The sequence below is a fragment of the Bombina bombina genome, chromosome 3, assembly GCF_027579735.1.
Source record: "Bombina bombina isolate aBomBom1 chromosome 3, aBomBom1.pri, whole genome shotgun sequence".
Classification (NCBI taxonomy): Eukaryota; Metazoa; Chordata; class Amphibia; order Anura; family Bombinatoridae; genus Bombina; species Bombina bombina.
Genome location: NC_069501.1, coordinates 775,472,434 through 775,544,522, shown reverse-complemented (window position 1 = coordinate 775,544,522; position 72,089 = coordinate 775,472,434). Strand labels below are relative to the sequence as shown.

Here is a 72,089-nt window from a genome sequence, read left to right as displayed (position 1 = left end):
GGATAGACCCGGTGTGCCGTTCTCACCCCCTCCAATATTTAGAAAGATGTTTCCAATAGACGCCACCACACGGGACTTATGGCAAACGGTCCCTAAGGTGGAGGGAGCAGTTTCTACTTTAGCTAAGCGTACCACTATCCCGGTGGAGGATAGCTGTGCTTTTTCAGATCCAATGGATAAAAAATTAGAGGGTTACCTTAAGAAAATGTTTGTTCAACAAGGTTTTATATTGCAACCCCTTGCATGCATCGCGCCGATTACGGCTGCGGCAGCATTTTGGATGGAGTCTCTAGAAGAGAACCTTAGTTCAGCTACGCTGGACGACATTACGGACAGGCTTAGAGTCCTTAAACTAGCTAATTCATTCATTTCGGAGGCCGTAGTACATTTAACCAAACTTACGGCTAAGAACTCAGGATTCGCCATTCAGGCACGTAGGGCGCTGTGGCTAAAATCCTGGTCAGCTGATGTAACTTCTAAGTCCAAATTACTTAATATACCTTTCAAAGGGCAAACTTTATTTGGGCCCGGTTTGAAAGAAATTATCGCTGACATTACAGGAGGTAAGGGCCACGCCCTGCCTCAAGACAAAGCCAAAGCTAAGGCTAGACAGTCTAATTTTCGTCCCTTTCGGAATTTCAAAGCAGGAGCAGCACCAACTTCCACTGCACCAAAACAGGAAGGAGCCGTTGCTCGTTACAGACAAGGCTGGAAACCTAACCAGTCCTGGAACAAGGGCAAGCAGACCAGGAAACCTGCTGCTGCCCCTAAGACAGCATGAATCGAGGGCCCCCGATCCGGGACCGGATCTAGTGGGGGGCAGACTCTCTCTCTTCGCCCAGGCTTGGGCAAGAGATGTTCAGGATCCCTGGGCGCTAGAGATCATATCTCAGGGATACCTTCTAGACTTCAAATTCTCTCCCCCAAGAGGGAGATTTCATCTGTCAAGGTTGTCAACAAACCAGATAAAGAAAGAAGCGTTTCTACGCTGTGTACAAGATCTGTTATTAATGGGAGTGATCCATCCGGTTCCGCGGTCGGAACAAGGACAAGGGTTTTACTCAAACCTGTTTGTGGTTCCCAAAAAAGAGGGAACTTTCAGGCCAATCTTGGATTTAAAGATCCTAAACAAATTCCTAAGAGTTCCATCGTTCAAAATGGAAACTATTCGGACAATCTTACCCATGATCCAAAAGGGTCAGTACATGACCACAGTGGATTTAAAGGATGCTTACCTTCACATACCGATTCACAAAGATCATTACCGGTATCTAAGGTTTGCCTTCTTAGACAGGCATTACCAGTTTGTAGCTCTTCCATTCGGATTGGCTACGGCTCCAAGAATCTTCACAAAGGTTCTGGGTGCCCTTCTGGCGGTACTAAGACCGCGAGGAATTTCGGTAGCTCCGTACCTAGACGACATTCTGATACAAGCTTCAAGCTTTCAAACTGCCAAGTCTCATACAGAGTTAGTTCTGGCATTTCTAAGGTCGCATGGATGGAAAGTGAACGAAAAGAAGAGTTCTCTCTTTCCTCTCACAAGAGTTCCATTCTTGGGGACTCTTATAGATTCTGTAGAAATGAAGATTTATCTGACAGAAGACAGATTGACAAAGCTTCTAAATGCATGCCGTGTCCTTCATTCCATTCAACTCCCGTCAGTAGCTCAATGCATGGAGGTGATCGGCTTAATGGTAGCAGCAATGGACATAGTACCCTTTGCACGTCTACATCTCAGACCGCTGCAATTGTGCATGCTGAGTCAGTGGAATGGGGATTACTCAGACTTGTCCCCTACTCTGAATCTGGATCAAGAGACCAGAAACTCTCTTCTATGGTGGCTTTCTCGGCCACATCTGTCCAGGGGGATGCCATTCAGCAGGCCGGACTGGACAATTGTAACAACAGACGCCAGCCTTCTAGGTTGGGGCGCTGTCTGGAATTCTCTGAAGGCTCAGGGACAATGGAATCAGGAGGAAAGTCTCCTACCAATAAACATTCTGGAATTGAGAGCAGTTCTCAATGCCCTTCTGGCTTGGCCCCAGTTAAAAACTCGGGGGTTCATCAGGTTTCAGTCGGACAACATCACGACTGTAGCTTACATCAACCATCAAGGAGGGACAAGAAGCTCCCTAGCAATGATGGAAGTATCAAGGATAATTCGCTGGGCAGAGTCTCACTCTTGCCACCTGTCAGCAATCCACATCCCGGGAGTGGAGAACTGGGAGGCGGATTTCTTGAGTCGCCAGACTTTTCATCCGGGGGAGTGGGAACTTCATCCGGAGGTCTTTGCCCAAATACTTCGACGTTGGGGCAAACCAGAGATAGATCTCATGGCGTCTCGCCAGAACGCCAAACTTCCTCGCTACGGGTCCAGATCCAGGGATCCGGGAGCGGTTCTGATAGATGCTTTGACAGCACCTTGGGACTTCGGGATGGCTTATGTGTTTCCACCCTTCCCGCTGCTTCCTCGATTGATTGCCAAAATCAAACAGGAGAGAGCATCAGTGATTCTAATAGCGCCTGCATGGCCACGCAGGACTTGGTATGCAGATCTAGTGGACATGTCATCCTGTCCACCTTGGTCTCTACCTCTAAGACAGGACCTTCTGATACAGGGTCCATTCAAACATCAAAATCTAACTTCTCTGAAGCTGACTGCTTGGAAATTGAACGCTTGATTTTATCAAAACGTGGTTTTTCTGAGTCGGTTATTGATACCCTGATACAGGCTAGGAAGCCTGTTACCAGAAGGATTTACCATAAGATATGGCGTAAATACCTATACTGGTGCGAATCCAAAGGTTACTCCTGGAGTAAGGTTAGGATTCCTAGGATATTGTCTTTTCTACAAGAAGGTTTAGAAAAGGGTTTATCGGCTAGTTCATTAAAGGGACAGATCTCAGCTCTGTCCATCTTGTTGCACAGGCGTCTGTCAGAAAATCCAGACGTCCAGGCCTTTTGTCAGGCTTTAGCTAGAATCAAGCCTGTGTTTAAAACTGTTGCTCCGCCATGGAGTTTAAACCTTGTTCTTAACGTTCTACAAGGAGTTCCGTTTGAACCCCTTCATTCCATTGATATAAAGTTGTTATCTTGGAAAGTGTTATTTTTAATGGCTATTTCTTCGGCTCGGAGAGTCTCTGAGTTATCAGCTTTACATTGTGATTCTCCTTATTTGATTTTTCATTCAGATAAGGTAGTTCTGCGTACTAAACCTGGGTTCTTACCTAAGGTAGTCACTAACAGGAACATCAATCAAGAGATCGTGGTTCCTTCCCTGTGCCCGAATCCTTCTTCAAAGAAGGAACGTCTTCTACACAATCTGGATGTAGTTCGTGCCCTCAAGTTCTACTTGCAGGCAACTAAGGATTTTCGAAAAACGTCTTCCCTGTTTGTCGTGTACTCTGGTCAGAGGAGAGGTCATAAGGCTTCGGCTACCTCTCTCTCCTTCTGGCTTCGTAGCATAATTCGTTTAGCCTATGAGACTGCTGGACAGCAGCCTCCTGAAAGAATTACAGCTCATTCTACTAGAGCTGTGGCTTCCACTTGGGCCTTTAAGAATAAGGCCTCTGTTGAACAGATTTGCAAGGCTGCAACTTGGTCTTCGCTTCATACTTTTTCCAAATTTTACAAATTTGACACTTTTGCTTCTTCGGAGGCTATTTTTGGGAGAAAGGTTCTTCAGGCAGTGGTTCCTTCTGTATAATGAGCCTGCCTATCCCTCCCGTCATCCGTGTACTTTTGCTTTGGTATTGGTATCCCAGAAGTAATGATGACCCGTGGACTGATCACACATAACAGAAGAAAACATAATTTATGCTTACCTGATAAATTCCTTTCTTCTGTTGTGTGATCAGTCCACGGCCCGCCCTGTTTTTTAAGGCAGGTAGATATTTTTTAAATTATACTCCAGTCACCACTTCACCCTTGGTTTCTCCTTTCTCGTTGATTCTTGGTCGAATGACTGGGAGTGACGTAGAGGGGAGGAGCTATATGCAGCTCTGCTGGGTGAATCCTCTTGCATTTCCTGTTGGGGAGGAGTTATATCCCAGAAGTAATGATGACCCGTGGACTGATCACACAACAGAAGAAAGGAATTTATCAGGTAAGCATAAATTATGTTATTTAGATGTATATCCAGCGAGAAAACAAAAACAGATCTTGTGAATGATCTGATACAAATGAGTCAATTGAATCACACAGAGGTTGTAAATAATTTAATGCAATAAATAAACCTAGCAACTGTGAAAAAGTTGAATAAAGAAAATACTCAATTTTCATCAATATAACTAATAACACAAGATCATAAACTGTCACGTGAGACCTGATTATTCTGAATATCTTAACTCTCTATACTTTAATAAAAGAAGAAACAGGAATAACAGACAGTAATAAAGTGAAAATTTTCACATTACTCCTGATATACACTGTGGAGTTCATTGAACATTACTAGCAGTGAATTCAATTCCAATACCCAGCACAATCTAATAATATTTCAAGATACTCAGATATAAGTGTATTTGACACATAAATATAAAGACGGAGTATTTAAATTATTATTGCACAAGTGGTCACATTTTATAACTCCCTGCCTAAGCAATTTCCTTCTAAGTACCTACAACATATCAAAGGCTGATAGTAGATCAAGGAATAGGCCTTCTACTTACAGGGTGTTTTTAATTGAGTGTTTTGTTTTATTTTAATATATCCAATAAAAGTTATATTTTAAAATTCCCAATTTCTCCATCACTAGTCCAGGCAAAGAGTGCTATAAGTGCAGTCTTGCAGAGAGGTCTTTCCCTCTCTTTTGGTATAATATAAGGCCTTCTGTAAATGTTGGGAGGATTCATTAGACCTTATCTTTTCCAATACTTACAATACACCACAAAATATTACAATAGTAATACACCACAAAATATTTTTGAGTTTTTGTACAACATTTTTAGAAAAATGCATCAAGAGCTTACCTATAATTTAACACATGCTCAGTTTACATTTTAACAAACACAATTATTTCCATGTCTAATTAAAATGTTGGAATAGTGAACAAAACTACACTAAAAACTTATAAAGCCTTTTCAACTATTGTGTATCAATACAATTACGTTAGGCCATGACTGTAGAAAATTGGATGATATGAGAATAAATTTTAAACATATACAAAAGCAGTGGCGGCTAGTGGGTTATTCAAGTGGGGGTTCACAATACATAAATTGTGAAAATTAAATTTACATTTACAATTACCACGAAAGTGAACCAGTCAGAACTGTGTAAGTTTAATTTCTCCTGCAGATTTATAAGGCAGGATAAGGTCTGGGAACACAGATTCAGGCTCAATTAGAACCTTGTCTAACCATAAAGTCAGCTGCTCTGCTTCGGTGAGGGGCAAGGTTCTGCAGGAGAAGGCACATTGCTTCCCTGTGCGTCCCTAACCTGCTCCACCTGGTTAGTTAGGATCCTCATCTTTGTCTGCAATCCCAAACAGAAGGATTTAGCAGTCAGGGGCCACCACAGTAGTTTATATATCTCATATATATATATATATATATATATATATATATATATATATATATATATATATATATATATATATATATATATATATATATATATATATATATATAATTTCCAGGCTAATTTTGCACTCCCAGTATTCAACTCAATTATGATTCAGCCAGGGTGCAAAGTCAAACATAATGCAGTTTTCCAGGAAGAGACTGCACTCACTGGGCTTGTATAAAAAGTAACTTACTTGCCAAAAGCTTAAAGTAGGGAATAGAGCATGCTCTATTCCCTAATTTAAGCTTTTATCAAATAAAAATTATTTATATTTTATATATATATATATATACACACACACACACATATATACATATATATATATATATATATATATATATATATATATATATATATATATATATATATATATATATATATATATATATATATACATACACACATATATTGTGTTGTTAGTGAATGTCTTGTTATTACTGGTGGGATAATGAGATGGTTTCCCTGAGGAGTCCAGTTGCTTGAATTTGATACTGTTTTCATGGGTGTATTGCTTAAGCATTAGTGTAGTTTGTACTATTTAATTAGATTGTTGTTAGTAGTATTTGGTGCATGTCCAGAGACTTTATTGATTTGTCATTTATGGCTGTATAGATTGAATTAATGGCATGAATTTGATGATTTATTGGATACATTGATTGGTAAGATATTGTGATATTGCTCTGCCATTGATCTTACTCTGCTTTATGCTGGTAGTTTGCTTTCTCTCAGTAGGGTTGTGAATTGAAATTATTTTTCTTTTCATAATACAGTAAGAGGACTGTTCTATTTCTTATAGTGTACTACTATACTTTCTTATATGCAGTTGCCGACATAAATTCTGCTTATCAACATGACAAGCATTGTTTAGCATTCAGCTTACTCACAGCAAGCACCGTTGCGTCTCTTCTCCTTTACTGCATTCCAAGAATACCGTTCAGTAGTGTAATAGCTCCCCTAAGTTGCCTCTACAGGCGGTAACCACTGAACGGTTTTCCTGAAATGCAGTAAAGGAGAAGAGAAGCTCCGGTGCTTGCTGTGATTTGGTTACTGTCTAAATGCTGAATAATACTTGTCATGTTGATAAGCAGAATTCAAAACATGGGAAAACAACAAAAGCACAGCGGCTACAAAAACCAGGCTAAATACAAAGCAATAAAGACAACAGTGCAGTACAATATTAGTCACTTACCCTGGGCATTCTGATCAGGGCACTTGTAGCCCCCTCTCCCACTTCCCCAGAGGCACAATTTAAAAAGTGCACAACTTTTCCCTCACACTTTCATCATGTACGTGTGTGTGGTAGGAGGAGCCTTGTCGACTCTACAGTGATGGCTGACTTTCACTTGCACAACAAAATCTGTGCGATTAAGAAGGTATAGGGCTGGGTTGGGTGTGATGCGATAGATAGAAGTGAAAACAGCAATTTTTTGTTTTATTTTTTTTTACAAAACTTGACTGGAACCTTTTTGGCTCAATAAATATAATTTTTCCAATAGGGGGCTATTGGAAAAATTCTATTTATTCAGCCAAACATTTTTTTGTTTTGTTTTCTCTCAAGGGGTTCTCTTATGGGGGTTCACGTGTGCCTGTGCTCATATAGAGGATCCTCCACTGTACAAAAGAGACAGACATGACAACAAATTTTAATTGCATACATATCACCAACTAAGGCAACATTAAGATTGCTGGTGCAAAAACTTATCCGCAATGTGTTGCCATTTTTTCTAGTGTAATGTATTTTTGGCTTACATTTTTACCAGGCTTACATACTTCCTCTGTTTCACAAGTGCACTGAAAATTGTGAGCTGTTAAATGGTTATTCCAGTCAAAAGTGAAATGAACATAGATGAATTACATATATGAATACACACATATTTGCAATATACAAGTATTGACAAAAATGCTTCTAGTACAATGTATCACTGTTTTAGTATTAACAATTTTCTCTTCAAGTACATGTGAAGCATAGTTAGATTTTCTCAGTGCACCAGCATTTAAATACTGCAGCTGTTCGGAGCACTAGTGGGGCTGTCAGAAATTAACAATTTGAGTCATTACCAGATGGTAAAAACACCTTAGGCTCTCTGAGCAACTGCTGTGTTTAAAATTATGGTGCAAGGTGAATACTTAAATACACTTTGAAACAGCTATAACTTTTATTAGAAGCATTTTGCTAATACATGTATATTACAAAAATGATTATATTCAAAACTGAAATGTTTTCATGTGAATTCAAGTTTTAGCTGGAATGTCCCTTTAAACTTAACCTAACCCAGTCTTCCATTTCAAAATTTGGTGTTTTGTGTGTGGGGGGGGATTAGCTTCTGACTATGCTGTTTAGTAGCTCTAACAACATGGTCTAAAATGTGGTAGGATTAGGGTGTTCTCTCAAAGACCAACTTGATTAAAGGCTACTGTATCAACAAATGCTAGGCTATGAGGGGTTAGTGTAGCAATAAAATCTAGGCAAATTTTGACCCAGGGTCTCAAAATCAGGGACAGATAAAGATAATAACACAGAACAACTGCAGGTCCAAATTGAGAATTCTAGTATATAAAACAAAAGGTATCTTATGACCCTTAATTGACCTATGTTTGCACACACACTGACCTTTCTATTTTTTTGTATATTCTTAATGTATTAAAAAAAAAAAGCCAGGGTTAATGCCCCATGACACATTAAAAAAAAGAAATTTGCGGCTAGTGTTTGTTGTCAGGAGAGTCCTTTTATTATAGCAAATACACAATTGCTTTAATGACATGGCATTTTTTTGGACACTGGAGCCCTCCCTCTTTCAAATGAGGGGTTTTATGAATCACTTTAATTGTTATGGGGAGCTTTTTTATGACACTTCAAAATAAAACAAATGTTGTAATGTGTAGGTTTCTACAACAATCACTAAGTAGCTAGAAAAGCAATAAACGCTTGTTTGAAAATCCTCTTTTAAATGAAGGATCTTATTTCTCTCTGGGTATTCTTGTTGGTGAGATAGGGATTACCCCATCCCCCTTTGTTATATTACATATGGTGATATATGTGCTATCTGGATGTTTGAATTAATTTGAAATAAATTTAATCAATTTTAAAAGGATTGTCCAAAAAAAAAGTTATCTGTCTTATGTGCAAGCAATGATGAATGTGCAAGGCTATATTTGAGAAATATGCCGTTAGCGCTCAAATGCGAAAAAAATAGCATGCTACAAAATTAGTAACTGAATTCTCATCCCCTTTCCAGATAATTATATTCTGTATATATCTAAAATATTTGATCAAGTTCACTGCAAGAGTTGTTAGTCCATATCTTATCATCCTTAGATTGGGTCATAAAGATATTGGCATATGATGGGGTCATTATAGCATCCATGGCCATCTTTTGAATTTGCTCAAAAAATTGACCTGCAAAAGAAAAATGTTTGTGCTCCAAAATATATCTAATACCCTCCAGTCAAAATGTTGACGTACATTAGGTGTATCCCACCCGTTGTTTATTTTATGGAAGGTTAAAATACTGGCCTCATGCAGGATATTGATATACACCAATGCTACATCACGGATCATCGACTGGTGTCTATTCCTGATATGATGGGTCTTCCTGGGGGATTAATGGGATTTCTGTGGATTTTTGTAATATGACAGAATACTGGAATTTTACAGTTTACTCAATCAATGTAATTATATTTGTCATTACTTAAAATATATCACTCCATTGATTTCAGGAGAAATACTAACTTGTTGGACCTCTCTCCAGTTTGACATATGTATCAGGTGCCCCAAAAAGATTAAATGCCTCCTTAAGGTAGTCATCCCTATGCTGTATTACATCAAACCCCTACACTATAAGATGGCATTAGTTTATAAAATGGGTTATTATGTACCTTTTTGTGCAATAGCTCTCAACCCTTTCCATAAAAAGTCATTGGTGTCAAGTAATGCAGGTGATCACCAGTTCCAATGGTATCACCTGCATTCTGCAAGGGCAAGGGAAACTTTTTTTAAACTTCTTCAAAATAACATCACTTGTCCCTCTAGTAAAGGGTCCTTTAAACTGTTTCCCCAAGACCCAGTGAAATGATACCTAATACTATCGTGATCCTATTTTTATGCATGGTCTGAAAATATCTGAAGTAATATGCAAGATAACTGCAATTTTTGACAAAGTGAATAAAATGTGTGCGTCCTATATTGCTGATTGTATTCAAACTTGAATGTGTTGTAAAAGGTAATAACACACACACCACACTCTCATACAACACACACCACACACTGTCAAACACACACGCACACACACCACACTTATACAACACACACCACACACTGTCAAACACACATGCACACACACCACACTTATACAACACACACCACACACTGTCAAACACACACGCACACACACACCACACACTCTCAAACACACATGCACACATACACCACACTCTCATACAACACACACCACACACTGTCAAACACACACGCACACACACACCACACACTCTCAAACACACATGCACACATACACCACACTCTCATACAACACACACCACACACTGTCAAACACACACGCACACACACCACACTCTCATACAACACACACCACACACTCTCAAACACACACGCACACACCACACTCTCATACAACACACACCACACACTGTCAAACACACATGCACACACACCACACTCATACAACACACACCACACTCATACAACACACACCACACACTGTCAAACACATACGCACACACACACCACACACTCTCAAACACACACGCACACACACCACACTCTCATACAACACACACCACACACTCTCAAACACACACGCACACACACCACACTCTCATACAACACACACCACACACTCTCAAACACACACGCACACACCACACTCTCATACAACACACACCACACACTCTCAAACACACACGCACACACACCACACTCTCATACAACACACACCACACACTCTACTCTCAACACACACACCACACTCAACACACCACACACTCTCAAACACACACGCACACACACACCACACACTCTCAAACACACACGCACACACACCACACTCTCATACAACACACACCACACACTCTCAAACACACACGCACACACCACACTCTCATACAACACACACCACACACTCTCAAACACACACGCACACACACCACACTCTCATACAACACACACCACACACTCTCAAACACACACGCACACACCACACTCTCATACAACACACACCACACACTGTCAAACACACATGCACACACACACCACACACTCTCATACAACACACACCACACACTCTCAAACACACACGCACACACCACACTCTCATACAACACACACCACACACTCTCAAACACACACGCACACACCACACTCTCATACAACACACACCACACACTCTCAAACACACACGCACACACCACACTCTCATACAACACACACCACACACTGTCAAACACACATGCACACACACACCACACACTCTCATACAACTGCGACCCAGTAAACATGATGTCGCAACTCAGTAATTGGTTGCGACCCATGGTTTGAAGAACCCTGCTCAAGTTGATGCAGGCCGGTAGACAAAGAGATCTATAACAAACAGCAATCCACTTTATTGGCTCTTGTCATTGGCTCACCAGATGTGTTCAGCTAGCTCCCAATAGTACATTGTTGCTCCTTCAACAAAGGATACCAAAAAAATTAAATAAGCTCAATAATAAAAGTAAAACTTAGTTGCATGCTCTCTCTGAATTATGAATGAAAATATTGGGGTTCATGTCACTTTAATATCTCTTTAAAGGTTTTTCTTTTCAGCAACCACTGCTTGTTTTATCCCCGCAGTTAAAGTATATTGTAATCTAGATGTTAAAAATCTCTCTTCATAGATTAACCAAATTGTTTCCTCTCAATTTTGTATTTAAATAAGTAAACTAATTGTGTATTATTTAAATGAACATGTTCACATTTGTAATCTGTAATCTGAATGAACTATTTAGTAATGAGCAGTAAAACACTTTTTCAATATGCAATATACATTCATTGTTTTTCTCCCCTTTTTTGTAATTTACATCAGAAAATGGTGGATTTTCTAAATATCACAACCTCTTTTGGAGCTTGGAAAATAGACACTCACATGCACACACATACAGTTACCCAAAATCATAGAAAAATTGACTCCTAAAGACACCAACATGCACACACATACACACAACAAGGGATTTACCTATTATGTACCCCTTCTGCAAAGATCTCAGGTAACCTTGATGTAGTTTCCAGAAGACAAGCTAAAATACATTATACTTTTTGTGTAACATATGAAGTAAATGTATTGAAAACCACAGGCTCAGATTTATTAAAGATCATTAAATCTAAAAAGTGAAAACTACTGTTGGTCTGTCGATCACTAGTTCAAGGGGAATTAAACACTTTGAGATGGTAATATAAAATGATAAATCATATATAAATAAAAGTCTGCAATATACTTTCATTATTTATTTTGTCCCCTTTTCCTGTAATTCCATTCTGAAATTCTGAGCTTTTCAGTTCCTGTTAGAACTGAAAATGCAGGACATTGCTATGTTCCACATAGTCATTGGCTGCACACTCTAGTTACTTATTTATAACTGTCCATAATTGACCACATCAGAGAAGGTAACCTAAGTTACAACATAGCAGCTCCCATTGTTTTATATACACTAAGGGACCGATTTATCATTGTGCAGTTGGACATGATCCACTGTAGCATACGCTGTCGGCATTTATTATTGCACAAGCATTTTTCGTGAAATGCTTGTGCAATGCCGCCCTCTGCACATTTGTGGCCAACCTAGCAGGGGGTGTCAACGAGTAAAGGTGCAGCGATCTTAAGAAAACTTCACCGCCTGAAACAGGACTTTCTCCACCGGACTTCAGGAACGGTGAGTACCTATTTGGGGGTTAAACTTAGGTTTTTTTTTTTTATTTTTCTTTTTTTTCTTTTAGATTAGGGATTTATTGGGGACCCTTAAAAGAGCTGAATGCCCTTTTAAGGGCAGTAAAAGAGCTAAATGCCCATACAAATGCCCTTTTAGGGGCAATGTGTAGTTTAAGATTTTTTAGTGTTTGTTTTTTTTTATTTTGGGGAGTTTGGTGGGTGGAGGGGTTTTACTGTTAGAGGGGGGATTTTTTAAAGAAAAGAGCTGTTTAACTTAGGGCAATGCCATACCAAAGGCCCTTTTAAGAGCTATTGGTAGTTTAGTATTAGATTAGGGGGGGGGTTTATTTTGGGGGGCTTATTTATTTTCATAGGGATTAGGTTTAATTTTTAAATTTTTGATAATTTGGTTTATTATTTTATGTAATGTTAGACTTTTTTCTTTTTGTAATCTTAGAACAATTTAATATTAGGCTTTTTTATTTTTAAAAAAGTGAAAAAGGTCACAGTCAGTGAAGGCCTGACGTGTTTCGCGCATGCCTCCGAAGAAGCGCATGTACACATGCGCGAAACACGTCAGGCCTTCACTGACTGTGACCTGTACATGTATACTGTTGGATTAACCGAATAAACCCAGTGTTTTTTCACTTCAAGTTCTTGCAAGACCTCTTTCCTTTTTCACTTTTGTATTTGAGCGGTTGGGAATACCGCTATTGGACTCGCTGAACGCCAGCTGAATCTGTTCCTAAACAGGATCCTCCTCCACCCGCTTTTTCCTATCAATAGCCTTGTCTTGTTACCGGTGACCTATCAGGAAGCATCTACTGCAGCTACGTCTTACAAGTTATACGCCAGCAGCTCACAAGTACACCAAGGAGGACATACCGCTCCAGAGGGGTCTCATCGCCTGTCTGGGAGGAAGTCCGGAGTGAGTCCAGGCACCCCACCTGACACAGTGGAAGTGGTGAGAACTGCTGAGACCGGAGATCCATCTGATACCGGTTTGAACTTTCATTATTTGTGGTGACTGAGGTAGAAGAGGAGACCTTAAAAGGGGGGGAGAGCTTGAGACACTCTCTTTTTACAGATTGATTGTTTACCCAAGCTTACTATAACGATTGGGACTATCATTAACCCTTTGCATATATAGTTTGATTAGGATTATTGCGTTTTGCAAATTTGGCAGAGTAGGGGTTAATAGATTTATAAGGTTTGTTGCAATGTGATTTAATGGCGGATTAGGGGTTAATAGTTTTAATAGGTACTTTGCTATGTGGGTTAATGGCAGATTAGGGGTTAATAGTTTTAATAGGGACTTTGCAATGTGAGTGAATGGCGGATTAGGGGTTATTACATTTATTAGGTAGTTTGTGATGTTGCGGTTGGCGGATTTAGGGGTTAATACTTTTATTAGGTAGTTTGCAATGTTGGGGTTGGCAGATTTAGGGGTTAATACTTTTAATAGGTAGATTGTGATGTGTGTGAATGGTGGATTAGAGGTTAACAGTTTAATTAGCATATTGCGTTGTGGGGGGTTGTCGGTTTCGGGGTTAATACTTTTATTATTAGTTCCGATGTGGGTTTGATGGTGGATATAGGGGTTTTACGTGTTGGGTTTATTTTTGTGAGGCGGTTTAGACTTTTACGGGAGCTTTGATATTTTTTTTAATTTCTTAGGTGCCGCCAGTTTCTTTAATGCTGTAAATCACTGGCGACTCCAAAAAATTGTATTTACGCTCATTTCTAGACATCGCTAGTGACTTACGGCACTTTATGAACTGCCAGCGGGGTTTATGTGATACCACGATGTGCGAGGTGAAATTACGGGCAGCGCGGGTTTCATCAGTTGTGCTGAAGCATGCACCGCATATGTAATCTCATCCCTAATCTTACCTTTAGAAATAAAAGCCCTCCATTACAGAAAGAAAACTACCATTGCAGAAAAAACAACTAATATTACACACAAGAAAAAACCCTACCATTGCTCAAAAATAAAAAAGCCTAACATTACAAAAAAATAAAAAAATAACATTAAAGAAAATAAAAAAATAAATTACCAAAAATATTTTTTTTTATTCTATTCTAATACCCCTTAAAAAAACAACCCCAAAATAAAAAAGCCCTACTCTAAAAATAAACAATCAGCTCTTTTTCTTAAAAAACACTAACCCCTCTTACATTACAACCCCCCACCCCCCAAAAAAAAAACTAGCTAAAAGAAAAAAACTAAATTACCCATTGCCCCGAAAAGGCTATTTGGATGGCCATTGACCCTAAAAGGAAATTCATCTCTTTTGCTGCCCAAAAATAAAATTTTAATTCTATTGGCTGATTTGAATTTGAAGATTTAAATCAGCGAATAGGAATGCAAGGATACCCCTAAATAAAAGGGGTACCTTGCATTTACTATTCGGTGTGCAGCTGGAAACCACATGAAGAGGACGTCCATGTTGAAGGTCTGAAGAGGACCATTTGCGTCACAGCCACCATCGCAGCCGACACTGGGATAAAGTTAGAAGATGGACCTCCGCTGAGATGAAGGTGATTGAAGATGGAGCGCCGCTATGAAGATGGATAAAGATGTAGCGCCGCCCATCATCATCGGTGAGTACCAACTTTGGAGTTAGTGTTAATTTTTTTGTTTGGGGGTGTGTGTTTTTTTATGGATTAGGATTATAATTTTTTTGGGCAGCAAAAGAGATGAATGTGATACCCCGATGTGCGAGGTGAAATTACGGGCAGCGCGGGTTTGAGCAGTTGTGCTGAAACATGCGCCGCATATGTAATCTCGTCCCAAATCGTACCTTTAGAAATAAAAGCCTTCCATTACAGAAAGAAAACTACCATTGCAGACAAAAACAACTAATATTACACACAAGAAAAAACCCTACCATTACTGAAAAATAAAAAAGCCTAACATTGCAAAAAATAATATAATAACATTAAAGAAAATAAAAAAATAAATTACCAAAAAAAAAAAAAAATTCTATTCTAATACCCCTTAAAAAAACAACCCCAAAATAAAAAAGCCCTACTCTAAAAATAAACAATCAGCTCTTTTTCTTAAAAAAACACTAACCCCTCTTAACATTACAACCCCCACCCCCCAAAAAAAAAAACCTAACTAAAAAAAAAAACAACTAAATTACCCATTGCCCCAAAAAGGCTATTTGGATGGGCATTGACCCTAAAATGACATTCATCTCTTTTGCTGCCCAACAAAAAACTTTAATTCTATTGGCTGATTTGAATTTGAAGATTTAAATCAGCTAATAGGAATGCAAGGATACCCCTATATAAAAGGTGTACCTTGCATTTACTATTCAGTGTGCAGCTGGAGACCACATGAAGAGGACTTCTGTGTTGAAGGTCTGAAGAGGACCACCGGCGTCACAGCCGCCATAGCAGCCGACACTGGGTTGAAATTAGAAGATAGACCTCTGGTGAGATGAAGGTGATTGAAGATGGAGCGCCGCGATGAAGATGTAGCGCTGCCCATCATCATCTGTGCAATGGGTAATCTAGGTTTTTTAGTTAGATTTTTTGTTTGGGGGGTTGTAATGTTAGAGGGGTTAGTGTTTTTTTAAGCAAAAGAGCTGATTACTTTAGGGCAATGCCCTACAAAATGCCCTTTTAAGGGCTATTGGTAGCCTATTTTTAGAATAGTTTTTTTTTACTTTGGTGTTGTTGTTTTTTTAAGGGGTATTAGAAGAGGATTAAAAAATATTTTTGTTAACTTCTTTTTTTATTTTTTAAAAGTATAAGTGATTAAATAAACTAAAGCTTTCAGTATAACAGAGGAGTAAGGAAGAAATGCAACAAAATTAAACTCCCCTTCCCTAGCTTATGCTTATATTTTAGCTCTATGTGAAAATCCCTAAATAAACATTTCCCCTGTCTAACCTGATTGGTCCTTCTTTTACCAATGTCATTTTTGGATACTGTATTTTTTTTACTTTTGTATGATAACTTTAGTTTTTCTTTACTAGCTGCATATCATGCAAGCAGTACACTGCAGGTACTTTTACTTTATACATTTCAGGTAATATGACATTTATAGCAGTTCTGTAAAACACTACTCATAAGCACAGAGATAAGGCAAATGGCATTGCATGCTTGTGGCTACATGACCACGATATTCCACCCACCTCTCCTCTCACTAAAGAATCTAGATTTATTTAAATGTTTATTATCTGTATGCAGGAACACAGTTACAGCACGGAAATAATAACAAATGTAATAAATCAGGTAAAACATTTGGTAAAGCCCTGGATGCAAGGCTCCTGCTTGAGCGAGGCCTTAGGCGACCACCTATTTTACCTAACACTAGGGCTGCCTTCAAAGTCTAACTCTACTACATATATTTCCCTAATTGGCTTTAACAGATAACAGATGGCAAGACACGTACTTTGATACTAATGTTGTGATAGGGGCTAGCCTTGTCTGCAGACTAAAGCACAGAATGGCTCCTCAAATAAGGCAAATGGTAGGTGGAGTTTGACTGTTGAAATACAATTAGAATAAACAAGATATTAATTCATTTAAAAAAAAAATTGTACTTGGCTTATATGCTATTCAGAGATATTTAGTGTCTCTTTAACTCTGAATAGTCTGGTGAACTTAACCTATAGCTTCATTACCATGCATTACTAATTTAAGATAATTACCTACTGCAATAACCCTAAATAAATGAGCCCCAAACCAACGGCACCCCACTGCATTAACACACCATTTTCTTATCGTTGGTACCCGGAAGCAACCCTTATCTAAACTAAGGTACATAGTAGATTTTTGTATAAGTGGTTTGATCTGTGCCCAAACGAATATTCAGATCGAACTCGCAGTTTTAAGAGATTTTCCAATTCACTTCCACTACCGAGTTCTGCACTATCTTTTTATATGCACACATTCTGAGGTACCAGCTCCTACTGAGCATGCGCAACAGTGCACAGTATATACATAAATACATTTTGTGATTAGCTTATGGCCAAATGAAAAAAATTGTACTAATTTAAAATTCAGTTTTTGAATTGTCTTTTAAGCATGCATCTGTTGATTATGCAATTCTACTATATTTTCTGTATTTAAAGGTCCTTTAATCCTGGTTACAAGTCTCATACCTCGAGGCCCATTTATCAAGTTCAGAATGGAGCTTGAGGGCCCGTGTTTCTGGCGAGTCTTCAGACTCGCCAGAAACAGCAGTTATGAAGCAGCGGTCTAAAGACCGCTGCGCCATAACCCTGTCCGCCTGCTCTGATGAGGCGGACAGGAATCACCACAATTCAACCCGATCGAGTACAATAGGGTTGATTGACACCTTCCTGCTGGCGGCCCATTGGACGCAAGTCTGCAGGGGGCGGCGTTGCACCAGCAGCTCTTGTGAGCTGCTGGTGCAATGCTGAATACGGAGAGCGTATTGCTCTCCGCATTCAGCGATGTCTGTCGGACCTGATCCGCACTGTCGGGTCAGGTCCGACAGACATTTAATAATTCGGCCTCCTCATCTTTATCTGTTCTTCCCAGTAATTAAATGTATATACACACTAATTATATATACAGTACTGTGCAAAAGTCTTTGGTCACCATTAGATTTGTTGTTTTATCAATGGTATAATGACCATATATAATTATTTCTCAGTCTCTTTATTAGAATACAACTAGAAAATACAGGATATTTGTATGCAGTTTTAGAAAACAGAAATAAAACAGAAAAAACAGCTTCTATAGGCTGAAGTGGCAAGTATTTAGTGTGACCTTCCTTTACACTTGAGCAATAGCAGGAACCTGGTGCTCGTAAACCTAAAAGGTATTGCTAACACCTGTATTTGTCCTACTATTTCATGTTTTATATGACTGTTGTGAAAAAGGTCTATTACACCAGGTTTGTGCAAGACGTGCTTAAGCATTACATACACATGTGGTATGAGTTTAATTCATTGGAAGCTTGCTAATAAGACCAACTTTCAATCACATCAGTCCATTAAAAATGCAAAAGATCACAGAATTTGACAGACATAAAATCATACTTTTGCATCAGCAAGGGCACTCTCAAAGGGAAATCAGCAAATAACTGGACACTCAAGATGTGGTATTCAAGCTGTTATAAAGACATTTGAAGAATCAGGAGAGGTCAAGGGCAAAAAAAGGACTGGAAGGAGAAGAAATCTTTCAAAATCTGATGAGAAGTTTCTCAGAGTTTCTTCTTTGAGAGACCGAGTTTCTTCTTTGAGAGACTGGAAGAAATCCAGCAAGGCAGCTTCATCTGGATGCCAAGTTGATCAAGAAGCTTGATCAGGAAAGGTCTTTGTGGAAAGGTAGCAGCAAAGAAACCACTTTTTCAGAAGGGGGACAGGGTGAAAAGGCTAAGATATGCTAAAGCTCACAAAGATTGGAATATAGATCAGTGGAAAAGAGTATTAGGGAGTGAAAAATCCAAGTTTGAAATTTTTGGGTCCAATCGCCGACAATATGTGAGAAGAAGAGTTGGAGAGAGATGGAAAATGAGTACACACGGCCTTCAGTGAAATATACTGGTGGGTCTGTCCTGGTTTGGGGATGCATTTCTGCCAGTGGTGTTGGTGATATTGTCCAAATTGAAGGGATTGTGTTGTGAATGCTGAAAAGTACAGACAGGTTTTAATTCATCATGCCAGTCCTTCTGGAAAGCACCTGATTGGGAATGGTTTTATTTTGCAACATGATAACGATTGCAAGCATACTGCTAATGCAGTGAAATCATATTTGGAGGGGAAAACAGCTGATAAAACACTAACATTCATGGACTGGCTTCCACAGAGTCCAGACCTGAATATCATAGAGGCAATATGGGATCACCTGGACAGAGAAATAAATAAAAGACAGCCTAAATCTAAAGAACTCTGGGAAGTGCTGAAGGAAGCCTGGTATAATATACGAGAAGATTACTTGAGGAAACTTCAGGACAGTCTCCCAAAAGAGTTCAAGATACTCTTAGTGCTAAGGGAGGTCACACTAAATACTGACTTTTGTCTGAAGAAGCCATTTTGTTCTGAAAATTGTGTTTTCTTTCATGTAATTGGCAAGAGTCCATGAGCTAGTGACGTATGGGATATACATTCCTACCAGGAGGGGCAAAGTTTACCAAACCTCAAAATGCCTATAAATACACCCCTCACCACACCCACAATTCAGTTTTACAAACTTTGCCTCCTATGGAAGTGGTGAAGTAAGTTTGTGTTTAGATTCTACGTTGATATGCGCTTCTCAGCATTTTGAAGACCGATTCCTCTCAGAGTACAGCGAATATCAGAGGGTTGTGAAGGGAGTATCACCTATTGAATGCAATGGTTTTCCTCACGGGAGATCTATTTCATAGGTTCTCTGTTATCGGTCGTAGAGATTAATCTCCTACCTCCCTTATTCAGATCAACTATATACTCTCATATTCCATTACCTCTACTGATAACTGTTTCAGTACTGGTTTGGCTATCTGCTATATGTGGATGGGTGTCTTTTGGTATGTTTTCATTACTTAAGACACTCTCAGCTATGGCTTGGCACTTTATGTATTAATATAAAGTTCTAAATATATGTATTGTACTTATATTTGCCATGAGTCAGGTTTATGTATATTTCCCTTTGCAGACTGTCAGTTTCATTTTTGGGAAAATATTTTTTCTTACCTGGGGTATAGTCTTTTTTCTATTGACTGTTTTCTCTTTAAATTTTGTGGACAAAATTAGGCTTGCAAAATGCATCAGTTTATTGCGTCATTCTTAGTGCAAGAATGTTTTTGGCTCGAAGTTACGTTCGATGACGCAAATTCGTCATTTCCGGCATCTTAGTTGATGCCGAGTTCCTTGCACAAGGTTGCATCATTGACGCGAGTGTGTCATTTCCGGATGTTGTTAGCGCCAAAATATTTTCAGTTACGTTGTGCGTCATACTTGGCGAAAATAATTTCATTATTTAAAACCCCATTCCTATGTGCCTCTTGCCTTTTTCTATGTTAGAGGGCTTTATATGTTGTTTTTTTCTCTTACATTTGCAAGATGTCTCAATCTGATCCTGTCTCAGAAACCACTTTTGGAACCCTGCTGCCTGATAACAGTTCTACCAAAGCTAAGTGCATTTGTTGTAAATTTGTGGAGAGATCTCCAGCTGTGGTATGTAATAGTTGTCATGATAAGCTTTTACATGCAGAGAATGTGTCCATCAGTAATAGTACTATGCCTGTTGCTCCTTCAACATCTAATGTACAAGATATACCTGTGAATATAAAAGATTTTATTGCTCATGCCATACAGAAGGCTTTGTCTGCCATCCCGCCTTCTAATAAACGTAAAAGGTCTTTTAAAACTTTTCATAAAGTTGATGAAATTTCTAATAACCGACAACATACTGAATTATCCTCATCTGACGAGGATCTATCTGATTCAGAAGATTCTTCCTCATATATTGACACTGACAAATCTACATATTTATTTAAAATGGAGTATATTCGTTCCTTGTTAAAAGAAGTGTTGATTACATTGGATATTGAGGAAACTAGTCCTCTTGATATTAAAACTAGTAAACGTTTAAATTCTGTTTATAAACCTCCTGTGGTTTCTCCAGAGGTTCTTCCAGTTCCTGATGCTATTTCTGATATGATTTCTAAGGAATGGAATAGGCCTGGTACTTCTTTTATTCCTTCTTTAAGGTTTAAAAAATTGTATCCTTTGCCAGCAGTTAGATTGGAGTTTTGGGAAAAGATCCCCAAAGTTGATGGGGCTATTTCTACTCTTGCTAAACGTACTACTATTCCTATGAAGATAGTACTTCTTTTAAAGACCCTATAGATAGGAAACTTGAATCTTATCTAAGGAAAGCTTATTTATATTTTGGTCATCTCTTCAGGCCTGCCATTTCTATGGCTGATGTTGCAGCTGCATCAACTTTTTGGTTGGAAAGTTTAGCGCAACAGGAAACGGATCCTGATTTGTCTAGCATTGTTTGCTTGCTTCAACATGCTAATTATTTTATTTGTGATGCCATTTTTTTATTTTTTTTATTTTTTTATTGAGGTTCTTTGCGATACAAACAATCAATAATTGTCAATACATGATACAAAGTAAGGTAAAGTAAATTATTTCAGAGCAGGTGACTAGAACAAATCAGATTAATGAACAGTATGCATATTACCCACTCACTGCATGCAGTAAATACTATTCAAACAGTATACCCACCATGACATTAAAGCGGCCACTCTTGGACCACATATTTGCTATCAACCAAATTGGACGTGGGTAAACATTATTGTTAGAGGGCCACTCATGGACCCTAAATGAAGAACCTCTATTTTATATTTTTCAACAGATCTGAGATACTATGTAACTGGTAACTATGTAAACACTTTTATATTTCTGTATATTTATTAAGTATTGCAGTAAAACAGGTTGAAAGTAAGGATACTTGGGACTCCGCCAGGTGTGTAACTCAGGTAGGAAGTTAACAACTGATATAATATTAGAAAGTGGAGCTGCACCTAGGCCTTAAAGCTGTAATTGTGAGATGTATGCAGAGTCCAGTGAGCAGAGTAAGCACTGTAGTTATTCCGAAAGGAGGAACCTGTGAGGCTAAGTTAGATTTGCATATGGAGGATGAGGGGTAACCTTGCTATTAATAAAGAAGGAGAGGCGTATTTGGCGTATAACTGGCATCCTTTAGGTATAACAGTGTAGAATATTAGCAGTAAGTAAAATAGGTATGCTGAATTGGAACTTAATCATTTATTGGGACACATAAGTGCTAATGTATGCCTTTGGTGATATCTTTATCAAGATGAAAATTCCAGCCTTGATAGGTGTAAATGCTAGAGCATAGGTAAGGTCTAATAGATATACTTATTTAGATTAAAGGGAGTTGTCCCGCCATCTCGGCCGCTGCCGCTGACAGCAGGGCGCCATCCCAAATTAATAAGCAGAACCACAAGGGAAATAAATAAAATGTTTGACTCAATAGCTTCAGGGTATCATAAGTTAATAGGAGGTAAATAAACATATAAGTGAGAGGCTGTATAAGGCAATCGTATTTGGAAACAGTAATAGGGTCCCATGCAACAAAAAAAAGGCTGTCAAATTAAAAACAGGCAGTGTGAAGTGTAGCTTTAGTTAAATAGATAAACAACTAACTGTGGGATCTCATAATGGTAATGTATGGATTTTAGTTAAACTTGGAATGCTGCTTCTGAGGCAACAGAAGCAGCATTCCAACATTGAAAAGCATGGATCAACAACAAACAGACAGGGGTATCTACACTATGGGTTATTCTTAGTTAGATGTTATAAGGTAAGCCCAACATTATATAACTTACAAACTTAACATAAAGAGCGTCCCTGGTATAGTTTAGGTACTTGGAAAGTCTGGAGAGCCATATGTAAAGTTCCATATGTCGGGTTTAGCCGACTCCAGCACGATTGCAGTTATTACCTCCCATGTATACCCAGTTGCATAACAGCAAGGGCATCTGTGGGAGTTCTCCAGCGATACCGTGACCGGGTAGGAGTGAACCTTAAGGGGAGAAGAAATGTAGGGGACCGGAACCTTTTAGACACCATCACATACCGATTTGTGGAGAATAGGCAGTATTGGATCCACCTAGGAGAAGTTCCCTGAAAAGTCCCCTCTAATCCTGGATCTGAAAGTAAGACGCTTTGGTCCTTCAGCTGACGGTAGGTAGAGAAAGGTCTGATGATCCGCTCCGGAGTAGCCCTGGGACTGAGACGTCTTGGCTGTTCTAGATGCTCCTCATGAGTGTAGAGGTCTCCATACAGGCACTCCGCAGCAGCTGTTATAACCAAGCGTTCCTCTGCGAGTCGGTCAATCTTGTAAGTCACAGGATCTCCAGCCGACTTTAGAGGTAGATCAACATTGTGCGGTAGATGCTGGGGCCCCTTAACATCTCCGCTGCCGCAGCTTATTTCAGCCGCACATGAAACAGTCTCTGGTGGAGATCCATTTTTAGTTACAGAGCCAAAGGCTGCGCTCAGAGCTTCAGTGAATGCCAGTTGGTAGGAGTCTAGGAGTCTTCCCAATTCATGGAGAATCTGGTGCATGCATTCCATGACAGATATAAGCGTTAACCAGTAGCGGGCAAATAGGCTTAATTGCAGGGACTGTTGAGATAGCACTGCTACTAACGACAGGTCTACAGAAGGTACCTGCCGGGGGGTCTAATTAAAGGCCACAGTCCTTAATATGTGTAGGGAGTCCTGATGATATATGCAGTCTTGTAACCACGAGGGTGGGAAGATGTCCGCCGCTTGTACAATATCAGTATAGGCCTCCGGTCCTGACTTTAGATTGTAGCACCTACAGATGAATTTAGGTTTTACTAGTTGCCAGGTGGAAGTCTGGGATATATTCAGGCAATATCTCTAGGTTTGGCTCTGTTGTTGGCACCTTGTAAGGTTGTTTATAATGTAGTCAGGACCGGAGCAACAGGATTATGCGGCCATTCTCTTGCGCTGCGGACTCCGCCCCCTGTGATGCCATTTTTGATATCATCAAAATTAATGATACATCTATGTCTTTAGCTATTTTAGCTAGAAGAGCTTTGTGGCTTAAATATTGGAATGCTGACATGGTATCTAAGTCTATATTACTATCTCTTTCTTTCCAAGGTAATAAGTTATTTGGTTCTCAATTGGATTTGATTATTTCAACTGTCACTGGGGGGAAGGAAGTTTTTTTGCCTCAGGATAAAAGACCTAAGAGTAAATCTAAAGCTTCTAACCGCTTTTGTTAATTTCGACAAAATAAGGAACAGAAACCTAATCCTTCCCCCAAAGAATCTGGTTCCAATTGGAAACCTTCTTCAAGTTGGAATAAATACAAACCAAAAGAAACCAAAGCCAGCCCCCAAGTCTGCATGAAGGTGTGGCCCTCATTCCAGCTCAGCTGGTAGGGGGCAGATTAAGATTCTTCCAAAACATTTGGGCAGATTCTGTCCAAAATCATTGGATTCAGAGTATTGTCTCTCAAGGGTACCAAATAGGATTCAGAGTAAGACCTTCTGTGTGAAGGTTTTTTCTCTCGCACATCCCAGTAAATCCAGTAAAGGCTCAAGCTTTTCTGAAGTGTGTTTTAGACCTGGAGCTTTCAGGGGTAATCATACCAGTTCCGTTTCAGGAACAGGGTGTGGGGTTTTATTCAAATCTATTCATTGTCCCAAACAAAGAAAGACAATTATTTCAGGCCAGTTCTGGATCTGAAAATTTTGAATCGTTATGTAAGAGTGCCAACTTTCAAAATGGTGACTATAAGGACTATTCTGCCTTTTGTTCAGCAAGGGCATTATATGTCCACAATAGACTTACAGGATGCTTATCTTCATATTCCGAATCATCCAGACCATTATCAGTTTCTGAGATTCTCTTTTCTAGACCAGCATTACCAATTTGTCGCTCTTCCATTTGGCCTAGCGACAGCTCCACAAATCTTTTTGAAGGTTCTCGATGCCCTACTCTCTGTAATCAGAGAACGGGGTATTGCAGTATTTCCTTATTTGGACAATATCTTGGTACTAGCTCAGTCTTTACATTCTGCAGAATCTCACACAAATCAACTAGTATTGTTTCTTCAAAGACATGTTTGGAGGATCAATTTACCAAAAAGTTTTTTGATTCCTCAGACAAGGGTCACCTTTTTAGGCTTCCAGATAGATTCAGTGTCCATGACTCTGTCTCTAACAGACAAGAAACAATTAAAATTGGTTTCAGCTTGTCGAAACCTTCAGTCTCAATCATTCCCTTCAGTGGCTATGTGCATGGAAGTTTTAGGTCTCATGACTGCAGCATCGGACGCGATCCCCTTTGCTCGTTTTCATATGAGATCTCTCCAGCTTTGTATGCTGAACCAATGGTGCAGGGATTATACAAATATATCACAATTAATATCCTTAAATCCCAATGTTCGACTCTCTCTGACTTGGTGGTTAGATTACCATCGCATATTTCAAGGGGCCTCTTTTGTTCGTCCAACCTGGACTGTGATCACAACAGATGCAAGTCTTTCAGGTTGGGGAGCTGTCTGGGGATCTCTGACAGCACAAGGGGTTTGGAAACCTCAAGAGGCGAGGTTACCAATCAATATTTTAGATCTCCGTGCTATCTTCAGGGCTCTTCAGGTGTAGCCTCTGTTGAAGAGAGAACCATTCATTTGTTTTCAGACAGACAATATCACAACTGTGGCATATGTCAAACATCAGGATGGGACTCGCAGTCCCCAAGCCATGAAAGAAGTATCTTGGATACTTGCTTGGGCAGAATGAAGCTCCTTTCTAATTTCTGCGGTTCATATCCCAGGTATAGACAATTGGGAAGCGGATTATCTCAGCCGTCAGACTTTACATCCGGGGGAGTGGTTGCTCCATCAAGATGTGTTTTCTCAGATTGTTCAGATATGGGGTCTTCCAGAAATAGATCTGATGGCTTCCCATTTAAACAAGAAACTTCCCAGGTACCTGTCCAGGTCCAGGGATCCTCAGGCGGAAGCAGTGGATGTGTTAGCAGTTCCTTGGTGTTACCAACCTGCTTATATCTTCCCGCCACTAGTTCTTCTTCCAAAAGTGATTTCCAAAATCATCATTGAACAATTATTTGTGTTGCTGGTAGCTCCAGCATGGCCTCACAGGTTTTGGTATACGGATCTTGTTCGGATGTCCAGCTGCCAACCTTGGCCACTTCCATTAAAGGGACACTGTACCCAAATTTTTTCTTTTGTGATTCAGATAGAGCATGACATTTTAAGCAAATTTCTAATTTACTCATATTATCAAATTTTCTTCATTTTCTTGGAATCTTTATTTGAAATGCAAGAATGTAAGTTTAGATGCCGGACCTAGGTTGTCCTTGCTGATTGGTGGATAAATTCATCCACCAATCAAAAACTGCTGTCCAGAGTACTGAACCAAGAAAAAAGCTTAGATGCCTTCTTTTTTATATAAAGATAGCAAGAGAATGAAGAAAAATTGATAATATGAGTAAATTAGAAAGTTGCTTAAAATTGCATGCTCTATCTGAATCACAAAAGAAACATTTTTGGTTCAGTGTCCCTTTAAGGCTAGACCTTCTGTCGGTTTGTAAATCTGTTTCTAGGAAGATTTATTATCAAGTTTGGAAGACTTATATTTCATGGTGTTCTTCTCATAAATTCTCCTGGCATTCTTTTAGAATTCCTATAATTTTAGTTTCTTCAGGATGGTTTAGATAAAGGTTTGTCTGCAAGTTCCTTAAAGGGACAAATCTCTGCTTTTTCTGTTTTATTTCACAGAAAGATTGCTAAGCTTCCTGATATTCACTGTTTTGTACAGGCTTTGGTCCGTATCAAACCTGTCATTAAATCAATCTCTCCTCCTTGGAGTCTTAATTTGGTTTTGAAGGCCTTACAGGCTCCTCCTTTTGAGCCTATGCATTCTTTGGACATTAAACTACTTTCTTGGAAAGTGTTGCTCCTTTTGGCCAACTCTTCTGCTAGAAGAGTTTCTGAATTATCTGCTCTTTCTTGTGAATCTCCTTTTCTGGTTTTCCATCAAGATAAGGCAGTTTTGCGGACTTCATCTAAATTCTTACCTAAGGTTGTGAATTCTAACAACATTAATTAAGAAATTGTTGTCCCTTCTTTGTGTCCTAATCCTAAGAATTTGTTGGAGAAATCCTTACATTCTTTGGATGTTGTAAGAGCTTTGAAATATTATGTTGAAGCTACTAAAGATTTCAGGAAGACTTCTAGTCTATTTGTAAATTGTTATCTTTTCTGGCTCTAGGAAAGGTCAGAAGGCTTCTGCCATTTCCTTGGCATCTTGGTTAAAGATTTTGATTCATCTTGCTAATTTGGAGTCGGGTCAGGCCCCGCCTCAGAGAATTACAGCTCATTCTACTAGATCAGTCTCCAAGTCGTGTGCTTTTAAGAATGAAGCTTCAGTTGAATGCAAATGCAGCAACTAGAACTTCTTTGAATACATTTACTAAATTATACCGTTTTGATCTATTTGCTTCTTCGGAAGAAGTTTTTGGTAGAAAAGTTATTCAGGCAGCTGTTTCAGTTTGATTCATCTGCTTATGTTTTATTTATTTTTTTTCATTTATGAGAAAAATTTTTTTTTTTTTTGGTTGTGGATTTAATTAAGTTTTACATAACAAACACTATTATATTAATTTGCTTTTTACCTCTGGATTACCTTGTATCTAAGCCTATGCATACTGCCCCCTTATTTCAGTTTTTTGACAGACTTGCATTTTAGCCTATCAGTGCTGGTTTAGAAATAACTCCACTAGAGTGAGCACAATGTAATATTTATGGCACAAATAGACTATCGCCCTGTAGCTGTGAAAAACTGTCAAAATGCACTGAGATAAGAGGTCTTAGAAATTAGCATATCAGCCTACCTAGGTTTAGCTTTCAACAAAGAATACCAAGTGAACAAAGCTTTCAAAAAAGAATACCAAGAGAACAAAGCTAATTTGATGATAAAAGTCAATGGGAAAGTTATTAAAAAGTGCAAGGCCTATCAAGAATCATGAAAGTTTAATTTTGACTAGACTGTCTCAAGTAAAATAACAGTCACCTAGATTACGAGTTTTTGTCTGTAATGGTGTGCGTGACTAACGCACAGTTTTTCCTCACCACTCACCTAAAGTAACGCTGGTAATACGGGATTTTTTAAACCCGGCATTAGCCGCAAAAAGGTGAGCGTAGAGCAGAATTTAGCTCCACATCTCACCTCAATACCAGCGCTGCTTACGGTAGCGGTGAGCTGGTTAAACGTGCTTGTACACGATTTCCCCATAGGAATCAATGGGACAGAGCCGGCTGAAAAAAAACTAACATCTGCAAAAAAGCAGCGTTCAGCTCCTAACGCAGCCCCATTGATTCCTATGGGGAAACACATTTATGTCTACACCTAACACTCTAACATGAACCCCGAGTCTAAACACCCCTAATCTTACATTATTAACCCCTAATCTGCCGCCCCTGACATCGCCGCCACCTGCTTTATATGCCACCTATATTATCCCTATGAACCCCTAATCTGCTGCCCCCAACATCGCTGACACCTACTTTTTATTTATTAACCTCTACTCTGCCGCCCCCAATGTTGCCGCCACCTAACTACACTTATTAGCCCCTAATCTGCCACCGTCAACGTCGCCGCCACTATAATAAAGTTATTAGCCCCTAAACCTAAGTCTAACCCTAACCAAATTACTATTATTAACTAAATTATTCCTATTTAAAACTAAATACTTACCTATAAAATAAACCCTAAGATAGCTACAATATAACTAATAGTTACATTGTAACCATTTAGGATTTATTTATTTTTTACAGGCAACTTTGTACTTATTTAAACTAGGTAGAATAGTTATTAAATAGTAATTAACTATTTAATAACTTCCTAGTTAAAATAAGTACAAATTTACCTGTAAAATAAACCCTAACCTAAGTTACAATTACACCTAACACTACACTATAATTAAATAAATTAACTAAATTAACTACAATTAAATAAAATAAACTTAAGTACGAAACCCCCCCCACTAAATTACAGAAAATAAAATAATTACAAGAATTTTAAACTAATTACACCCATCTAATCCCCCTAATAAAATAAATAAAAAAAAAAAAATAATAAAAATCCCTACCCTATACTAAATTACAAATAGCCCTTAAAAGGGCCTTTTGCGGGGCATTTCCCCAAAGTAATCAGCTTTTTTACCTGTAAAAAAAAAAATATCCCCCAACATTAAAACCCACCACCCACACACCCAACCCTGGCAGAAGTGGTCCTCCAGAAGGCCAGAAGTCTTCATCCGATCCAGGCAGAAGAGATGCAGCGGGTCCATCTTCAAGCCATCCGACGTGAAGCATCCTCTTGCATCTGACGACTAACACTAAATGACGGTACCTTTAAGTGACGTCATCCAAGATGGCGTCCCTTGAATTCCGATTGGCTGATAGAATTCTATCAGCCAATCGGAATTAAGGTAGAAAAAATCCTATTGGCTGATCCAATCAGCCAATAGGATTGAGCTCACATTCTATTGGCTGCTCCATTCAGACAATAGAATGCAAGCTCAATCCTATTGGCTGATTGGATCAGCCAAGAGGAATGAACTTCAATCCTATTGGCTGATTGCATCAGACTGTAGGATTTTTTCTACCTTAATTCCGATTGGCTGATAGAATTCTATCAGCCAATCGGAATTCAAGGGACGCCATCTTGGATGACGTCACTCAAAGGTACCGCCATTTAGTGTTAGTCATCGGATGGAAGAGGATGCTCCGCGTTCGATGGCTTGAAGATGGACCCGCTCCACTCCGGATGGATGAAGATAGAAGATGCCGCCTGGATGAAGACTTCTGCCCGTCTGGAGGTCCTCTTCTGCCCGGATCGGATGAAGACTTCTGGCCGTCTGGAGGACCACTTCTGCCCGGTTGGGTAAAGACGTCTCAAGGTAGGGTGATCTTCAAGGGGTTAGTGTTAGGTTTTATTTAGAGGTGATTGGGTGGGTTTTAGAGTAGGGTTGGGTGTGTGGGTGGTGGGTTTTAATGTTGTGGGGGGGGTATTGTATTTTTTTTTTACAGGTAAAAGAGATGATTACTTTGGGGAAATGCCCCGCAAAAGGCCCTTTTAAGGGCTATTTGTAATTTAGTATAGGGTAGGGATTTTTATTATTTTGGGGGGCTTTTTTATTTTATTAGGGGGATTAGATTAGGTGTAATTAGTTTAAAATTCTTGTAATTATTTTATTATTTTCTGTAATCTAGTGGGTTTTTTTGTAATTTAGTTTATTTAATTGTAATTAATTTAGTTAATTTATTTAATTATAGTGTAGTGTTAGGTGTAATTGTAACTTAGGTTAGGGTTTATTTTACAGGTAAATTTGTACTTATTTTAACTAGGAAGTTATTAAATAGTTAATAACTATTTAATAACTATTCTACCTAGTTAAAATAAATACAAAGTTGCCTGTAAAATAAAAATAAACCCTAAGCTAGCTACAATGTAACTATTAGTTATATTGTAGCTAGCTTAGAGTTAATTTTATAGGTAAGTATTTAGTTTTAAATAGGAATAATTTATTTAATTGTAGTAATTTTTTTTAGATTATTTTAAATATTTAAGTTAGGGGGTTTAGGGTTAGACTTAGGTTTAGGGGTTAATACATTTAATATAGTTGCAGCGACGTTGGGGGCAGCAGATTAGGGGTTAATAAATGTAGGTAGGTGTCGGCGATGTTAGGGACGGCAGATTAGGGGTTAATAAAATTAAATTAATGTTTGCGAGGCGGGAGTGCGGCAGTTTAGGGGTTAATATATTTATTGAAGTGGCGGCGATGTTCGGTCGGCAGATTAGGGGTTAAAAAATGTATTTAAGTGTTTGCGATGGGGGAGGGCCTCTGTTTAGTGGTTAATAGGTAGTTTATGGGTGTTAGTGTACTTTTTAGCACTTTAGCTAAGAGTTTTATGTTACGGCGTTAGCCCATAAAACTCTTAACTACTGACTTTTAAATGCAGTAGGAGTCTTGACAGGAGAGGGTGTACCGCTCACTTTTTCCAAGACTCGTAATACCGGCGTTAGGCAAATACTATTAAAAAGATAGGATAAGCAATTGACGTAAGTGGATTTGCGGTATGCTCAAGTCACGGGAAAAAAGTGAGCGGTACACCTGTACCTGCCAGACTTTTAATACCAGCGGGCGTTAAAAAGCAGCGTTGGGACCTCTCAACGCTGCTTTTTAAGGCTAACGCAAGACTCGTAATCTAGCAGAGTGTGTTTGGATGAAATAAGATATTAACAACAACAAAAAAACAGTGTGTAGGTTTCCTATGTATATTCCTACAGGGTCCTCATCTTGTTTGTGTCAAGTATACAAACGATGTGACCGTTTTTTCTTCGTATCAAATAATATATTATTAAAAATCAATTCTGAATTTTATTTATGAAGAAAGAATTATTAGCATGAAAAAAAGTTAATTACAAACGTGAGTTTGCACGGTGTCGTTAAAGTTTGCAGTTACCCCCCTGTCCAAAAATGCTGGGATGTCAAAGAAGCAGATAATAATTTCTGCAAGGATTTGATGTCCGATTTATATTATAAATTCAGACAGCAAGAGGAAGCAGAATGACACTCCATAAAACAAATGACAGCAGGGGAGCGGTGTGACGCAAGCCTCCAGCAGCTGTGATGTGCACAAATGGACTTTCCTGTTACGATGTTGCGCATGCGTATTCCTCTGTGATTGTCTGAACCACGATACTGCGCATGCGCATCTCTCTGTGCTTGGCTGAAATCGACCTAGGCACCTGTCAAGAGACGATGGAGAATGGGGAACCCGAGACCCCCCACAGCGCTAAGGGAGGGCGCGAGGAGGAGCTTACAGGACTGCATATATGTGGTGGGATTCCTGGTGAGTGACAGAATAGTCACCGATCGCTCTGCGTCTGCTCATGTTTAGCGTTCTGCCGCTGTTCTTGCAGTGAGTGATTTAGACAGGATGAACAAGCAGAAAGCTGCAGTCCTGGTAGACCTTTGACTATGCGGCAATTTGTCGGACATCAACATGAAAATAGTTTATCCTGAGCAGTAATTAACTATACAGCAATCGTCTGCCTTGCACTGATGTCAATTTTGCTATATTTGGAAACTGACCAGTGCCATTATGTAGCGTCGGTTTATAATGCAGTGTTTTTGCCAGAGCTTGCTGTAAAGTATATCTGGCTTGCTGTAAATTGTACCTGGTTAATACATACATAGCCCCCTATTCTGCAGATTACCTGCACCCATTATTCTAAAAAGAAGCACACTACTGTATCTTTCTATCACTTATAAAATATATGACAGAGCAGGAAGTGCATGATTATTTACAACTAAAGTACAGGTCTCTGCTGCTCACTGGCTAATACGGATAACTCTCAGAAAAAAAGTTAGTTTATTCATCTCAGGAACATCTGTTTGTTTTTTTTAAAAAAATTGAAACATTTACAAATGTGTTTATGCTTTATACAACTCTATGGTTACTGTTTGTAAATGCTAAAGCAGCTATGTGATTAATCCAATTCCTCTCTATTCTGTACACACATTTTAGTACGATGCTGAAGTTGGCTTCTTATTCAGCCAGCTTCTTATTGGGCAACTAATTACAATCAGACAAAAAAAGCTGTATAACAAAATATCTACAATTATTTGACTTTCCCAAAACTTAAACAAACTTACATTTCATACAAATACATGTTATATTGCAATAAACAGATGGCAAACATGACACAATTTTAGTTACATTTTGAATATGTAACTTGTATACTGATAGGGTTAAAATCCTTTGGGCCACTAATTTATGTAAGGATATATACAGGGTGTGAGCCCCTTTCTAGGACAGACATGTTCTCAGCCTCGCCCAACGGTTTCTATAGCAAACAAACTGTTGCCAACCTTGCCCCTTCATATATTTTACCTTTTCAGAATAAGTAACTGGTATTTTGAAAGGGTTAAAATCATTTGGGCCACTCATTTATGTGTGGATATATACAAGGCGTGAGCCCCTTCATAGGGCGGACATGTTCTCAGCCTGGCCCAACGGTTTCTATGGCAAATAAACTGGTGCAAACCATACCACTTAAAGGGACACTGTACCCAAATTTTTTCTTTTGTAATTCAGAAAGAGCATGCAATTTTAAGCAACTTTCTAATTTACTCCTATTATCAATTTTTCTTCGTTCTCTTGCTATCATTATTTGAAAAAGAAGGCATCTAAGCTTTTTTTTTGGTTTCAGTACTCTGGACAGCACTTTTTTATTGGTGGATGGATGTATCCACCAATCAGCAAAGACAACTCAGGTTGTTCACCAAAAATGGGCCAGCATCTAAACTTACATTCTTGCATTTCAAATAAAGATACCAAGAGAATGAAGAAAGTTTGATAATAGGAGTAAATTAGAAAGTTGCTTAAAATTTCATGCTCAATCTGAATCACAAAAGAAAATTTTTGGGTACAGTGTCCCTTTAATATATGTTCCCTTTTCTGAATAAGTAGTATTTTAAAAGGGTTAAAATACTTTAAGCTACTCATTTCTGTGTGGATGTATACAGGGTGTGAGCCCCTTCATACAATCCACATATTTTCAGACTGGCCCAACTGTTTCTATAGCAAACTGGTGCCAAACTTGCCACTTCACATATTTTTACTTTTCTGAATAAGTAACTGGTATTTTGAAAGGGTTAAAATCATTTAGGCCACTCATTTCAGTGCAGGTATATACAGGGCATGAGCCCCTTAATACAATCCACATGTTTTTAGACTAGCCCAATGCCTTTCTATGGCAAACAAACGGGCGCCAACCTTGCCACTACATATATTTTACCTTTTCCGAATAAGTAACTGGTATTTTGAAAGGGTTAAAATCCTTTGGGCCCATAATTTCTCTGTGGCTATACTACATATTCAGAAAAGGAAAAATATATTAAGTGGCAAGGTTGGCACCAGTTTTTTTGCCATAGAAACTGTTGGGCCAGGCTGAGATTGTCTGTCCCTTGAAGGGGCTCATGTCCTGTATTTATTAATACAGAAATGAGTGGCCTAAAGGATTGTAACCCTATTAAAATATCAGTTACTTATTCAGAAAAAGCAAAATATATGAAGGGGCAAGGTTGACACCAGTTTGTTTGTCATACAAAGGCATTGGGCCATTCTAAAAACATGTGGATTGTATGAAGGGGTTTATGCCATGTATATATCCGCACAAAAATAGTGGCCCAAAGGATTCTATCCCTTTCAATATACAAGTTACTAGGGATGCACCGAAATTTCGGCCGCAGAAAGTTTCGGCCGAAAATGGCATTTTTGGTTATTTCGGTTTTCGGTTTTTTGGCCTTTTATTTTCGGTAAAATTATTGTGTAGCATATTCCAAATTTGATGCCAGCTTAGAGCTGCTGTTTGAGTTAATTACTTGACTTACTGTTTTGCATATAATAATAGTTTTCTAGGACTATACTTTATTTTGACAATTGGTTTAAAAAAAATGGTTAAATCTGATTCTGTTACACAGAACTTAAAGGGCCACTAAACCCAAAATCTTTCTTTCATGATTCAGATAGAACATACAAATTTAAACAACATTACAATTTACTTCTATTATTTATTTTGCTTCATTTTTTAGATATCCTTATTTGAAGAAAAAGCAATGCACATGGGTGAGCCAATCACATGAGGCTTCTATGTGCAGCAACCAATCAGCAGCTACTGAGCATATCTAGATATGCTTTTCAGCAAAGAATATCAAGAGAATAAAACAAATTAGATAATAGAAGTAAATTAGAAAGATGTTTCAAAATGCATTCTCTTTCTAAATCATGAAAGAAAAAATGTGGGTATCATGGCCCTTTAATAAAGAATAATACTAGCGATGCACCAAAATTTGGGCCACTGAAAATGTGCAATTCCAATTTTGGCCCAAAGAGGACCAATATGGCTAAAAATGTACAGCCCTCCCCTGTTCTATTGAGTTAAATGTTTATCCTTAGCATAAGGTGAGAAGCACAGCACTGGCATGGTAAACAGAGCACACACATAAGTACCATGACATGATAATATTTGAAACCAGCAGTGCCCTTTTTTTTTTTTTTTAGAAGAAAACTAGAAGAAAAGTTCTGAATACAGTTTTCAAAGGAGGATAAGTGTTTATAAACACTTGATATTATCAGACACAGCCCTAAGTACACACAGTGAATATGTTTAAGCCTTATACACAGTGCTCATACATCAGACTCTTGTGCGTAGACATTATATTCGCCTGAGGGAAATATGCATGCACACTATATATGCATAAGCCCCAAGCTCGCACACAGTTGGTACAAATTAGCACCCACCAGTGTATACAAAAACGCACAGTAACTTTCTATAACCACCTTGCATGTAAGGTCGTAGCTAAGTCTGGTGGTCCTGGTGATAGGTGACAGGCAGACTCCATTTGGGGCTCCGGACATATAATCTGACGGGTCAGTGTGAGACCCAAACCAGGAACTAGGCGGAGATACGATAAGAGACGATTAGGTGCAGCCACGCCTATCGCACGGATAACTACACTCAAAAACAAAACACATTTCCACCTTGTATTGTTGTCAGGCCATAACCACGCTCTCCCTTGTAGAGCTCCACCAGTTTCACTGCAGATCACACCCTACGGTACGTGAGCACGCCCATTTGTTGGAGCTTTCCCGCCTACAAGCTCTCTCAGCTACACACACACTGTAGTTAAAAAAAGAAAAAAATCATTTCGGTTTTGTTTCGGTTTTCGGTTAGGGGCATCCTGAATTTTCGGTATCGGTTTCGGTCCAGAATTTTCATTTCGGTGCATCCCTACAAGTTACTTATTCAAAACATAACCAAAATTGTGCCATATTTACCATCTGTTTATTGCAATATAACATGTATTTGTGTAACATATAAGTTTGTTTAGGTTTTGGGAAAGTCTATTATTTTATTTAAAATAAAAATAATTGTAGATATTTTGTTTAAACAGCTTATTTTGTCTGATTCCAATCAGTTGCCCAATAAAAAGCTAGCTGAATAAGAAGCCAACTTCAACCTCGTCATTTTACTGGATATATTTTTAGGTTATGTCTTACTAGTGTCCATTTTAAATGAATTCATAATTAATACAATCAGTGGAAACAATTACATATTAGACTGTTACTGTTCGTAATTGCTTTAAATTTTGGAAAACGTTATGACAGTTCTGCTGAACCCTGGGTCTTCACTATGTTAACCCTTATAGGGACATAAAACCCAACAATTTTAGTTCATATTTCAGACAGAAAACACAAATTTAAACAGCTTTCCAATATACTTCTATTATAAAATTTACTTCCTTCTCTTTGTATCCTTTGTTGAACACTACTAGGAGCTATTTGAACACATATGGTGAGCCAATGACAAGAGCCCTTTATGTACAGCAACTAATCAGCAGTTAGCTCACAGTAGTGTGTTGATCTCCCTGAGCCTACCTAAGTATATTTTTTCAACAAAGGATGCCAAAAGAACAAAGCAAATTAGATAACATAAGTAAATTGGAAAGTTTAAAATTGCATGATCTAAATCTTGAAAGTTTCATTTTGAATTTACTGTCCATGTAAGGACTGATTGTATAAAGAACATGAAGCAGGCAAGAACTCTCAATAGGTGAACTATTTATTTGCGTGCTATGCCAGACCTGTGCTGACACTATACCACTGACCTTGTGTGTTATTCCTGGGGTATTTTTACATTTGCCATCTGACACTATATTGAAACATGAGTCAAAGGATAGTTTTTAGCTTCCAAGTGCTTTGAATTTATTGTCACATCATAATGCCCATAATTTAGACAAAATGCTTCTTTATATTCATTGAAATTCTCATGTCGTTAGACAATGAACACTGTAAATATTTTATATATGTTCACACACACACACACACACACACATATATATATATATATATATATATATATATATATATATATATATATATATATATATATAACCTCAGGTAAAATAAATCCTCCTTGCACAAGGGACAGGCTTTATAAGATTCATACTACCATAGTCTTGCTATAGTTTTCTTCTTAAACGGGAAGAGTCCACAGCTGCATTCATTACTTTTGGGAATTCAGAACCCGGCCACCAGGAGGATTCAAAGACACCCCAGCCAAAGACTTCAAATACCTCCCCCCACTTCCCTTAGTCATTCTTTGTCTTTCGTAACAGGAGGTTGGCAGAGAAGTGTCAGAAGTTTGAGATAGTCTCTTATGGAGGGTAGTACTCTTCGAAATGGGACTGGAGTTTTTAGTAATTCTGTCAGTTTCTCATTGAGAGCATGGATGAAGGTTAGAGTCCGGATATGCAGGGAGAGTCTTTCTGCGAAACCATCCCGACTCATATTAACAGCTCCTTGGCAATCAGCGTTGACAAGTTTCGCTGCCTGCCTTTATTCACTCAAGTCCATGTCAGAAGCGAGGCTACTCTCCGTATGCTGGCTGTGTGGCGACAGAGAGAGTCTGCTCGTGGGTTGTCTGGTTTACAGGAGGTGGTGAGTGCCCCAACCATTAGGGGTGTAAATAGGGTGCCAGTTAGTGTTTGTCATTTTTGTAATCCCAAGATTATGGAGAATTCTGATATCTTAGACACGGATGTCTCCGATACGGAGAATGCGTCTTGTAATGAATATGAAATGGCCCAGGTTATCAATGCCCATCAGTTATGTTCCGATTGCCGCTCTAAAGTACTCTCTTCTCCCGAATCAGGGACCATAGAGTGCGTTGAACCATCCGCCTCAGACGTTTCGATGTCCCGTGAGGCGCGTGCCCCAGACCATTTCTCGGCTACGCAAGTAGGTGTCCCTATGGCCGGGGTCTGTCATTGATCCGGCGAGGGATGATTTTGCCTTCCGTTATAGGCTGGCATGTCTTTGTGTCCTTTTAAGACATGTTTTGGCGATGTTAGAGGATTCCAGTCCTAGTGGGCCGAGGGATCCAAGGCCTTAGATGCTGGATGGCAAACTGGATAGACGTTTGGGGATGAAGCTAATCTCCTTAACATCTCCGTTTTTTTTTCTTTCTTTTATGTTTCAGTTCCAGTTCTGAGATTGGGTGAATGGGGCCTCTGATCGGCTGGTCCCATTGGCGTTCCTATTCACCTTGGGCGTTCACCCGCGGGTCCCGGCCTCCTTTTATTTTGATCCGTATGGATGTGTTTGATTTGTTTTTCTTAAGCTCATGTCCGATTGATTTCCATTTTGAGAACGTTCTTCTCTGGAAGCGATACTTGCGATTTTGTGGTCGCGTGGGCACTTCCACAGATGTTGCACACTCTTGGATAACAGAATAACGTTTTCTAATTCATTTATTGAACCTTCGGGTTGAATTTTTTTGGACCTTGGACAGTTCTGGAGTGTCCTTCTACCAGGCAGGTACTGGTCGGGCGCTTTCTGCTGTTACTTGGGTTCATGTCACCCTTGTGGTGCTGATTTAATCCTGTCATATTCTGAATGTCTCTTGGCCTATTGATATGGACTCCGGGCTCGTATCCTATTTCGAAGCATGAGGCCTAGTGTGTAGATACAACGCTTCCGAACGAAGGGTTGTGAGTTCCGATCGAAGGCTGGCTTTTTTGGGGGGCTATTTGCCTGGGATACGGGTCTGACTTTTTCAGACGTCATCATGGTTCTTTGGAGTTGGGAGATGTAAATGACCTCCGTGGTCTAGTGTTTCCGAGTGGTGAACGATTTGCGTCCTCGCTTGAGGTTTCTTCCGGATGTTGACTCTTTTTAGCCAAATAGTATTTTTTGTGGTGGTGGAGTCTCCTTCTTTCTTGTCTTGAGTTGGGTCATCTGGTCTGGAAAAGCGGGCATGTCCTTCTTCCTTTGCTCTGAGTTGCGTTTGCTCTAAGAGGTGGAGTGCAGGGGTTACCCTGCCTTCTGTGGGGAGCTGCGAGGTTCCAGGCTTTTACCCTGTTAAAGGGTTTTTTTGGGAGCCTGATCCTGCAGTTATCTCTGGAGACTGTTGTATCTTCCATATAGGACCTACCCTTAGTCTGACCATGGTCTTTTGACTCTCGGGTGTTGTCTTTGACCTCGTTGCAGATCTAGTAGCCTTCGGGCTTGAAAGTGGAGGTCCGAGGTCGGTTACAGACTGTCGCCCTTCTGGGGTCAGGTGGATGACCATTTATCCTCAATGCTCTGTTGGGGCTTAGTGGAGGGTGGTTCCTGTCTAGCTCACTGGAATGGCAAGCAGAAGGTTCAGGGTTCACTTCCACCTTCGGGTGCTGGTTGTTACCTTTCCAACGTGTGTAACAAGTTATTAAGCTTGTCTACATGGATTTATCCTGCGATCCAGGAGCACTCGGTGCCGAATCTTAAACTGGTCAAGAGTTCTTTCAGACTCTTGGTTTTGAGGCTGTTGCTAGGCCATTAAGTCTACGCACTTTAGATGGTGAGCTCCTAATCATAAGAGGCAGCTTAGGGTTCCTCAGGAAGTTAGATCTTTCCTCAGGAAGTTAGATCTTTTGATTGATTCAGTTTTTCGAGGACTCTGGCCTAGGACCATGTCTCTCCCTGGATCGGGCTTGGATGGTTCTGTTTTACCTTAGGTTTTGTGTTCCTGTGTGTCCCTTGGCAGGGGGCGGGGTTCTGTTTCATGGAAGATTGCTATCTGCCTGAGGCTTGGTTTCAAGGTCTCTCTCACGGGTCCCTACTGGTCTTCTGGGCAGTTGATGCTCCTTGTAGACTCCAGGTGTCTTTTCAACTGGGCTGGCGATATTGGCCGAGGGGTCTCTCCTCTATGGTAGGGTGGTTTCTGTTGCTTTAGTTCCCTTTACTCACCTATAGTGGGGGATGGGTTCTTGTGTGTTTTCCTTGATTTGGAGTTACCTCAGTGTCTGTGACGACCTGTGGGTCCTTGTTTTTCTTGCCTTGTAGGTTTTTTTTCCCTTCTTGCATTCTCAGAATCTTGGAATAGGGAAATGTGTAGTGGTGACTTGCTCCACCATTCCTGAAGCAGTAGGCTGTGTATTTAAACCCAGGTAAGACTCCGATTAATGTCGGATTCTGATATTTAGATGCTGGGGATCTGAGAACTTTCTTCCCTTGGGAACTGTTCCTCTTTATGGAAGACAGCAGCGTGGGGGGTCTTGAACCCGAGCACGAAGTCTGTCCTGACTTATGGTAGCATGCCAGGTTTTAGTAGCGGTCAGAGTTCTACTCTGGAGTTTTGCTCCTCATAGATCCATCCTTTTCTTCCAGAGGTCTGGGACTCTTGTCTTCGGTCTTTGACTAAGCCTTTGGGCTGGGACCATTACCCTGGAGGGAAGGTTGGGGATCAGTTTCTCTATGCAGTATTGACCGTTTTCTTCTTAAGTCTGTCCTCCCCTTCAGTGGGAGGACTTTTGATGTCCTCCTCTCTTCTGACGGTGTCTGCTGCTTGGAGGGGACGCTCCTTGGAGTCCGGTACCCTGGTCGGGAGCTGTTGTCGAGGCTATTCGGTGATTTGAGTTCCACAATAGCTTGGGTCAGCCTTCCTACCTGGAAGCTGGTCATTGTGAGTTCTTGTTTCAGATGGCTTGGTTTTCTCTTGGAGAACTATTTGTTAGCTGCTGGGATAGTTATCCTGTTTCTGCTGTCTATGCTTGTCTATCCTGAACGTTTCAACTTGACTGTGATGCATCAGGGAACTTGCGTTTTTTCTGGCACACCTTTTGTGGTATGGTGCTGTGTCAGGGATATGAGGGTGACCCTCGGGTCCTTTTTGGCATGTTTTTCCCTGAGTAGGGACTTTGTTTCAGTTCCTTGTTTTTCTAGGGAGTTTGTCTCACTGGGCAATGGTATGTGACAACCTTGGGTTGTTCTAAGTTTGTTTTGAGCCCGTGTGGGTTGGTCCTTTGGATCTTTCTGGGGATCTATTCTCCCTCTCGGGGGCAGATTGAGGTCCTTGACCTTTAGACCGAGGGTACTGTTTGTGGGAGTCGAGAGCCGCGGGGCTGACTCCTCGGAGGCTGTTGTGCTCAACAGACTCGGGATTGAGTGGTCTCTAACACGGCTTTGCTGGTTGTGTAACTGATGTGCAGTTACCTGGGCTCCAGGTTTTTTTCCAGTGTTGTTTCTTATTTTTATAGGGTGTCGGGTAATTTCAGGTTCTGGTGCCTTTAGAAGAGGCTGCCTTTTTGTACCCACCCTTTGTTTGCATTCAGTGTCCTCTAGCTTGTGTATTGTTTTCTCAAAAGTAATGAATGCAGCTGTGGACTCTTCCCATTTAAGAAGAAAAACATAAATTATGATATTTTATTTTTTTTGACGGGAAGAGTCCACAGCTCCCGCCGTTTTGTCTATGAGGCGGCAGTAATTTTTTGTTCTTCTGGCACCTTTTTCACCCTGATATTTCTCCTACTGTTCCTTGTTCCCTTGGCAGAATGACTGGGGTATGAGGGAAGTGGGGGAGGTATTTGAAGACTTTGACTGGGGTGTCTTTTCCTCCTCCTGGTGACTAGGTTCTGAATTCCCAATAGTAATGAATGCAGATGTGGAGTCTTCCCATCAGAAGAAAAGAAAATTATCAGGTAAGCATAATTTATGTTTTTTATGTTTTTTTTGTCAAAAATAATATAAATATAATATATCAGATAGTGTAGCTAATGTTGGTCTTCACAACATATCTGTATTTAAAAAGCAGGAATGTAAAGATTAGAACTCAGCCCATTTTAGGTTCAGCACCCTGGATAGCCCTTGCTTATTGGTGGCTACATTTCGCAAACCAATAAGCAAACATAACACAGGTTCTGAACCTAAAATGGGCTGTCTCCTAAGCTTTACATTCCTGCTTTTTAAATAAAGATAGCAAGAGAACGAAGAAAAATTGATAATAGGAGTAAATTAGAAAGTTGCTTAAAATTGCTGCTCTATCCGAATCATGAAAGAAAAAAATTGGGTTTAGTGTCCTTTTTAAAGAGAAAACCATATGCAAAATATTTCTTGCAAGTTGCACTGTATTATCAAGATTGGGGGATAACTGTGTATCGAGGTACAGTTCTCATGTAATATTAAACCCTGATACATGTTTATGTTTAACTAAAAATAGGGCATGTGTATCTTTTTTTCCTCAGATAGTTAAAGGGATAGACAAAATTAAATTTACATGATTCAGATAGAGCATGCAATTTTAAGCAACTTTCTAATTTACTCCTATTATCATTTTTTCTCCGTTATCTTGATATCTTTATTTGAAAAATCAAGAATGTAAACTTAGGAGCCGGACCCTTTTTTGGTTCAGCACCTGGATAGTGCTTGATGATTGGTGGCTACATTTAGACACCAATCGGCAAGTGCAACCCAGGTGCTGAACAAAAAATGGGCTGGCTCCTAAGCTTACATTCTTGCTTTTTCAAATAAAGAGAGCAAAGAAAAATTGATAATAAGAGTAAATTAGAAAGTTACTTAAAATTGCCTACTCTATCTGAATCATGAAAGTTTTTAATTTTGACTAGAGCACTAGACTATTTCTTTAATGTGTGCATTTCTATATTTATTAAACTATTTCTTTAATGTGTGCATTTCTATATTTATTAAACTATTTCTTTAATGTGTGCATTTCTATATTTATTAAACTATTTCTTTAATGTGTGCATTTCTATATTTATTAAACTATTTCTTTAATGTGTGCATTTCTATATTTATTAAACTATTTCTTTGAATCAGTTTTAATGATTTTGCAAGGCAAACAAAAACACAATTAGCATGTTATAAATAAACAAAATGATTATTAAATAAAGAGCGGCAAATACTTTTCACTTCAACATTTTGTTTTCTTTCTTTTGCAGGATCTGTTTGGTGTGAGTATGATTGTACCTTTATTAAATCACCACATCAAATCCCTTGGAGCAAGTCCCACTACAGCAGGGTTAATAGGTAAGGGATTTTACTGGTATTTGGGAAGTTCATTTTAACTTAACAAATAATAATGATGACCAGATATTGACCAATAATATCCTGCCTTACTTGCTTTAGTATTTCCTCTAGTTGTTTCTGTTTGATGTATGTAGATTATATATTTTGATTTGAAGGGAGGCTTGTTTGATACATTTTCTTTTTTGTTTGTTTTTAGGCTACATCCTGTATCTGTTCTTAACCCCTTTGTCAAAGGGAAACCAAGCACTGTACTAGGTGTGACCAAAAGGTAGATTGGGACCCTACTTCTAGATCTCCGCATACTGACCAATAGTTCTCAAGATTATATTGCAAGTTCTGTTAACCAGTAGTGAGGAAATATATCTATTTGATTAAAGGGACATAAAACACAAACATTTTTTTTTTCGTAATTCAGATAACAGATACAATTTTAAACAACTTTCCGATTTACTTCTATTATCAATTTTTTTTCCTTTTCTTGTTATCCTTTGTTGAAAAGCAGGGCGGTAAGTTCAGGAGCGTGCACGTGTCTGCTGCACTATTTGGCAGCAGTTTTGCAACAATGTTATAATTAGCAAGGGCTCTAGATGGCAGCACCGTAATAGTCCAGACATGTGCCCACTATCTATCTAGATATCTCTTCAACAGAGAATAACAAGACACACAAAGTCAATTTGATAATAGAAATAAACATTTTTAAAATTGTATTCTCTATCTGAATCATGTAAGAAAACGTTTGTGTTTCATGTCCCTTTTAAAAAGGACACTTTCTTAACCCCTTAACAACCAATGACGTATGGGGTAGGTTCTGCAAAAAAATGCAGTTAACAACTGACGACGTACCCCATACGTCATTGGTCTTTGAAAGCGGTGGAAGCAATCCTGATCCCTTCCAGCCGCTTTCATGTTATTGCAGTGATGCCTTGATATCGAGGCATCCTGCAGTAACTTTTCTTAGCCATCCGATGCAGAGAAAGCCACTCTGTGGCCCTCTCTGCATCGGACATCGATGGCTGTGAACGTTTGTGGGAGCCGATGTGGGAGGCGGGTGGGCGGCAATTGATGACTTCCTGTATTAAGAAGGGGGTGGGATCGTGGGCGGGGTCACTGGGGGACACACATGCGTGCACAGGGGGCGGCGGGCGCATGCATGGGGCGGGAGCAGGTGGGAACCACTACACTATGAAAAATGTTGTAAACTAAAGTGGGAGAGAGGAGAGAGGTAATTGGGATCTAAGGGATCTAATGGATCTGGGAGGGGGTGGGGATGGCTAAGGGGGATCCTACACATCAGAATATGGCTTTTAAAAAAAAAAAAAAATACCTTTTATTTTAGTACTTTCTGCCAGTACTTAAGATATATATACATGTCAAGAGAGCTGTTTGGGAGGGATCAGGGGGTGTGATGTGTCAGGTGGGAGGCTGATCTCTACACTAAAGCTAAAATTAACCCTTCAAGCTCCCTACAAGCTACCTAATTAACCCCTTCACTCCTAGACATAATACACGTTTGATGCGCAGCAGCATTTAGCGGCCTTCTAATTACCAAAAAGCAACGCCAAAGCCTTATATGTCTGCTATTTCTGAACAAAGGGGATCCCAGAGAAGCATTTACAACCATTTGTGCCATAATTGCACAAGCTGTTTGTAAATAATTTCAGTGAGAAAGCTAAAGTTTGTGAAAAAGTGAACGTTTTTTTTTTAATTTGATCGCATTTGGTGGTGAAATGGTGACATGAAATATACCAAAATGGGCCTAGATCAATACTTTTGTTTTTTTCTACTACACTAAAGCTAAAATTAACCATACAAGCTCCCTAATTAACCCATTCACTGCTGGACATAATACACGCATGTGTGGTGCGCAGTGGCATTTAGCGGCCTTCTAATTACCAAAAAGCTATGCCAAAGCCATATATGTCTGCTATTTCTGAACAAAGGGGATCCCAGCGAAGCATTTACAACCATTTGTGCCATAATTGCACAAGTTGTTTGTAAATAATTTCAGTGAGAAACCTAAAGTTTGTGAAAAAATGTATGAAAAAGTGAACGATTTTTTTTAATTTGATCGCATTTGGCGGTGAAATGGTGGCATCAAATATACCAAAATGGGCCTAGATCAATACTTTGGGATGTCTTCTAAAAAAAATATATACATGTCAAGGAATATTCAGGGATTCCTGAAAGATATCAGTGTTCCAATGTAACTATTGCTAATTTTGAAAAAAAAGTGGTTTGGAAATAGCAAAGTGCTACTTGTATTTATGGCCCTATAACTTGCAGAAAAAGCAAAGAACATGTAAACATTGGGTATTTCTAAACTCAGGACAAAACTTAGAAACTATTTAGCATGGGTGTTTTTTGGTGGTTGTAGATGTGTAACAGAATTTGGGGGTCAAAGTTAGAAAAAGGTGTTTTTTTTTCCATATTTTTCCTCATATTTTATAATTTTTTTTGAAGTAAATTATAAGATATGATGAAAATAATGGTATCTTTAGAAAGTCCATTTAATGGCGAGAAAAACATTATATAATATGTGTGGGTACAGTAAACGAGTGAGAGGAAAATTACAGCTAAACACAAATACAGCAGAAATGTAAAAATAGCCTGGGTCCCAAACGGAAAGAAAATGGAAAAGTTCTGTGGTCCTTAAGGGGTTAAATACAAATGAAAGGCTTTTGTGTGATTGTCTTAATTCAGAAAAATAAATTTATAACAGTGTGATTCCCCTTAAACACGTGCTTTAGTGGGTTACACTGAGCAACTTAGATCCCATCTTATTTGTACAAACATCCCTGCACTGTATTATATTCACCCAGTGGTGGTATACAATATAGTAACGGCATGGCACTATTGCTATGCAAATGTAAAGCATACAAAGTTGAAAAATGATATTGAGGTGAGGCTATTTGGTTACATGTAGGTGCTATAATGCATTATAGATAATAAGCTCACAACTTTACTGTTGAAATATTACAAGTCTGTAAAATTACTACTTAAAGGGACAGTCTACTTTAAAAAGATAGATAATCTCTTTATTACCTATTCCCTAATCTTGCATAACCAACACTGTAATATTAATACACTGTTTACCTCTGTGATTACCTTGTATCTAAGCCTCTGCAGACTGCTCCCTTTTCTCAGTTCTTTTGTCAGACATGCATTTTAGCCAATCATTGCTGACTCATAAATAACTTTAACGGGAGTGAGCACAATGCTATCTATATGGCACACATGAACTAGTGGTGTTTACCTGTGAAAAACTGTCAAAATGCATTGAGATAAGAGGCAGCCTTCAAGGGGTTAGACATTGGCATATGAGCCTACCTAGGTTTCGCCTTCAACAAAGAATATCAAGATAACAAAGCAAATTTGATGATAAAAGTAAATTAAAAAGTTGTTTAACATTACATGCCCTATCTGAATCATGAAAGTTTAATTTTAACTAGTCTGCCCCTTTAACAGTGTTCTCTCGTTATGGATATCAGTGTAATGTTTAACTTACAGTAATCATACATTAGTGCTTCATATTCTGACTGAATTAATGGAACTTTGCAGCCTATTGTATGTATTTGTATGCCATGAATGTAAGCACCCATCCTCCTGTACAACATTCACATCTTAAATTAGATTTCTGCTTGCTCACTGGCTTATGGTATTAAATATCTTGTTCTCCCAGTGATTCATTAAAAGTTATGCAGTCTGGCGCAATAGTTTCCAAACCTGTCCCAAAGGACAATCAGCTAGCCAGAATTTGTGACTATCCCAACCTGAGAACATTATTCCAGGTGGGATATCCTGAAAGCCTGGCTGTTTTTGATAAATAAGGAGAGAGTTGGAAGCATTCCACTACAGTCTGTACAAACCACACCTTTCAACTAACTATGTTACATCTGTGTAGTAACTACTTCGTAGTTTGATTTTCATTTGCCTGAGCTGACTGTTAATTAGGGCTGCTCATTTATTTTAGTTTTTTTTTTCTATTCAAAGTAGCAGTGGGCAAATTCAAAAAAATAGTACAAAACAAAAACGTGCACCTCACATGTATTTAAAAAAAATATTCTATACTATCTATCTATCTATCTATCTATCTATCTATCTATCTGTGTGTGTATGTACTGTATGTGTGTTTATATATATATATATATATATATATATATAATGTATAGCCGGTGTCCCAGCACTCCATCCACAATAGTGTAGCCACAGCCTGGGTGCTATCCTTAAATTAGTATGCAGAATAGACTTGTTGTTGGAGGGCACTCACAGGACTTATTGAGAACATGAATATACAACTTTATTTTCAAATTAATTTTACATTAATAAAAAGTCAACGTTTCGACCCATTTAAGGGCCTTTTTCAAGACAATTTTCATCGTTATTAGTGCAAGCAGCACATCACACACCAGCGTTCAATGCCGGGCTCCCAGTGAAATTAATTTGAAAATAAAGTTGGATATTCATGTTCTCAATAAGTCCTGCGAGTGCCCTCCAACAAAAAGACTATTATATATATATATATATATATATATATATATATATATATATATATATATATATATATACATACATTGTTTTATCTGTGTATCAGTGCGATCCTCTTGTACATGTTTTGTTACACAAATTATAACTGACACATCTACAGGTTCTGGTCTTTCCCTGCTTTCTATATGTACACAGTTGCAGCTCTAAAAGCAGTATTGCTATTAAGATATATAAAAAATGTCCTTGCTGGTTCAGACACATACTCAATAAGAAGAAGTGGTAAGCCATATAGCACTGGTTTTCAAACCAGTCCTTATGCCTCCCTAACAGGCCACATTTTGTGGATATCTGAACTAGAGCACAGGTGAAATAATCAGCTGATTAGTAAACATAGTTATTTTACCGGCTCTCACCCAAGGTGATCCTGAAAACCTGGCCTGTTAGGTAGGCTAGGTGACAGGATGGAAATCTAGTTCCATATAGGATGCTTTTGCAGGTCATAATGTGTTTGTTTTTATAAGCATTTTGTGCTGATAAAAAGTATGGTAAAGTGATGGAAAGCAGCATCTAAAAAAACGTTGGAAATAAACAAGACTTTCATCATTTTTTGTTTTTGTTTTTAGATATTAATAACGTTATTACTGCTGTTCCTTCTTAATCCTCCCGGCTCACGATTAACTTTTTTTCCCATGAGGATTCTGCGCTAATCCAATTGAAATACAGGCCGTTTGGTGTCCATGAGTTAACCTAATACACATCTTCAATCGTTTACGCATGCGCCACCTATTTCCTAGCCTGGACAAGTAAATGCTAGTTCATGTGTGACACATGCACATTGGGCTAACATGGGAATTCAAGCTGAGAACTGAAAATTGTGCATGCGCACATTTCCTTAGCTGAAGAGCGCACCTTAATGCCTATGTAGGTGGGACCACTTTCTACGTCACAGAAAATTTGAAGCAGGAACTCCAAGGGGGTTGAGCAAGGACCCGTAAATAGCCAGATATAAGATTTTTTTATTGTATGGATTTTTTTAATGTAAGCGACTTTATTAGATATATTTTTAACATAATGAGCTATTCCAGAAAGCTCAAATTTACAATCACTTTAAATGTTAAATGTAGTGCATTTTTACTATACCTGCACCACTTTATATCTTTATGTATGTATGTATATAATATCAAAATAAATTTCCAGCATCGGTTTTATATAGTGCAATACCGTCTGGACCTAAGTGTCCCTTAAATCATACTGAGAGAGAAACAGAAATTCTGAATGTTAGAATTAGCATTGGGTTTCAGATGGGTTACACTAGGTTCCTATAATATCCACTTATTTTTGTATATAGTTGGCCACTTTAAAGGGACATTTAACACCTTGAGATTTTTATATAAAATGTTTACTTACATGTAATGTAACAACTTTGCAATATAATGTTAATATTTATTTTTATTTAGTTTCACGTGAGATAGCTCTAAAATGAATTATTTTCTAATTCTCACACTTTAAAATACACCCTGCTGACTTATCAAGTGCTACATATCTTTCCCTAATTTAAAGGGGCACTCAAGTCAAAATTAAATTTTCATTATTCAGATAGATCATGCAATTTTAAACAACTTTCTAATTTATTCCATTAACAAAATGTGTGCAGTCTTTTTATATTTACACTTTTTGAGTCACCAGCTCCTACTGAGCATGTGCAAGAATTCCCAGAATAAACGTATATGCATTTGTGATTGGCTGATGGCTGTCACATGGTATGTGTATGCATTTGTGATTGGCTGATGGCTGTCACATGATACAAGGAGAGTTGAAATAGACATAACTTTTAAACTTGTCAGAAAAAATCTACTACTCATTTGAAGTTCAGACTAAGTGCTGTTGCATTGTTATCTTGCATTTGTTGATTATGCAAATCTACTGTGTTTACTGATCCTTTAACTGGTAACAGCAAAATTAATGCATTGTATAGTAGTATTATAACTGTGTGGCAAGCCTTGTTGTCTGTAGAATAAAGCACAGATTAACTTCTACAAATAAGGCAAATGTTGAGTAAAGTTTGACTATTGAAACACAATTGCAGGAAAAAAAATGTAAATTTGTTTTAAAAACACTGAGATTTTCCTGATATGTTGTTCTATATCAACACAACAGAAATATATTTAATTACAAGATGTTTACTGCCCCTTTGAATACTTTGTACATGTTAATTTGTACAGCTCAAGACAGAAACAGCAGCCATTATGTTGCCTGATGTTTTATTTATGTATTGTAACTTAATCAGTGAAAAAAATCAGTGCTAATGTATTATTTCTACCTCTCTTAGGATCGTGTTATGGAGTTCTTCAGCTTTTTTCTAGTTCAATAGTGGTAAGTCTCATACTATACAAATATAAGATGTTCCCTAATAAATTATACCTGCAATGGATGGATCCTTTTCACAAAGTACTTGATAATTAGTCACCAAAATACATTTTTAGAAAGACTATGCATAACTTTAGTGTAATGAATACAATATTTGATGTTTTTTTAAACATTCTATAGTTGTAAAGTTTAGAACAAATACCAGTTGCCCATGGCACCTTGAAAATGGGCTATGTTACAATGTAAAATGCTCTTACACCCTGGTATAACTGTTGAAAGGTTTGTGTGTGTTGTATTTGGACCTCTGCTCCTCGCTGTAAGCAAAAGCACAGCTGCATCTTCATGAGGTAATCAGGCTCAATGCTTTCTTCCACTTTTCACGTTTTAGTTGCTGCCCACTGGATTGCAAGGTAAGTGGCTTAACAAAGGTAGAAATTCCTGCTGTGTGTGTTATGCATATACTTACACACACTGCTTCTAGATTTCCCTACATGCACAACATTCCTAATGTAAACACCTGTATGATTTAGATGTCGTCTCACCATACCAAAGTTTAAATATTTTTCCTATCAAATTAAGTTTGTTGAGACCATTTAACAAATCTTAAAACCATAATATATCACAGTGAAGGTAAATGTTTTGCTGAATTACCCTGGTTTCATTTTGATGAATTATTGACTAAACGTAGACAAGTTGTGTACTTATGTGTTGGCTACAACTGGAGGGCACGTGGAGAAATGACATAACCATAATAAATGGGAATAGTGTGTTTAAAGCTGTCTCTAAAAAGACTTTAGACATTATATCTTCCTGGGAAAAAAAGAAGCAACCAAATCCAGAAGCATATTTGGGGTCTCTGTAGGAAGACTAGTGATTTAAGCAAAGGCAGATTAAATTATAAAATGGGCAGTTGATTTATTTAATTAATTAAAAGAATACCTTCTTCAAATCAGCATCAATATCAATAATAATAATACAGTAAGTGAAATCATTCTAAAAGCTTGGCATGTTGCAAGATATGGAATCCAGTACTCAGAATATGTTGCCATTTTGGTGGCATTATGAAGTTGCCAGGTGTGGGCAGCTTAATACTTTGCCATATTATAACATTTTCTGCTATTTATAAATGTTACTTAAGCTATCCAATCCACAAATCAATGGCATAATTTAACATAAATTGATTGCATGACAATTTGTACAACAAACATTGAAATCAACTAGCTAATTTTAGCTTAATAGTGGCTTAACTTTTATCCGTGCAATCTGTAGAATCAATCGGATTGCCTGCCAATTAAATTGGCCCTGGGGAGATATTTTGGGTTTGAAAAGAAGGCTGTCCTACAATTATTAAATGATGTTTCAATGACTGAGTTACCAGTGCCTTACAAATGCCAGTGTGCAAACTCCTTTCAGTTTAATTCATTAGACTTCTAGTCATGCATGCCATGACATTCTATCAATTTGAACTGCTAAGTATGTTCTCACTGAAATCTGTCTACTGTTTACTTTAGGTCACTGGTTTTCCAACCTGTCCTCTGACCTCCCTAACAGGCCACATTTGATGATATCTGAACTGGAGCACAGGTGAAATAATCAGCTGATTAGTAACCATGGCTATTTTACCTGCTCTCATCCAAGGTAATCCTGAAAACCTGGCCTGTTGGGGAGGCCTGAGGACAGGTTTGAAAACCAGTGATTTAGGTAGTAGAGTAGCTAAGCTACAACCATTGTTGGTTTCTATATTGAAGTGGATATTAGGTTTCATGTCAAATAAGTTATATATCGTTCTTTTTCCTTCTTTTTATACAAGTTATAGTTTGATAATGAATAGCAGTATACTTTTACACTTTGTGCAGTTTGATAATAAATAGCAGTATACTTTTACACTTTGTGCAGTTTGATAATAAATAGCAGTATACTTTTACACTTTGTGCAGTTTGATAATAAATAGCAGTATACTTTTACACTTTGTGCAGTTTGATAATAAATAGCAGTATACTTTTACACTTTGTGCAGTTTGATAATAAATAGCAGTATACTTTTACACTTTGTGCAGTTTGATAATAAATAGCAGTATACTTTTACACTTTGTGCAGTTTGATAATAAATAGCAGTATACTTTTACACTTTGTGCAGTTTGATAATAAATAGCAGTGTAATTTTACACTTTGTGCAGTTTGATAATAAATAGCAGTATAATTTTACACTTTGTGCAGTTTGATAATAAATAGCAGTATACTTTTACACTTTGTGCAGTTTGATAATAAATAGCAGTATACTTTTACACTTTGTGCAGTTTGATAATAAATAGCAGTATACTTTTACACTTTGTGCAGTTTGATAATAAATAGCAGTATACTTTTACACTTTGTGCAGTTTGATAATAAATAGCAGTATACTTTTACACTTTGTGCAGTTTGATAATAAATAGCAGTATACTTTTACACTTTGTGCAGTTTGATAATAAATAGCAGTATACTTTTACACTTTGTGCAGTTTGATAATAAATAGCAGTATAATTTTACACTTTGTGCAGTTTGATAATAAATAGCAGTATACTTTTACACTTTGTGCAGTTTGATAATAAATAGCAGTATACTTTTACACTTTGTGCAGTTTGATAATGATAATTTCAAACTCTAAAACGTGTAAAATGTCTGCAATTCTTAATAAAATATATCTAAGACTCAATTGTTAAAATGTTATCATACATAGAATAAACGTGTGCCTCACTGTTTAAAAGTACATGAAACCCCAAACTTTTCTTTCATGATTTAGATGTAAAATATAATTTAAAAAATAGTTTCCAATTTACTTATATTATCAATTTTGCTTCATACTCATGTTATTCTATGTTAAAGAGATACCTAGATAGGTAGCGTGCACATGTCTGAAGCACTACATGACAGGAAATAGTGCTGCCATCTAGTGATCTTGCTAATGTGTAATATTGCTGCAAAACTACTACTATATAGTGCTTGAGTCACGTGCATACTCCTGAACTTAACATCCTGCGTTTCAACAAAGGATAACAAGACAATTAAGAAAATATAATAATATTAGTAAATTAGAAAGTTGTTTACAATTGCATGTTCTGACTGAATTATAAAAGACATTTTGGGGTGTTATGCCCCTTTAAGATGAAGTGCAACAAACTTATTCTCTGCTTCATGGACATGAATACCTTATCATACTTATGAAAGAAAAGGTATGTGGAGTTTATGCCGACCTATCTTCAAACTCAGTGGAACAGACTCTGGGCTTGCAATTGGTCATGTGGGTGATTACCTTGAAACTGGTGAATTTGGAGACAATATAGAGAATTGTATCCACAGAAGGAGCAAACATGGGGCCTGGTTTTCCTTGGACATATAAGTGTATAAGTGCTTTCCAACATATGGTCTTGATGGTTTAATGTGGCTATTTACTTCCTTAAAGGGACAGGAGAACCAAACGTTTAATTTCATGATTTGGATAGAACATACAATTTCAAATAACTTTCCAATGTACTTATATTATCAAATTTGCTTCATTATCTTGATATCCTTTGCTGAAGAAACAGCATTGCACTACTGGCAGCTAACTGAACACATCTAGTTAGCCAATCACAAGAGACAAATCTATGTAGGCACCAATCGGCGACTAACTCCCACTGGTGTAGGATATGTGCATACTTTTTTTTAACCCCTTATGACCGAGTATGTACCATGTACGTCCTCCAAAAAACAGCAGTTAAGGACCATAAACGTACCTGGCACGTCCTTGGTCAAATTATTGCAGCAATGCCTCAATATTGAGGCATCGTGCAATACCCTTTAGGCAGTAACCAATGCAGAGAGGGCCCCTCTGTGTCCCTCTTTGCATCGACCAGCAATGGTGCCAATCGTTGGTGGCATTGGGAGGGCATGGAGGGAGGCAGGTGGGCGACCCATCACTGGAGGAGGCAGGAGGAGAAGGAAGTAGAGCGGGAAGAGGGGTAGGAGCGGGTGGGACCGCTACGCTACAGCACTTCAGTGAGTGGGAAGGATGGAGAGGGGGATCCTATGTGGGATCCGTGTCTGGAAAGGAATCTGGGAGGGGGTATGGTAATGAGGAGGGGGCAACTACACTACGGAAAAAAAAGTTTTTTTTATTTTTTTTTTATTAAAAAAATTACAATAATTTAGAGAAAACTGGGTACTAGCAGACAGCTGCCAGTACCTAAGATGGTGGCAAATAGGTAGAGGGGGAGGGTTAGAGAGCTGTTTTTTTTGGGGGGGGGGATTATTCAGGGAGGTTGTGGGCAAAGGGGGGATTCTACACTGCAGAATATATAAAACAAAAAAAGCCTTTTATTTTAGTACTGGCAGACTTTCTGCCAGTACTTAAGATGGGGGTGACAGTTGTGAGGTGTGAGAGGGAAGAGAGCTGTTTGAGAGGGATTAGGGTAATCTATACACTAAAGCTAAAATTAACCCTACAAGCTACCTAATTAACCCCTTCACTGCTGGTCATAATACAAGTGTGGTGCTAATTACTAAAAAGCAAAGCCATATATGTCTGCTATTTCTGAACAAAGGGGATCCCAGAGAAGCATTTACAACCATTTGTGCCATGATTGCACAAGCTGTTTGTAAATAATTTCAGTGAGAAACATAAAGTTTGTGAAAAAGTTAACAATTGTTTTTTATTTGATCGCATTTGGCGGTGAGATGGTGGCATGAAATATACCAAAATGGGCCTAGATCAATACTTTGGGTTGTCTACTAAAAAAATACATACATGTGAAGGGTTATTCAGGGATTCCTGACAGATATCCGTGTTACAATGTAACTTTCGATAATTTTGAAAAAAAAAATGGTTTGGAAATAGCAATGTGCTACTTGTATTTATTGCCCTATAACTTGGGGGGGAAAAAGCAAAGAGCAAGTAAACATTGGGTATTTCTAAACTCAGGATAAAATTTAGAAACTATTTAGCATGGGTGTTTTCTGATGGTTGTAGATGCGTAAGAGATTTTGGGGGCCAAAGTTAGAAAAAGTGTTTTTTTTTTCATCATACTTTCTAAAGATACCAATTTTTTTTTTATAAAGTACATTTAATGCCGAGAAAAACGGTATATAATATGTGTGGATACAGTAAAGGAGTAAGAGGAAAATTACAGCTAAACACAAACACAGCAGCAATGTAAAAGCAGCCCTGGTCTTTAACGGTAAGAAAATTGAAAAATGGTCTGTCACTAAGGGGTTAACAATGGGATACCAAGAGAATGAAGCACATTTGAAAATATAAGTGAATTTAAACGTGTCTTAAAATTACATGTTCTCTCTCATAAAAGTATAATTTGGACTTTCCTATCCTTTTAAACTGACTACAGTGTGGGCCTGGATCAGAGGTATTCTGTAACCATTTTATAGGTGCTGCATGCCATTACAAGTAATGCAGAATGCATAGCTCAGCTTATTATGGTGAAACATATGGCTGTAACCCTAAACCTTAACCTCTCTCATACTGATAATCCCACACACAATGTTTCTAAAATGTGATAACTGGTCTTCCCCTTGAAACAAAATTGCTATAACTTAAAAGGGTAGAGTTTTACATCTTTGTATGTAGATACATGCAAAATAAGTTGTTTTTTTTCCAAACTGCTTGATTATACTTTTGGATTTAATTTCAGAAAATGTCCCTACACCAGTTTAGTCATGTTTTAGCATTTTGTGATGCTTGTGATTAGGTTGCTGTGGAAATGCATGCAACCCCAAACGTTGTTGCCTCAGTAACATAAGTTACAAATATTTATGTAGTTTCCATTGCTGTTGTAAACTGGTGTTAACAAGTATCTCTCACACTTCCCATGCGTTAAATATGAGTTGTGTTCAGTTTTTTTTTTTGGTTAATAAAACTTGCTTGTGGCTTGATCCTTATGGACACTTATTGGAAGAAACCATATCTTTTAGAATTTCCCTGTTAGTTGATGATCTCCTTTTTTTTTTTTTTCTTTCTATTAATCAAAACTAATATATTTCTAAAATAACTGCAACAAAAAAATCCCTTAACAATATGAGGCCCATTTATCAAGCTCCGTATGGAGCTTGAAGGGCCGTATTTCTGGCGAGTCTTCAAACTCGCCAGAAACAGCAGTTATGAAGTAGCGGTCTAAAGACCGCTGCTCCATAACCCTGTTCGCCTGCTCTGATGAGGCGGACAGGAATCGCCGGAATTCAACCCGATCGAGTAAGATCGGGTTGATTGACACCTCCCTGCTGGCGGCCGATTGACCGCGAGTCTGCAGGGGGTGGCATTGCACCAGCAGCTCTTGTGAGCTGCTGGTGCAATGCTGAAAACGGAGAGCATATTGCTCTCTGCATTCAGGGAGGTCTTGCGGACCTGATCTGCACCGTCGGATCAGGTCCGCAAGACCTTTCATAAATAGGCCTCTATGTGTCAGTAAAATAAAAATAAATCTAGGAAATAGCAAGATTTATTATTATAATAAAAGAATTTAACAAAAGAACAATCTCTTTCTCATCTTCTTCATTAGCTTGAATGTTTTGCATAGTTTTTATTATGGGAGTCGTACAGGAGATGTTCTGGATCAACCATATTTGAATAGTAACTAAACCCTCTACATGACTCGTCTTCTCACACTTTTCTCCTTGGGTTCTAATTAATAAACCTGTGAGATCTCTGTTACCATACGCTAAAAGAGTCCAAATAAATTGTGAATTAAAGGGATATGAAAGTCAAGATTAAAGTATCATGATTTATATAAAGCGTAGAACTTAGATAAGGTTCCCATTTACTTTGATTATGAAATGCACCTCTTTCTTTTTGTTGAAATTTGCCCCCATTCTGTAGGTTCAGGAGCATGATCTTATGTTGAGCACTATGTAGTAATAGTTTATGGGGAAATGTTATACAAGCAGGCTGTAGAGGGAGGTTAAGAGTGCTGTGGCCTCAATAACTCTATGATAAGACATGTTCCCTCCAATTGCTGTGGTCTGTACAACAAGAATACAAGGCTGAAACAAGTAGTTGCACTTCACCTCGGCCAAGAAGGCCTTGATTCCCTGTTTTTAAAATCTTCTAAGAAGGGTACAGTTTAAATTCTGAAACTCCAAGCATATTCCTTACAGATTATGAATCCAACAATGATTTAAATGAGTTAAACATTAAAATATAAACGTAATTTCTCTTGTTAAGTGTATCCAGTCCACGGATCACCCATTACTTGTGGGATATTCTCCTTCCCAACAGAAAGTTGCAAGAAGATCACCCACAGCAGAGCTGCTATATAGCTCCTCCCCTCACTGCCATATCCAGTCATTCTCTTGCAACTCTCAACAAAGATGGAGGTAGTAAGAGGAGAGTGGCGTATTATAGTTAGTTTTTTTCTTCAATCAAAAGTTTATTATTTTTAAATGGTACCGGAGCGTACTATTTTATCTCAGGCAGCATTTAGAAGAAGAATCTGCCTGCGTTTTCTATGATCTTAGCAGAAGTAACTAAGATCCACTGCCGTTCTCACATATTCTGAGGAGTGAGGTAACTTCAGAGGGGGAATGGCGTGCTGGTTACCCTACAATAAGGTATGTGCAGTTAATATTTTTCTAGGGATGGAATTTGCTAGAAAATGCTGCTGATACCGGATTAATGTAAGTTAAGCCTAAATACAGTGATTTAATAGCGACTGGTATCAGGCTTATTACCAGAGATACATACTCTTATAAAAGTGCAATATAAAACGTTTGCTGGCATGTTTAATCGTTTTTATATATGCTTAGTGATAAAACTTATTGGGGCCTAGTTTTTTTCCACATGGCTGGCTTTATTTTTGCCTAGAAACAGTTTCCTGAGGCTTTCCACTGTTGTAATATGAGTGGGAGGGGCCTATTTTAGTGCTTTTCTGCGCAGCTAAAATTACAGACCGAGACATTGAGCTTCCCTCTGCATGATACAGGACATCTCTGAAGGGCTCAAAAGGCTTCAAAAGTCGTGTTTGAGGAAGGTAACAGCCGCAGTAGAGCTGTGGCAGTTGTGACTGGTTTTATAAACGTTTTTGTCATTTGTTATTCCGTTTTTGGTATTAAGGGGTTAATCATCCATTTGCAAGTGGGTGCAATGCTCTGCTAACTTGTTACATACACTGTAAAAATTTTGTTAGTGTAACTGCCTTTTTGCACTGTTATTCAAAATTTTGACAAAATTTGTTTTTCTTAAAGGCGCAGTAACGTTTTTTATATTGCTTGTTAACTTGGTTTAAAGTGTTTTCCAAGCTTGCTAGTCTCATTGCTAGTGTGTACAAACATGTCTGACACAGAGGAAACTACTTGTTCATTATGTTTAAAAGCCATGGTGGAGCCCCATAGGAGAATGTGTACTGAATGTATTGATTTCACCTTAAACAGTAAAGATCAGTCTTTATCAATAAAAGAATTGTCACCAGAGGGTTCTGTCGAGGGGGAAGTTATGCCGACTAACTCTCCCCACGTGTTAGACCCTTTGCCTCCCGCTCAAGGGACTCACGCTAATATGGCGCAAAGTACATCAGGGACGCCCATAGCGATTACTTTGCAGGACAGGGCTGCGATCATGGATAATACTCTGTCAGAAGTATTAGCCAGATTGCCTGAATTAAGAGGCAAGCGCGATAGCTCTGGGGTTAGATGAGATACAGAGCGCGTAGATGCTGTAAGAGCCATGTCTGATACTGCGTCACAATATGCAGAACCTGAGGACGGAGAGCTTCAGTCTGTGGGTGACATCTCTGACTCGGGGAAACCTGATTCAGATATTTCTAATTTTAAATTTAAGCTTGAGAACCTCCGTGTATTGCTTGGGGAGGTGTTAGCTGCTCTGAATGACTGTGACACAATTGCAGTGCCAGAGAAATTGTGTAGACTAGATAAATACTATGCAGTGCCGGTGTGTACTGATGTTTTTCCAATACCTAAAAGGTTTACAGAAATTATTAGTAAGGAGTGGGATAGACCCGGTGTGCCGTTTTCCCCCCCTCCTATATTTAGAAAAATGTTTCCAATAGACGCCACTACACGGGACTTATGGCAGACGGTCCCTAAGGTGGAGGGAGCAGTTTCTATTTTAGCAAAGCGTACCACTATCCCGGTTGAGGACAGTTGTGCTTTTTCAGATCCAATGGATAAAAAATTAGATGGTTACCTTAAGAAAATGTTTATTCAACAAGGTTTTATTTTACAGCCCCTTGCATGCATTGCGCCTGTCACTGCTGCGGCGGCGTTCTGGTTTGAGGCCCTAGAAGAGGCCATCCATACAGCTCCATTGACTGAAATCATTGACAAGCTTAGAACACTTAAGCTAGCTAAGTCATTTGTTTCTGATGCCATTGTTCATTTGACTAAACTAACGGCTAAGAATTCCGGATTCGCCATCCAGGCGCGTAGGGCGCTATGGCTTAAATCCTGGTCAGCTGACGTGACTTCAAAGTCTAAATTACTCAACATTCCTTTCAAGGGGCAGACCTTATTCGGGCCTGGTTAGAAAGAAATGATTGCTGACATTACTGGAGGTAAGGGTCATACCCTTCCTCAGGACAGGGCCAAATCAAGGGCGAAACAGTCTAATTTTCGTGACTTTCGAAATTTCAAGGCAGGTGCAGCATCAACTTCCTCTGGTTCAAAACAAGAGGGAACTTTTGCTCAATCCAAGCAGGCCTGGAAATCTAACCAGTCCTGGAACAAGGGCAAGCAGGCCAGAAAGCCTGCTGCTGCCTCCAAGACAGCATGAAGGAACGACCCCCTATCCGGCAACGGATCTAGTAGGGGGCAGACTTTCTCTCTTCGCCCAGGCATGGGCAAGAGATGTTCAGGATCCCTGGGCGTTGGAGATCATATCTCAGGGATATCTTCTGGACTTCAAAGCTTCTCCTCCACAAGGGAGATTTCACCTTTCAAGATTATCTGCAAACCAGATAAAGAAAGAGGCATTCCTACGCTGCGTTCAAGACCTTCTAGTAATGGGAGTGATCCATCCAGTTCCGCGGACGGAACAAGGACAGGGTTTTTATTCAAATCTGGTTGTGGTTCCCAAAAAGGAGGGAACCTTCAGACCAATTTTGGATCTAAAGATCTTAAATAAATTCCTGAGTTCCATCATTCAAGATGGAAACTATTCGAACCATCTTTCCCATGATCCAAGAGGGTCAGTACATGACCACAGTGGACTTAAAGGATGCCTACCTTCACATTCCGATTCACAAGAATCATCATCGGTTCCTGAGGTTTGCCTTTCTAGACAGGCATTACCAATTTGTAGCTCTTCCCTTCGGGTTGGCTACAGCCCCAAGAATTTTTACAAAGGTTCTGGGCTCACTTCTGGCGGTTCTAAGACCGCGAGGCATAGCGGTGGCTCCTTATCTAGATGACATCCTGATACAGGCGTCAAGCTTTCAAATTGCCAAGTCTCATACAGAGATAGTTCAGGCATTTCTGAGGTCGCATGGGTGGAAAGTGAACGAAGAAAAGAGTTCTCTATCTCCTCTCACAAGGGTTTCCTTCCTAGGGACTCTTATAGATTCTGTAGAAATGAAAATTTACCTGACGGAGTCCAGGTTATTAAAACTTCTAAATGCTTGCTGTGTTCTTCACTCCATTCCGTGCCCTGCGGTGGCTCAGTGCATGGAAGTAATCGGCTTAATGGTAGCGGCGATGGACATAGTGCCATTTGCGCGGCTGCATCTCAGTGGAATGGGGATTACACAGATTTGTCCCCTCTACTAAATCTGGATCAGGAAACCAGAGATTCTCTTCTCTGGTGGTTATCTTGGGTCCACCTGTCCAAGGGTATGACCTTTCGCAGACCAGATTGGACGATTGTAACAACAGATGCCAGCCTTCTAGGTTGGGGTGCAGTCTGGAACTCCCTGAAGGCTCAGGGTTCATGGACTTCTCCCAATAAATATTCTGGAGTTAAGAGCAATATTCAATGCTCTTCTAGCTTGGCTTCAGTTAGCAACACTGAGGTTCATCAGATTTCAGTCGGACAACATCACGACTGTGGCTTACATCAACCATCAAGGGGGAACCAGGAGTTCCCTAGCGATGTCAGAAGTCTCCAAGATAATTCGCTGGGCAGAGACTCACTCTTGCCACCTATCAGCGATCCATATCCCGGGCGTAGAGAACTGGGAGGCAGATTTTCTAAGTCGTCAGACTTTTCATCCGGGGAAGTGGGAGCTCCATCCGGAGGTGTTTGCTCAATTGGTCCATCGTTGGGGCAAACCAGAGCTGGATCTCATGGCGTCTCGCCAGAACGCCAAGCTTCCTTGTTACGGATCCTGGTCCAGGGACCCAGAAGCGACGCTGATAGATGCTCTAGCAGCTCCTTGGTTCTTCAACCTGGCTTATGTGTTTCCACCGTTTCCTCTGCTCCCTCGACTGATTGCCAAAATCAGACAGGAGAGAGCATCGGTGATTCTGATAGTGCCTGCGTGGCCACGCAGGACCTGGTATGCAGATCTGGTGGACATGTCATCCTTTCCACCATGGACTCTGCCTCCGAGACAAGACCTTCTAATACAAGGTCCTTTCAATCATCCGAATCTAATTTCTCTGAGACTGACTGCATGGATATTGAACGCTTGATCCTATCAAAGCATGGCTTCTCCGAGTCAGTCATTGATACCTTAATACAGGCACGAAAGCCTGTCACCAGGAAAATCTACCACAAGATATGGCATAAATATCTTCATTGGTGTGAATCCAAGAATTACTCATGGAGTAGGGTTAGGATTCCTAGGATATTGTCCTTCCTCCAAGAGGGTTTGGACAAAGGATTATCAGCTAGTTCTTTGAAGGGACAGATTTCTGCTCTGTCTATTCTTTTACACAAGCGTCTGGCAGAAGTTCCAGACGTTCAGGCATTTTGTCAGGCTTTAGTTAGAGTTAAGCCTGTGTTTAAACCTGTTGCTCCTTCATGGAGCTTAAACTTGGTTCTTAAAGTTCTTCAAGGGGTTCCGTTTGAACCCCTTCATTCTATTGATATCAAACTTCTATCATGGAAAGTTCTGTTTCTGATGGCTATTTCCTCGGCTCGAAGAGTCTCTGAGTTATCTGCCGTACATTGTGATTCTCCTTATCTGATCTTTCATTCAGATAAAGTAGTTCTGCGTACAAAACCTGGGTTTTTACCCAAGGTGGTTTCTAACAAGAATATCAATCAAGAGATTGTTGTTCCATCATTGTGTCCTAATCCTTCTTCAAAGAAGGAACGTCTTTTGCATAATCTAGACGTAGTCCGTGCCTTGAAGTTTTACTTACAAGCTACTAAAGATTTTCGTCAAACATCTAACCTGTTTGTTGTTTACTCTGGACAGAGGAGAGGTCAAAAGGCCTCGGCAACCTCTCTTTCTTTTTGGCTTCGGAGTATAATCCGTTTAGCCTATGAGACTGCTGGACAGCAGCCCCCTGAAAGGATTACAGCTCATTCTACTAGAGCTGTGGCTTCCACCTGGGCCTTTAAAAATGAGGCTTCTGTTGAACAGATTTGCAAGGCTGCGACTTGGTCTTCACTTCATACCTTTTCAAAATTTTCAAAATTTGATACTTTTGCTTCTTCGGAGGCTGTTTTTGGGAGAAAGGTTCTACAGGCAGTGGTTCCTTCCGTTTAAGTTCCTGCCTTGTCCCTCCCATCATCCGTGTACTTGAACTTTGGTATTGGTATCCCACAAGTAATGGATGATCCGTGGACTGGATACACTTAACAAGAGAAAACATAATTTATGCTTACCTGATAAATGTATTTCTCTTGTAGTGTATCCAGTCCACGGCCCGCCCTGTCCTTTTAAGGCAGGTCTAAATTTTAACTAAACTACAGTCACCACTGCACCCTATGGTTTCTCCTTTCTCGGCTTGTTTCGGTCGAATGACTGGATATGGCAGTGAGGGGAGGAGCTATATAGCAGCTCTGCTGTGGGTGATCCTCTTTCAACTTCCTGTTGGGAAGGAGAATATCCCACAAGTAATGGATGATCCGTGGACTGGATACACTACAAGAGAAATAAATTTATCAGGTAAGCATACATTTATGTTATTTCTATAGATTCTACCTCATCAATTGTGGCATGGTACAAGTGGTTTGTTGCTAAGCCAGAACAAAAAAAAGATACCATTACAGTGACAGTTTATTCCTTCTTCAAGAATTGTAGCTCCAGATCTTGTCATAAATTGAGAGTAGCTATTTTCAATTAAATTGAATAAATTAAAGTATTAAGTACAAAAATGAGTTTGATAAAGGAAAAAAAGAAAACAAAATTATATATTCATTTTCAAAAAGGTATGCACTCCTCCTCCTATGTAAGTTCAGCTGCCAGGGTGCCGACAAAGGTAGTAATATTGCAATGCAATAAGAAAGCACTTGCTGCACGTCTTTTAATATAGAGATTAAAGCATCATAATGTTTCAAAAACGATCCGGTCCCTTTCTCCAATGATCCCAAGATACATGTTTTCCTGAGCCTGTATCTTGTGATCATTTGACAAAGGGACCGGACCGGATGTTTTAAACTTTAAACTCTTTATTATAAGCTAAATGTTATATTTGAAGACGTCCAGCGAGTGCTTTCGTATTGCATTGAGATATATATATATATATACTCTGTATATGTGTGTGTGTATGTATATATATATATATATATATATATATATATATATATATATATATATATATATATATATATATATATATATATATATATATATATATATATATATATATATATAAATAAATAGTTGGTCTGAGGAAGGGGCGTATTCCCTGAAGCATCACTGAATAAAAGGCACCTTTGCACCTATTTCAAGCCCAGAGAGTGCTGTTATTTATTATATATATATATATATATATATATATATATATATATATATATATATATACTTACTGTATGTATGCAAATAACTTTCCTATAATTTATAGTATATACTTATGTTTCTATGTTTATTTACATCAGTTTTGTTGTCTGTTGATTTGCGTATGTTGCTTATGTTTTCACCTAATATGGAAAAGAAAAAGTAGTTGCACATTTTTTATTTATTTTTTGCATGAAAAAATTAAACCTGTTTTATATTTAACTTGATAAATACTTTTTTGTACAAATATTACTGCTTTACTACAACTTTTTTTAAATTAACATGTTTTCTGAAACCCACATATTCCATGAACGTTTTAATTGTCAGTGTGACAGATAACAGATAATACATAGGTCTCTCATTACAGTTAAATATTTCTATAAAACCTTTAGTAATTACTACTTTTTTAATACTTTAGGGAAGTTGGAGTGATATTGCTGGTCGAAGGTATTCACTAGTTACATGTCTTGTCGTGAGTGCATTTGGTTATGGTCTTCTTGGCTTGTCAACCAACATTTTCATATTTGCAATTGCTAGAGTACCTTTGGGTGAGTAAATGCCATGAGTATTAAACTTGCATAAATATTTATTATAAATGTTAACTTTTCAGTATTTAATGGCTGGCACAGGAATAGAATAGTGTAAGGCGGGAGCGCTAGAGAAATAAGGAGAGGCACAGGAGCAGTGACACACTACTTCACACTATCCTATGGAAATTGCAAGCAGCACTTGACTTTGGCAAAACATTGAACCATTTTTAAGAGCCAACAATGGCACTTGTCATGTTGTAGTAGAATAGGACAAAGGGAAGGATGTAGGGGAAAGAAACACTCTGAGTGAGTTGCACAGAAATACCAAAGTGCACATTGCAACGTGAGTGAAGCACTTTTATTTTGGTTGAGCAGAATCGGCTCTTGAGAGCTGTTTGTGAACCCTGGATCAGATGTAAGTTCCTCAAATTAGAAACTAGAAATAAATATAATTTTCTTTTGAACAGGAAAAACAAAGTAACATCTATTATGTCTTTAAATCAGGGGTCTTCAAAGTATTTTACTATTACTTTTGGTAAATGCAATCTTAACCACTTAACTGGAAGTTTTATCAGTATGTGTATACAGCTGTTGAGGAAACATAACTTCAGATTATTCTTTTAAGATGTCAAAATAAATATAAACATAGGATTCTTAGTTTGACTTAACTTAAACGTTTAAATACTTTTTAAAGAGACAGTCAAGTCAAAATTAAATATCATAATTCAGATAGGGCATACAATTTTAAACAAATTTCCAATTTTCTCTTATCCAATTTGCTTTATTCTTTGTATTCTTTTATGAAAGCTAAACCTAGGTAGTCTCAAACTGATTTCTAATTTGTTGAAGGCTTTTCTTATCTCAGTGCATTTTGACAGTTTTTCACGGCTAGACGACGCTAGTTCATATGTGTCATATAGATAACATTGTGCTCACCCCATTGAGTTATGAGTCAGCACTGATTGGCTAAAATGCAAGTCTGTCAAAAGAACTGAGATAAGGGGGCAGTCTGCAGAGGCTTAGATACAAGGTAATCATAAAAGTGTATTAATATAACCGTGTTGGTAATGCAAAACTGGGGAACGGATAATAAAGGGATTATCTATCTTTTTAAACAGTTAAAATTCTGGAGTAGACTGTCCCTTTTAATATTTTGGGGGCAACTTCTAAGGTGACATATATATATATATATATATAAGACTAAAAATGTAGTAAATAGGGGAAGGATGTATATTGCAGGAGAAAAATACTATAATGTCCTGGGTGCTAAGTTCCAGTTTTATGGTACAATAGTGTACAAAGTTTTAAAAACACCTTTTCCATTTACAATACATTATGCTGTCAGACATTAAATTGTTGTGAATGGTTTGCCTTTGAGACTTTAATCATTGGTGTGGTATTTCAATGGCAAATATAATTAATTTAAAACCTTTAAGCTCACAATTTCACTTAATGCAAGTTTATAAATTAAACTCAAATATCCTTTTGAAACAATGACTATCATAGATGCAATCTAAAATGATTTCTTTTTAGGATGCATAAGTCCTTTTATTTTTCCCACCAAAATCCTTATATTTTTGTTTGGAGCTAAATATAATTGGTGCTTACTGAATGGATTTACCCTTTTCTTGTTCAAGTGGTACCGGAAATCTTTTGGCTTTGTCACCCTGCTAAAGTTCAAATCCGGGCAGAAGAATGTGCTGTAGGTTTAAGAAAAGTTTCTAATGGCCCTTTAATAATTTTTGTAGTAACTGTCAATTTGAGAGGAAATATATAATTGGTGTAATTAGTAAATATATGTTTTAATCCCCCACAGGAATTTTTAAACATTCCCTCTCCATTTCAAAAGCATTCCTATCAGATGTTGTGCAAGAGCAAGATCGCCCTCTTGTAATAGGAAGATTTAATGCAGCGTCTAACATTGGGTTTATTCTTGGACCTGTGATTGGTGGTTATCTCACAGAACTACATGGTGGATTTTACATAACCTCCCTCCTCTGTTCTTCCATTTTTTTTATAAATGCTGGTAAGTTGTATTCTGCATGAATTGATCAATCAGTTTGCACAGACTACATCCACTATAACACTTAATAAATACATAATATATACCGTATTGGCCTGTGTATAGGCCGCACTTTTTTACCCTAATGCAAATCTTTAAATTAGGGGTGCGGCCTATATTCAGACGCGGCCTATAATCGGAAGCTATACAGCAGCTTTTGCCGCAGTGTAACTGTGTGTGCTATGGGGGCAGTTGGAGGCTGGAGCGGAGCAGACAGTAGAAGAATAGACAGCAGCAGTGAGGATCATAACAATGGGGGCTGCTGTGGGCATCTAGGGCTGGGCAGTGGGCGGACAGACTTGAAGATGGCTTAAGCTGACAGTGGAGCCTGGTCAAGCCCTCTGGGTATTGTAGTCCTTTGCACGGAAATCCTGTGCCCGGAAGTAAAGAGGTTCACGCTGTGGTAAGTTCAGGAATTTCCCGTATTACAGATTCTGGTCTCTCTCTGGTTTTGCAGGGACAAGAGAGGAAGCAGTGTGGAGGTGCTGTGGGGTCAGGTAGGGTATTTTGTTAAGCTATTATAAGGACATACATTTACAGCTGTTGGCATATTCTCAATAGGAATATAAACTATAAAGGTGGTGGTGTTTTTTGTACAGAAACCAGAACACTTGTTGTCATTGCAATATAAAACATTGTTTTCTCTTAAAATGTTGTGCTACAAGGGTGTTTGTCAAATGTTAGTCAGCAAAGCAATATACCAGACAAAGTGAAAACCTAAGTAAATACATTAGAAAATAAGTTAAATGTTTGGCATAGCACTTTATGTGTATATTTTCTATAAAATGTTCATTTTCTTTAAAATGGCACCAAACTTTAAGGGTGCGGCTTATAATCAGGTGCGGCCTATACTCGGGCCAATACGATATATATATATATATATATATATATATATATATATTAATATTAATAAAAACATAAAGTATTAAATCAAACTCTAAACAGGAGCAATGTTATTTATATATATTAACAATATTTGTATTTGCTTAATAGGTCTTGTGTGGATAATGCTTCCAATTGAAGACACACTGAGTATTGCAGTGCCATTATCTAATGAGTCTAATGACTGCAATGATTTTAACAAAAATACTAAATTATCTCAGCCATCCAATGGGATAGTTAAAACTAATTCTACCCAGGAGCTGCACATTCAAGTTATGTCTATATTCAAAAACGTTGCAGGAGTAGCCTTCTCTCATATGTGGCACATATTTTTGGTTCACATGCTTACTGCTATCTCAGTCATGCTTTACTATAGTAATTTTGCCTTAGCAATGGAAGAAAGATTCCATATGACTCCCCGTTCCACTGGCTACTTAATAAGTTATGGTAGCACACTCGGAGCTCTTGCTGGACTTTTACTTGGACCTCTTTCCAGAGCTTATAAAAATAATTCCTACACAATGCTGTTACATTCAAGTTTCTTCACATTTTTTTCTATCTTGGCATATTCATTAGCATCTGATATCTGGATTGTTGTTTTATCTTCAACATTTTTGACAGTTTCTACCAATATAGGAAGGACTTGTATTGTAGACCTTGAGCTAACAGTTGCTGAGAAATATGGTAGTGGTACACTCATAGGTGTTGGCCAGACAATAACATCAGTGGGCCGGATACTTGTCCCTCTCTTCTCAGGAATTGCACAAGAATATAGCCCCCGTGGACCTCCTCAGCTTGGTGCAGTATTGTTAGTAGCATCAATAGTTATTATGTACAAAAATAAATCTATTTACCGTCGATCTTCACACAACAACAAAAAAGAGGAATAAAATTACTGGTTGTAATTTTTTTGCACCAAAGAGACAAATTTGTATCAGAAGAACTGTCTTCTACAATTGAAAGCGTAATCACAAATGTTATTTGGGTAATCGTGTAAGTATGTGAATATGAATATATGTAAATTGTTAGTATTGGCAAATGTGTTGTCAAACATATGGCTAATCAATTTAATTTTTATATAAGCATAGTATATATCAGCAAGATCTGAATAGAAAAATAAATGTTTTCAAATTAAATTCTGTGGTTTTGTTAGGGCAGTCCCATGGATGTACCACTTGGAAATTATGTTTCTGGTTTTCTCTTTTCTTTTGTGGTTAGAAACTGTAAATTGACTTTTTCTCTGACATAAGCAACCCTATTGCTTTGCAGGGTAAGTTAAAGGTCACTATTTTTTCCATTGTATTTCATGGTTTCTTTTCATAGCCTTACTTGAATCCAGGGGTAGAACTCTAAAAAAAAAAAAATAATAATAAAAAAAATTGCTGGCATTTGACCCTGTGTTGCTGCTATATAGCATGCCGTTTCAACTAGGTTTCAGTTGGCTGCGATTAGCGGGCGGGCGGGCAGGCAGGCTGCCACTAAATTCTAGGTGGCTCTTTGAGTACCCAGCATGCTGAAGCCTAGGATGAGATCACTGCATGTGCATGTAGTAATTACTAAATGTGCTGCATTGTGTTGGAGGATCAGCTGCTAACTGCTGAGCAGACATCATGGGACAGAGATTTAACGTGCCTATCGATGCCAAAGTAAATTTTGTTTACACACTGTCACCAATGTTTCTTACATCCACTGCAGCATATCATTCTTTACTTTTAGTTTTTCCGATGTGCTACAAAAGATATATAATAAATTGACAAATACATTAAGTGAAATTAGTAATTCATTTTTATACTTTTTTATTCACACTGCCACACGTGCCCCTGCACATTAGCCTTTATTTTTTTTAGTTTAGTGTAGTGTTTAATAAGTAATATGCTACATAACTAAATAAAGGATCATGTGTACGGAGAGAAGATATGGGCACTTGTGGCAGTGTCAAAGAGTAAAAAAATGTATTAAAGCTTCATTATTAATTTTTTATTTCTACTACCACGACCACCCACTGCAACAAAAAGCATTTAGTTCTCATGCCTTGTTCAGTACTTTAGAGCTCATAGACTCTATGTAGACAATATTGTAGTAGGGCTTTTCTTTATAGACTCATTGTGATGATTGTGTATTCCAGCTATACTAGTCTTAAAATGTATAAATGCTCTCACTTCTTCGTTATTTACAAAATTAATTTCCTTTCTCTCTTTTAAATGCGTTGGCCTCTGTTGCATCATTGCATTTATCTGTACTCTTTGGCACAACTTATGTATCCAAGCTATTAAATTTATACTTAGCATCAATAAATGTAGCTACCCATCCCATTTAAAGGGACAATATAGTCAAAAATAAAGTTTCATGATTCAGCTACAATTTACTTGCATTATAAAATGGTGTATTTGTATATGCACACTTTCTGAGGCACCAGCTACTACCAAGCATGTGCAAGAATTCACAGTGTATAAGTATATGATCCTGTGATTGGCTGTCACATGATACAGGGGGCCATCAAATTGTAGTACATTTTTTAATTTGTCAAATAAATATGCTGCTCATTTAATATTCAGATTAAGTGCTATTGCATTGTCTTTTTATTAAGTCTCTGTTGATTATTCTATTCTACTGTATTAGGGTTGCCATAATTCTCTTCCACAAAACTAGGACAAAGTGATATTTGACTGGAATGAGGGGGCTCGGGTGGGGAGTATATTGACAAATAATGAAAACATACTACTACAGTAGCCCTTAGCAATGTGGTTTTTTTATATCATTTTTTTTATTAAGGTTAGCAGCAATTTGATCAATCAAAAGCCAAACGTATATGAATGTCCAAAAGAGACAATTGGTTATGTGAACTGTTGCCGAAAAATCACAAATGCACACGTGACTTGTTATTGTGCAAATATGTTGCTGTATATGATTCAACCAATAATTGAAAACAATATCTAGCCTTTCTGGCCATTAACCAATAACCACAAGCAATATTATGCTCACTAGCTTCTCCTCTGACTTGCTTGTGGCTTTATACCCAGACTATTGCAGCTCATGCACACTGACTGTACTGACTGACTAGTCAGATGCTAATGTACAACTCAATGACGACAACTACTGTCTAAGCCACAGCTCACAGATCTGCTTCTAGAAACAACAGCAGCTCCCTGCTTTTCACAGCACACAGAAGCACAGTATTATTAGGCTTCCCACCTCACCCTCACCCTCAGCTGCTCCTGGACCTAATTGGATGGGTCCACCATGGAGGGAACAGGCTGAACCACATCACACAAACAGACAGGTAAATCTGTAGACTCTTCACACAAATGCCCAGTGTGGGTGGGAGTAGAAAAAAAATCCTTTTCTTAATGTGAAATAATAAAAACTGAGGTTTTAAGGTGCCGGCGGGGCTTTTTTTATTCAATAAAATCCACAATTTTCTCAGTTCTGCAGGATTTATATCAGCCCTATACTGTCTTTAATTGTCTTTTAATTAATCTGTTCACTTGTATTTTGGCTGTTTCATCAAACCATTATATTTATTTTCCTCCTTTGCTCTATAATTATTATAACTCAGCATTATCCTTTCTGTAAGATCTTCAGAACAAGGGTCATTTCCTCCTGTAATCATTTGTTTGGTTTAGACTATTGTATTTTTTTTTCCTTTACCATGAATTCTTGTCATTGGATACACCTAATTAGTTGACAACTTTACAGATTAAAGACGATTATGATTTTTACCTTTACAAATCAATGAAATGTATCTGCACCTTAGCACAGAAGAACTATGCTTCATCTGCCTCAACATTAAATTAACTTTTTTTTCCCCTTTGATTTACCTGTCCCTCATTACACCTGTTTTTAAATTTAAAATCTCCTGTTTATATCTTATCAATACATTTTCGCCTACCTGTTCTTCCATTTAGTTTTCTGTTACCACCATATAATTTGCTGTTACCTCGCTACACTTTGATTAAAGGGGCTTTATACACCAAAATTATTATAGGCTATTTAAATAAAGCATTAGGGGTGAGATTACATGTACTGCGCAGGCTTCAGCATAACTGCTGAAACCCGCGCCGCCCATAATTTCACCTTGCACATCGTGGTATCACATATACGGCACTGGCAGTACATAAAGTGCCGTAAATCGGATAAACTAGCGATGTCCAGAAATGTGCATAAGTACAAATTTTTGGAGTTGCCAGTGACTTACAGCATGTTAGAAATTGCTGACGCCTAAGAAAATAAAAAAAAATATCATATCTCCCATAAAAGTCTAACACGCCTCCCAAAAAAAAACCCCGACAACTAAAACAACAAGTAAAAATGTCCGCAATCCCCCCACATCACAACTAATAATAAAAGTATTAACTCCTAAACTGACAACCCCCCCACAACGCAATTTCACTAATTAAACTATTAACCCCTAATCCGCCATTCACCCACATCGCAATCTAACTAGTAAAAGTATTAACCCCTAAATCCGCCAAACCCCAACATTGCAAACTACCTAATAAATGTATTAACTCCTAATCTGCCATTAACCACCATCGCAACAAACCTTATAAATCTATTAACCCTTAATCCGCCAAAACCACACAACGCAATAATCCTAATAAAACTATTAACCCCTAATCTGTCAAACCCCCACAGTGCAAATAATTTAATTACTAAGCCCCCTAACCTAACACCCACTAAATTAACCCCAAATTACATAAAATAATGAAATACTAAATTATAATTAAAATAAAAAAACTAACAGTACTTAGAAAAATAAACCTAAGATTAAATTAAAATAAATTAATCTAAAATTACCAAAAATAACAGTCTTACATTACAGAAAATAATAAAATTATCAAAAATAAAAAAAATAAACCTAATCCCTATGAAAATAAAAAAGCCCCCCCCCCCCAAATAAAAATCTCCTAAGCTAATGCTTAACTACCAATAGCCCTCAAAAGGGTTTTTGTAGGGCATTACCCTAAATT

General features: G+C 38.3%; 1 protein-coding gene across 1 annotated transcript; it reads left to right on the top strand.

Moving 5' to 3' along the window:
* Window positions 1-31,790: 31,790 nt before the first annotated feature.
* Window positions 31,791-69,679, top strand: MFSD9 (major facilitator superfamily domain containing 9). The gene is made up of 6 exons (XM_053707663.1): window positions 31,791-31,913; window positions 42,845-42,932; window positions 49,747-49,790; window positions 64,064-64,193; window positions 65,992-66,201; window positions 67,231-69,679. Exons 1-6 carry the CDS (start codon window positions 31,830-31,832, stop codon window positions 68,007-68,009), a joined length of 1,335 nt encoding a protein of 444 aa, XP_053563638.1. The 5' UTR covers window positions 31,791-31,829; the 3' UTR covers window positions 68,010-69,679.
* Window positions 69,680-72,089: the final 2,410 nt, after the last annotated feature.

Bases quoted from the DNA above. Each gene is read 5' to 3' on its own strand.
- MFSD9 (XM_053707663.1), top strand. From the start codon at position 31,830: ATGGGGAACCCGAGACCCCCCACAGCGCTAAGGGAGGGCGCGAGGAGG. The intron at 49,791-64,063 runs GTAAGTCTCATA...TTAATACTTTAG, and splicing joins TTTTTTCTAGTTCAATAGTG to GGAAGTTGGAGTGATATTGC. The intron at 66,202-67,230 runs GTAAGTTGTATT...TTTGCTTAATAG, and splicing joins CATTTTTTTTATAAATGCTG to GTCTTGTGTGGATAATGCTT.